Genomic DNA, 54,102 nt, shown 5'->3' on the forward strand with positions numbered 1-54,102 from the left:
AAATCATATGGCTTCCAAGATTGTGGATGCTCATGGTTTTGATTTCGAGATTGGTCAAGATTTAGCTCGAGAAATATGTGATTATTTGAGAACTTTTTACCGTTATGATCAAGTTAATTCGACAAAAGAATGTTGTTTGGTACTTGTTGCGGATGTATGCGTGACTTCTGCTACTTTAACTCATTGCGAGGCCCAGAAAAGTCAGATGCTATTAACTGAACAAGAAGATGAACAAGAACAAGAAGAAGCTAGTTGTGATTCTATCAAGGTTGATAATGTCATGGAGGACGATGATAGTGTAGCGATACCAATGGATGATGTTAGGGTTTATTATGCTGATGATGGTGGTGATTTTGAGTTTGATGATGAATATTGTTTCGGTATGAATTGGGAACGGTTGGAGAGGTCTTGCTGATCGTGTAGTGCTGTTATCCTGATGATATCCTGCGCAGATAACAAAGATGAACTAGCCTCGAGGGTGATTCGAGGATCCCCTCCGATGCTAAAGTCAGGTATGGTAAGTAATAAGTATTTTAGGTTTGGTGAAAATGATTGTGATTACGTACCTTTTGTAATAAATGAAGCTCATATATATAGGCGCGGGTTGGGTGTACGGATAGTTGGGTCCTACCCGATTGATAGCGACCCATTGACTTCTTGATTGATCACGTGCCGCCTCCCTACCGCCTTTAGGAGATGCCGGTAAGGAATAATAGATGCCGTTTAAGGATTATTGGCTATTATCCTTAACTGGTTGGGGATGCTACCGGTCAGCTGGTAGCATACCCGTACAACTAGCATACCCGTACAACTAGCCCCCTCAGAGTTAGCATATCCGTCTTGACTGATGTGCTTGCTCTGAAAATAGTGCTCTCCCTACAAATATGATCCTGATTATGATCGTGATCCTGAATATGACGAGGACGAGGAACAACTGTCTAAAATTGAGGGATTAGTTGAAGTGAAACCTTTGTTCAAAATCGAAACTTGCTTACCGCAGAAGATCAAGGAAGGTGTTTATATACCTTATATTGAAGATACACCTATTGTAATACCCCGAATTTTTAAAACTGGTTAATTAGGCTTAATTATTTTTATTTAGCTTAAAATCGTTTTAAATCCTAATTTCGAACTTTATTTTAATTAACGAAGTTTTATTTCGCTTGAATTTTTAATATTGCTACACGATTTATTTATTTTCAATTTATAATTTAACTTTCATATTTACGAGCTTAACGAACCTTTTTTTTTTTTTTTAAATTTTAATTATTTTCGGATTTCTAAATTTATTTTATTCAGAAACTAAATTAATTATTTAACGTTCTTATTTTTATTCGGAAACTAAATTTATTTTTCGTTAACGATATTTTATAAAGAATTATTTTAGCTAAACATTTCTATTTTTAGTAGTTTCCTAAATAGCAATTATAATTCAGAAATTTGCCTAACTAGTGAAAATTACGAAAATGCCCTTTTAAAGCCAAAATGCCATTTTTCTTCTTCTCTCTTTGCTCTCCACGTAGAAAGCAAGAATGAAGAGGTTTCTTCATTCCTCTCCTTCCCTCAATTCAGTCTTGATTCATGCCTTGATCTCCAAGCCATTTTCCTTCTCATTCACTCTACTTGACTCTACAAATCAGACACAATTTCAACTAAATTCCAACCAAAAAAAAACAAAAATCAAATTTCAATTTCATTTTCTCAGTTTCTCTGATTCGAACCATCTCCCACCACCATTAGTCACCACCAACAACCACTGCCACCATTAACCGCCCCACCTCCCGGCTTCGTTAGCCGACCACCACCGCCCTACCACCATTACTCATCCCACCTACCTTCATCGCCGGCAAGAACCCGACCCAAATCCCCCACTCAACCTCCCCTGCTTCCCAGTTTTCGCACCCCACCCCTGCCTTGCTCTCCTCTGCACTCATCCTCCGGCACCGCCGTGCCACCACACTCCACATCCCCTCTTGTTTGCGCAGCCACCGCATCCCATGAACCACCCAGCCCACAAATCCCCTGTCTCCCCTCTTCTTTACGCACAACCTCCCTCTCTCCCGTCATCCTGCCGCCGCGAAATAACCACCACCACCGTCGCCTTAGACGGCGCAATCCGGCAGCACCAAACCGCCCAATCGCCTTCTTCCTTCCTCTCCTCCTCCCTTTCGTGTTCTCCTTTCTCGGCCCCCTCCCCTGTTTTCTCCCCTGTTCGTGTCTTCCCTCCTCCCCTCGTGCTCTTCCGCCGCAAATCACCTTCCACCGTCGCCTCTGGCGCGGGTTGGCGTGGCTGCGCCGCCCAGCTCAGCCGCCCTCCCTCCTCTCCTCTCTTTCGTGCTTCTCTGCTTGCATCCCCTTTGCTCGTGCTTTCCTTTCCAGAAAACCAAAACCAATATTTGGTCCTTGGTTTTTATTCTCCTTAAAACCCACAAGTTAATTGGGCCACTCTAGTGTGGGCTTTTGGTAAGGAACTAGTTTGCTATTTCAGATCTTGTAACTTATTTTAATAAAAAATTTATGATATAATTATTATTCATTTACTAATAAATTGTTCACTATTTCCAGGTTTAATTATCGACTTTCCTAAAATAAGTTACTAGTTTTAATTATCAAAAATGGAATTTAAATAATTCTCATGTGAATTGATTTATGAATTATAAATTTAAATTTTTTTGAAATTTCGATCAAAAACAATATTTTCTTTAAGTTTATGAAATTATATTTTTATCGAAATTCGTTATTTATAACATCACTACTTAAAATTTATTATTTATAAAATGTTGATTTTAAATTATTTATCGTCTTAGTTACTAATTTAATAATTCGATATTTTGAAAGAAATTGGACTCGGGGCTCAGGAAGGACGATCCATCAGACAAGAAGTATAAAAACTACGGTTGAGGTAACGGCTATTGCTAGTACCCGCAATCCCCTTATAAATATGATTTATGAAATTATGACGTTATGATTGAATTTATGAATTAAATGTTTTGATGTGTTTTATGGATTGTGGGATGAAATATGATTTGTTTGAATTGTTTATTATAATATGATTTGATTGAGTTTTCTCATAAAATTATGTTTATGCAATGCTTTGAAAGAAATAATATGTTTATTGATCCCAGGATCAAAATGATGTTTTATGAGCTAAATAAGTTATGTTATTTCGAACTGAAATACAAGCCAAGGCTTGGTAAAATTATACAAAACATGATAAATGAAAGTGAAAGACCTGGTTTGTCTGGCGGTATATAAACTACCATCTTCCTATCTACCGGTCATGCATGCACCACGGACACCTGTCCACCCATGGATTACGAGCCCAGGCTCCCATGGTTTATGAGCCCAGGCTCAGGGCCCAGGCCCATGTTACGATGATGAGCCTAGGCTCAGGGCCCAGGCCCAGTGGAGAATTCCTTCACGGTTCGTACTTGCCGACAACTAGTATGTTAAATTGCAAAGTTTATGAATGAATTAAATATGATATTTTATTAAATATTTTACCTATTCTATTCTCCCTGTGTTATTAAATAAAATGAATTGAAATGAATTTACGTTGCTAGGGTAGTCGTTACTGAGTCTTCGGCTCACCGTTTTGTTTTTCCGTTTTAGGTACTGCGGGAATCGATGGAAACGCGTAGAGGCGAGGAATTTCACTTTTATATTTTTTTCACCTAGTTTATGCTTGATGTTTATAATAGTTTAATTTAAAGACTTTTAGTAATTTATGTACTTGTATTTTGGGAATATAAATGATTATTATATTAATTTGGAGGTTTTTATGGCTTATGTATGATGTTGCCTTGTAATTTCCAAGAGGGAATTACGGCAGGTAATGTCCCGACCAAATTAGGTTAATTCCGCTGCTAATTATGCTTTAATAAGTGATTTAGAGGTCGGGGAGTTACACCTATAGTAAAAGATAAAGAGTGTGCTATTTGTTTATCAGATTTCTGTCAACAGCTACCCAACAAAAAGTTACTCCCTTGGCTTCCGGAGGTTAATTCTTGGTGTATTGTTCACTTGTGTTGCGGCCATATTTTTCATTAGAGGTCGCAAGTTGCGACAACATTTAGTTGTCGCAATTTTACGTGTCGCAGTTTAATTGGTACATATAGGCGACACGTAGGCTATGAGTCATAATAATATTTTTACTATCAATGCAATATTTTTACTTTGAAAATATGTAAATAAGGTAGTCGATATAAATAAGGAAATAAATTAGAATATTAAGATTTTCCTAGTTTTTTTTAAAACATTTAAAGTAGGATATATAAATTAAATATTTTATTTTTCAATTAAAATAATGACACATAAGCATACCATGTCATCATTGTGACACGGCTTAAAGGTCGCATATTGCGACCTTTATCATTTTCGTTTTCATTATGGGTGTATTTTCAAGTGGTTTCCCAAGATGACTTCTTGCCCTTTATGCCGCTCAAGTTGTGTAGTTGATGTCGACAAAGTATAGCACCGACTCAAGATCATCAATTCATTTTTAAGAATTCTTATATTAATTAATATCAGTGTAATTTGATTCGGACTGGATAGTATTATGCAATAAGATGCATGTTTGATTTACAAAATTAAAGTTTGATTACTTATGACAATTAACTAGCTTTTGAGCCCGTTCAAAGAACGGGCAATTATATTAGTGGTTTGTGATCTTGATTAATGAGAATATATGATTTATATATGAGTTAAATTTAAATTAAAAAACACATAGATTAGATGGTGAATTAATATTGAGTGTTAAAGATGGAGATGAAGTGGAAGAGGTTGTATGAATATATGAACTAAATGGTGAATTGATGTTGAATGGGGAAGATGAAGGGGATGAGGTATTGAAGCTGTAAATTATTTCGTATAACAAAATGAAAAATTGAAAAAAGAAAATTATGGAGGAAAGATGGGGTGACACGTGTTATCTAATGATTTTTGAAATATGGGTGACACGTGTCATCTAATGGTATATGATTTTCTTTTTTAAATACTAGGTATAGATTAAGAAGATTTAAATAAATTGCATGTTCAATGTGATATATGCACAATTGCAATTAACGCACTCATATTAAATATTAAATATTAAATATTAATTAGAAGAAGCAACATAATATCATTAATCATCCGAACCTGCAGTCCTGCAAATACAGCAGTTAATGATGTGTACATTTTTTGTGCCAGAAGTTACTTTGTGACAGGAATAGGATGCCGAAATTATAAGCTGACAAATTAAAACTAGAATAAACAAAATACTGGCTCTAACATTTGTCTAGATTACTTGATAGAACCAAACATGTTAAAAGGTTCCTCATTTAGTTTATCAATAAAAATTCCAACTCTGTTGCTTGTTTTCAGCTCATAACTACAAAATCATAAGATAGCGCTGTAAGCGATCAAGAGTTCAAGACCTACAAAGTCGAAACAGAATGAACAAATCCATAGCTAAAGCAGCATCCACGCTACTGAGAAACAATTATCAATTACAGGCACAGCTACTATGGGTCAATGGTAGTATTAGACCTGATCAAGGCGAGTCCGGCCCGTCGGCCCGGCCCGGACCGCCCGAATTTTTTGCGGGTTTGGGCAGAATTTTCTGGCCCGGTTTCCGGGACCGGCCCAAAAAATTTATTTTCCTGGGCGGGTTTGGGAAACACAAAAATACACTTTTTAGTTATAAATTTGGCCCGGCCCGAAAATCCCGGTAATTTAGGCCCGAAAATAGCAGGTTTGGGCAAAAAAATTGGTCAGAATCTTGGCCCGGATAGCGGGCTGATTTTTTATTCCCAAGCCCAGCCCGAACCCGGCCCGGCCCGCTGTTTGATCAGGTCTAAGTAGTATGATACTAGTATCTAAAGGCCAAAGAAAACTTAATTGACTCTGCTACAACAAACACCAGAGAAAACACATACTATGTCACAAGTATGGGTTCGGTTTTAAGGCTTGTTCATGTCACAATTTTGTCACTGTCGTCAATTCTATTCTTTTTATTTTGTTGGGTTCAAGTAGACAAAAGGACGGAGAATACAGCAACAAGTATAATACTACAAGAAACCAGATAAGTTCAGCATAATCAGCTACCCAAAATGTTGTTCAAAGTCAGGAATCAGTAGCTTGTTCAAGAGAAGGGAGTCTATACAACAACAAAAAAAGCATCACTGCATCAGTATGCTCATTGAAACTTTGTACATAGTCCACAACAAACAGCTGAAAGCCTGAAAGTTCTTATCGGATTATCATGCACCCAGCAAACATACGACAAGTAGATAACACGTCTATGTAGGCAAGAATGTCTGTTTCATATTATGCAGGACGTATATTTCACATGATGTGGAAGATCCTAAGGAAGTAATGAAGAGTAAGTAAACAGGAATTATGAAAGCACGAAAATAACCAATCGAACTTCAAGAAAATAACCCAATTTTCAAAGGAAATTCGTTCTACTCATCTGTGGTTAATAGGTTATGTACCTAAAACAGAGAGAAGTTTCTGCAGATACTTACAGCTACCTGTGAGGAGGGGTGAAAGAAACAATTAAGAGGCACATATACTAATATTGGCTCAAATAGGACTGCTATACTACTACAGAAAATTCAACTTGAGCAATTCTTCCAAATCATCCAGAAATCTTCCAAATCTTCTCAACCCTTCTTGAGCAATTCCCAAGGAACAACAGGTTGTCCAGGGCACCTGTTAAGCTTGAAGTCGAAAACGACATTCTTACTCGGCCCGGTCTTCTCCTCGTAGCTCACAACTTTGTACAACCCGTCATAGAAATAAGTAACCGGTTCACGCCTCCATTCCATAAGCTTAGCTTGAAGCTTAAGCTCTCTCACTACACGAACATCAGTCTTGAAAATCATACTGTTCGCAAGATTACCTCGATCTAGTAAGAGTTTGATCAGTAAAAAAACCTTTCTCTTTACCACCTTCCCCCGCATAGGTAATCAACTCACAATCAATGATTTGATCCTCATACCCTTCATTAGACACTACACAAGTAGCAACAGTCCAGCTATCAGTACCAGAAACGTGCTCCGTGTAATCAATCCCATGTTGAATTCGCCCATGAAGGCCAACAATATTAATATTGAGTTCGACGCGGTACTCGAACCGGTCTCCGACCTCAACACCAGGTATTCGACCAAGAACATTGCTAGGCCGAATGCGAAGTTTCCCTTAACTCATTCCTAGCTCTAAATGTTGAAATATTAATCTAGAATAATCTAGATAATACACTTGTAAAAATATAATAGTGAAATGTATTATGTAGAAAAATCTAGAAATATAATAATCTAGAATAATCTTAGGAAATATGTAGGAGCTAGACTAGAAAAATTTAGTAGCTAAAATGTCTGGAATTATCCTAAAAAAAATCTAGATAATGAGGGGAGTAGAAAAATCTAGAAACCATAACACAACAACTATAAATAGATTGTATGTGCATAAGTTTAGGATGAGTCAATCAAGAGAGAGCTCCACGCAAAATATGAGAGGTGAAAAGGTAGAACCAAGGATTCTACCAAAGAGACAAGTGAGAGACATGAGCTATCCCAAAGCAAATATTGTTGTAAAATTCTTATTAATGTAATCAATGAAGAAAATGTAATTTTGTTATATTATTCGGGTCTATCAAAACTTCCGCATGCGTCCTCAAATTTCTATCACTAAAATTAATCATATTTCTCTTACCAGAAATTGCAGCAAATGCATTCTATACATTTTCTTCTGAAGATATCAAGAGATTTTGAAACCCTACTTCTCTCTCCTCCGTCTTCCTTCCCTGAAATTTGGGGTTTCTTCGATGTCCCTTCAGAACCATGAGCACTACCCTTCATCTTCGAATTCCCATCTCTATTTTCCATTTTCGAAAAAATGGGTTCCTTCGATTTCTCATCAGAAGCAAAATTACGTCTGGGTTTAGAATGATCTGCATTTTCTTCTTTAATCTTCAGATTCTCACCTTTTTTTGTCCATTGTAGGAGATGGGGTTTTCTTGACTCTTTCAATAGAGCCGGGTTTGCTTCTGGTAGCAGAGACTTTACGCCGCCATTGGCGAGATTTTGGACCTTGAAACGCCGACTCTTCAACAAAGGGTCGCTCCACTGAGGTGGTTGGATGCATTGTTGATTAGACTGCATTGTTGCAAAAATCTCAGAAACAAACACAGATATGAAAACAGGAGAGAAGACCTAGAAATTTTTGAGATTGAAGGAAAATGCGTTGTATGAGTGGAGACTCTGGAGAGTGGTGAGATATAAAAAAAAATTAAAAAAAAAAAAAAAAAAGCTTAAAGGAGAGGAGAGAGAAAAATGAAGAATCAACTGAGTCACTGAGAAGAAAAGATTTGTGACAGTGTGAGAAGTTGAGTAGAGAGAAACAGAGGGTTAGATGAAAGCGGAAATTAACAGAAGTAGAAGGCGGTTTTTTGTTTGCCTTTTTGTATTCTCATCCATTTTTAGAAACTACTCGTTAAATTTGATTAACTTTCTTTTTTCATTACTCCATATTACTGGAGTATTACATTATTATCCATTGAAAACTTGAATTTTCTTTCAAAGGTATCCAAGGAACGGGTAACCTACTTTAGCCCAAGTAATTTTTTTTAAGGAGGTAATTTTTTTTGTTAAAGAAAATATAAGAGATCTCCAATGGTAATTTATTTTGACAATTAGTTTGTTATGTCACATAAGATTTTAAGGTATTTCATTGTCTGGCTAATTTGTGCTTCAATGGCTAGCAACTAGCTTGTTATTTAAATTGGTCTCATTTAGCCCACTTGTCAATTAATTAATTAACAATATTTGGAGCTAGTTGTCTGCTTAGCCTAGTTAATTTATTATTTTCACTTCAATGGTCTACCTATTAGCTTGAAACTTTTATAAATTTCAAGCTAGTCTCTAGCTACAACTATTAGAGATTCTTTAAGTACTCAAAAATAAATACATGTATTATTTAAATACCCGATTCAATAATTTTCAAGTTAAGTTTGGACAAAGTTGTTAAAAGGAAAGGGGCTTACTATTTACCGCCCCATTCATTTACCCATATACCCTTCTTTATTTACCCTCTCATTCAAAATTTACCCACATACCCGCCCCATATCTAACCACCACAACCGGCCACCATCGTCGGCCACTACCTCCGGGCTCCGGCCACCACCATCACGTCGTAGGCGACAAAATGGCCGAGTGTTCACAAGAGTTTTTTTTGTCCGATTTTTTTTTTTTTTTAGAAACTTATGCATTTTTAGCTTGTACCATGGTACATACTTATGAATTTTAAGCTTGTACCATGGTACAGACTTATGAGTTTTTTAGCTTCGACCATGGTATTGACTTATGCAGTTTAAGCTTGTACCATGGAAGGAGCTAAAAATTCATAAGCTTGTACCATGGTACAAGCTAAATATTCATAAGTCTATATTATTTAAGATTTTGAGTTGTTGTTGCATTTGATTTAATGTAATCGGGAAAAAAATATAGAGACTTATGAATTTTTAGCTCCTTCCATGGTACGAGCTTATGAATTTTAAGCTCCTTTCATGGTACAAGCTTAAATTGCATAAGTCAATATCATGGTCGAAGCTAAAAACTCATAAGTCTGTACCATGGTACAAGCTTAAAATTCATAAGCATGTACCATGGTACAAGCTAAAAATGCATAAGTTTTTAAAAAAAGTTTCGGAAAAAATAAAATAAAAAATCTTGTGAAGACTCTGTCATTTTGTTGCCTACGACGTGATGATGGTGGCCGGAGGTAGTGGCCGGCGGTGGTGGGAGAGAATTGGAAAGTAAGATTAAATAAGGGTACTAATGGAAAATAAGGGGAAATAGTGGGGCGATTTTGAGTAATATGGGGCGGCTTTTAGCGCTCTACAAAGGAAATCATAGGATTTATATATTTTGTGCATATAACGAGAAAATAAGAATAAAGAAATTGATTAAAATTAATTAGTAGATGAGAGAACTCACATCTATACTATTATTAAATCTCAATGGCATTTCATGTCATGTCGCCACCATTAGATGGCAAGTGACATGGCACTACCACATTGACATATAATATTTTCTTACAAAAAGATGAAGAAATGCAAACACCAATGCTTGAACTCATGACTTCATGTTCATAATTAGAACTTTAACCACTAATCCAATAATACAACTTATGATATTTAATTAATTCAAAACATACTCCGTATAAGTTATGTTTATTAATACTCTGTATTAAAACTTTAATGCCTACCATAATTATACATTTTAATAATTTTCTTATGAAACTAAACTATACTTATTTTTTTTCATTTACATTTTCATATAGGTTCATTTATTATTACGTGTTTTTAGCAAGCCAGTTCATATAAGTTTACCTAGAGCAATAAATAAAAAGAGTATTACACATAACAAAAGACTACTCCATTTTAAATTTAAATTTAGTTTACTAAGATGGTTAACCAAAATTTATATTGAATCACCCTTACATAAATAAAAAATAAAAATAAATGATGCACAAATATTTATCTCATATTATATGTAAGTATTTAATATCAAACTATTGTAATTATTTTTATTTAACTCAAAATTTATCAAGATTAGTTCTCAAATTACATATAGTCACCGGGGCATCGCCCGGGGCAATAACTAGTTAGATATGAAATGACATACATTGTGATATATGAAGTACAAAGTAGTTGAAAGAGAGTTAAATGATGCATTAAGAACATGTTTATCAAACACCAATTTTTGGTGTTCAAGAGAGAGAATTGAAAAAAAAAATAGGTAGAGAGATGAGAGAGAAAACGAAGAGTGTGAAACCATTACTCCCTCCATATTTTATTAAAAGTCACACTTACAATTTCCGGCCATATTTTATTAGGAGTCACGTCTCCATATTTAGTAACTTTTCTACCTCATCATTTGCTTTAAGGACCATCACTACAATAACCCCTTCTCTACTTTGATTAAAATACTTTTCTCATAATCTTTTCTTCTACTCCTTCCGTCACAAATTACTTGTTACATTTTCCTTTTTCGTTCATCACATATTACTTGTTACACTTTTAAATTATGGATGATCTCACATTATTGTATCATCTCTCTTCCTACTAAATTTTTTTTGTCTCCACATCTTTAGTGGGTAGCAATTTATTGTTGGGTTTATAAAATAGGGATAATTGTTAAGTTGAGCTTTTTTCCACCCACTACACGAGCTCCTTATAACCTCTTAGTTAACGTTGAATTGCATTTTGTTTCTTTAAAGTGACTGTTATATAATGATACTTCTAATATACTCGGTACAATGTAAATACTCTGTAACACAAGAACCAATGAATTGTTACCCTAATGGTTAAAACTTAAGACACGTGACCATCGACTTATGTACAATATCACACAAATTAAAAAGTACTCCCGTTTGTATGTAGAGTTACATGCAACCAGGTCGTTTTGTAATTTTTAACCCCTCTAAAAGCACAAACTTTAGTTTAAAAGCACATTTTTACAATTTTGACGCACGTATGTTTTTTCAAATACTATAATACGGAGTACCTTCTTCTAATTAAGAAAAAATCTAAACCTAAAAGGTGAGCAACCAAAATAATTTACATATCCTCTCAATTTGCACACAAATTTATTCAAGTGTAGATTTTAATTTCCTTAACGGTTATTTGCATACCTTTTAATAATATGTTCTATTATTAACAATATATTCTTTTAAAACGGTATGTACTTTTAACTATAAAATTGTGCTTTTAACTATAAAAATGTATTTTTCAAGGGTTAAAAATATAAAATGACCGATTGCACGTAGATCTACGTACAATCGAGACCTTCTAGACTTCTACTCCGTACTAATTAATGTCACAGTATGTCTCAGGTTATCCCGCGCAAACGACACTAGTTTTTTTATAAAAACATACTTCCTCCATTTTTTAATAATTGCACCATCTTGATTTTAGCACTATTCAGTATTCACATATTCTTATATAATTATTTTTTGTGAATTATATGTAAGGAAAATTATATTCATGTGGGATCTTGTTAGATTCGTCTCGAAATATACTTTCAAATTATCAAATTTTTATTACTTTTTAAAATGTAGAATGAGAGATATTAGTGATTAAAATAGTGTATTGGCAAGCGTGAAATTCTAGATGGTGCAATAAAAAAATAGAGGAAGTATTGGTCATTAGAATTAAATCGTACGAAAACCTTCCTCAAAAGGTGCAGAAAATTGACAACTAGTTACAGTACATCTATACATGTTCATATGATCAACTGCAACTAGAAAGTTTTAGGCCCGGACATTCATAATGATCATCAAGGTTTACGGCATGGAAGGTGATATTTTCCCTATCTTTATTATATCCCCCAAAGATAGAAATACAAAGGAATTAACTAAGATGGGTGTGGATCTGTCCAGCCCGACCCAATCCGATCGGACCCAGCACAAAAAAGTACGGACCGGCATAAAGTCGGAGGTCGTGAACGGGGCCTGGCTGTATTTTTGTGAAAAAACACGACAAGGCATGACACAATTTGACCAGACGCGGCAAACTCTAAATTTATTAAAGGCTTAGACATGGCGGCCCGACCCATACCGACACGAAGGCCCGTACCTGAGCCCTATTTTAAATTTTTCAGCCCATCTCAGCCTGCCATGATGTGGGGTGGGTTTGACGTGGGTCGGACCCGTTCGAGCCCACTGTCCATGGCTCGATCGAAAGCCCGACCTTGTCCGGCCCAAAGCCATCTTTGGGATTAATTGAGTAAAAGAGGGAGAGTTCAAATTTCAATACTCGTACTTGCTACTCCCTTAAAAAATTGTCTCGTATTCTTTTTTTGAATGTACCTTTAAGTTTGCCTCATATTTTATGATAAATTTTTACACTTGTTTTCTTTCTATCTCTATCTTCATGTCCCACTTACTACACCATGTACACATTTCGCAGTCGGTTCAATAAGATGAATTTTGTCCCAATTTTATTAGGGACAAAAGGAATGGTTAGGCATTATATTATTTCCTTGTGCATTTAATTTTCTCCGTGATGGATAACTTTTTCTTTAAAATTAGCACGGACGGTGTCTTCGTAGTGATCATAGTCCAATTTCGTCACTCAAACACACTCCGTAGAAAATATCCACATCTTAATTTTCACTACTTCTGTTTTATAAGTTCTTTACGCTTTAAAAAATATGTCCAACTATCAAAATTATGACTATAAATTCTCACTATTATATTTATCAAAAATTATCACGAGATATCTTGTTAGATTTTTCTCGAAATGTATTTTATAAATATCGATTTTTTATATTTTTTTACCTTACAAAATTGGATATATTAACGGTCAAATATTACTCCATATTGCACTGATCCGTGCAAATATATAGTAAATATAAAGAACTTTTTAAAACGAATGTAGTATACGATGTAAAATTTATTCTTGTACTCCCTCCATTCCTTTTTATGTTCCTGTTTCCATAAATAGCGTTCCTATTGATCTTCTTGCATGTTTCTATTTTTGACATGACTTTTTACCATAAATTTCTCCACCATCCCTCATTTAATTCATTTATATTTCACCATTCACCCACCCAACCCCACTTTTATGATTTTTTATTACTTTAATAAAAATATATTCTATTTCCTTCATTTCTTTATTACTTTTTCTTACACTCAAGCATTACTCTTACACACAATCATTACAAAATTTCATTTTTTTATTTTCCACCCCAAACTCCAAATAGGAACATCAGAAAAGAATGGAGGGAGTACTAGGTCGGAGTAAATATGAAGTTACTATAGATATCGTATAAAAGTTGATCGAGAAAAAAACAAAAATTGAGTGTGTGTTTATGTTAAAAGCCATATGAGTTGATCCATGAAAATAAAAAATCTTCACCGAGAAAGATCTACAGATTAGTACTACAAGGATCTTTTAAAACAAATTGTCCAAGACTCCAAGCCCGAGGAAATCTTTGTGCTTGTTAATGCATATCATAATAAAAGATAAAAGTAGGAAAAAAACAAAATAAAAAAAGTTAATTTTTTAAATAAAAATGATATTTTTTTTATAGAATGGTACTTTTTTTTACAGAATGATACTTTTAAAATATGAATGGTACTTCCTTTTTTGTCTTTTAGCTATTTGTCTTTTAGCTGATATTAGTGTTGACACACATATCTGATATCCGAAAAAACCACCCCCAAAGTCCGACAAAAATTACACAAATAGTACATACCGAGATTTATTTTTCAAAGAACGAATATGACATTACTTTAGTATGTCAAAAAAAAAAACACTTACTACTCCCTCCGTCTCTTTTTGTTCTTTATGTTTGGCTTTTTGCACGTATATTGACAAGCGTTTTTCGCGTCGTTATACGAAAACCACTCAATCAAACAAGATTTATAAGAACACCTAACTAACCAACTATATTGATTATAGTGGCAAGTTCGGGATCGTCCCAAGAGAACGATGAAAATGAGTCTAACAAAGTCAAGCTAGCTTAGAATAGGAGAGTGAAATGGATTATATGAACTAACAATTCTACGCTAATTAACAAGTTAAACAATAGGTAAAGAGCTAGGGGAATTGGGGTTCGACTTGGGTTTATTAGGGAAGGACGAAGATTCAAACACTAAGATGTTGCAAAGACATGATAATTAGGGGAGAAACCGAAAATGTTGCATTCACCACCTCTCGGATAGAATGCATTAAGTTGCCTAATCCGAGGGAGAGCTTTCGCATGACCCCTAGACTAAGTGACTAACAATTAGAACTAGTTCATCCACAAGCTCACACTAATTCACAATCTCTTGCCATACTAACATGAAGCATTCCAATCAACTAAATAGAGTTAGCATTTGCAACTACTAATCTAACTAGACATGGATATCCTTATCATCAAATCAAAGTTTAATCACAACATCAACATGAATTCCCCTCAAAAATCCCTAATTCATTCACCCCCTAACCCTAGCAAGTAACTACTCACAAGCCATGAAATGAAACAACAAACTAAGTTTGAAATTCAAACAAAGAACCATTATGATGAAGCAAAAGTCAAACAAATTACCAAAACCAAACAAGCACATTAATGGGGAATTATGGATATGAAGAAAACTAACAACAATAACAAAGAGAAACAAGTTGAAGAGAAAAATTCAAAGGCCAAGATGAAAAAGGAAAGAAATTACTTGAAGCTTCAAAGGATTCAACCAATTGAGGTTGAGTATCAAAGCAATAAGACTAGCTAAGTGTTTTCTCTCTCTAAAAACCCTAAAAACTGAAAACTAAGAGCAATAAATGATATCCCCTAAAAAGTGGAGAAGATGGAGTATTTATACCCTTTGCCGAAAAAGAACAAAAATTAATAAAATATCTGAATTCCGGACGTCTGTGCGGGCGCACCAAAGGGGTGCGCGCGCACAAATATGGGTCTTCGAGGGCGCACCCGGATTGGGTGTGGGCGCACCGATGAGTGAGAGAATAGGAGAAAAATCAAGACCTGTCTTCGGTGCGGGCGCACCACTCCTAGTGCGGGCGTGCGCCTCTGAGGCGTTGGAGGCGCAGAAAGGCTCAACATGAAGTTGGAAATGAACAATGAAGCATGGTGCGGGCGCGACATATCTGGTGCGGGCGCACCCTCACAGAAACGCCAATTCTGGCAATTCCAAAAGTTCATGTAAGTCTTGCCATTTTTGTGCAGGCGCAACAAAGGTGGGTGCGGGCGCACCGGCCTAGAAATGTCACTTTTGCAGATTTCAGAAGTTCCTGTAACTTTGCTCCAATTTATGCGCGCGCACCAGATAAGGGTGCGAGCGCACCGTTCTTCATTCTTGCTCAACTTGTTTTCCATTCTCAACTCCATCCAAGAATCCTAGAAAAATCAAACAAAAATGAAATAAAACCAAGGAAAAACGAACTAAACTAAGAGACACTACAAATTCAATTAAAACTAAAATGTAAGCAAAATCATAGAGCAAAAGGGAAAATAAGAATGAAAATAATATGAAAATAAAGGTTTAGAGCGACATAAATGTCGCTCATCATATATTAACGATTAATTAATGTGCATTGATGTTCCTCTATTTTTTTTATTTAAACAATGAAAATTATGTGTATTTATAATGTTTTCATGTTTATCAAAATTCTGATATTGGGAAAATGAGAAAATTTTAATGTCCTAATAGAAAAAGCGAGAGATTAATGACCAAATGAATTTAATCGGTTTAAATAATCATTGGACACAAATTTTAATAGAATAAGAAAACATGTATGTGATACTATAAAAAGAAATGTAAAGAACGTTTTGAAACACCAAAAAAGGAAAACGTAAAGAACAAAAAGAGACGGAGGCAATATTGTATTATTTCTCATACTTACCTACTAACCCACACCCCTACTCCCTACAAAAAAATCATTTAAAAATTTACATTCCCACTCCCCACCCCTTACACATTTCTCACTAACTATATTAAAAAAAAATACCACTATCAACTACAGAGTATCTTAATTGCATATAAGTAAAAATTATAAAACTTGATGTTTGGAATCATCGTATTAATGCGAATTTAACAAGATCTCACTTGGCTAAGTTTATTCTTACATAATATTGAAAGAATGACTGTCAAAATTGGTTGATGAGTCGTGCGCAAATGAGAACTGATGCATGTATTGTGGAACGGATGTAGTATGTACTTAACTCAGTAACTCCTAAAAAAGTACGAAAGGAGTAGTAATGTACTACTCCGTTTCTGACACGCTTTGAAAAATGTGTCCAAAGTATGAAAATTTTGACCGTAAATTCACACTATTATATACGGAGTACATCAAAACGTTACATGTAGGATCTTGTTAGATTGATCTCGGTATGCATTTTCAGAATATCAACTTTTTTTAATTTTTTCAATTACAAAATTAGATTAGTAGTTAAATATTGTACTTCCTCCGTTTCTTTTTGTTTGTTACGTTTGGGCTTTTACATGTTTATTAACGTATATAAAGATGCTTTCATTTGTAATTAAAAGAAATAAACCCAAGTAAAACTTCAATCCACTAATCATTACAACAACCAATAAGATTGTTTTATTTATCAAAATGAACCAATAATGGAAAAACACACAGATTGTTAACTTAATATACTTGGGAAATTGTAAAGAAATTTAATGAGTTGAAAAAATTGGACCAATTAAAATCAAAAGTTGGCACAAAAAATGACACTATAATAAGTTTATAAAAGTAAAGATTATTCCACGTAACAAACATTGTGAAACACCTTAAAAGTAATACGTAACAAACATAAAGAAACGGAGGGAGTATTGAAGTTTGTGTAAATAGTACTCCGTAATTGTAAAGAACTTTATGGAACAGAGGCAGTAGTACGTATATTGCGTTAATCGATTTAACCGGTTACCGGCCCAGTCGGCCAGTCCCCGCTCCATCATCTATTACATTATACTAAAACAGACACCAGGAATGACACGTGTCAATTCCTGGTGCAATTTTTTTCCACCTAAACTTTTTTCAACTTTTTTTAAAAAATACTAATTTTTAAGGAAACTAAGATAAAAAAGAAATAAAAATATTATTCAATTACCATAAATGTAACTACATAATATATTATTGGAGGAAAGATGAATCAACATTATTCTTTCCTTTACAATTTGATTGTATTTTTGTATTGTTCTATGTTTTTAATTTGATAGAAAATTTAAATAATATTGATGAATGGACTTTTAATATTAGTCTATTGTTTATAATAATACATGGTGAGTACGGATGTTAATCAAAATATGGTAAGTAAACTAACATTAGAAGTTCATTTACCAAAATTGTATTTAATTCAAACTATTTGACTAACTTATTTATGTTCGGTTCTTTTTCGGGTTATCTATTTTCGAAAATAGTTCTCAGGTCAGATAAAAAATAATTAACGAGTCATTCTTTTAATAGTAACCGTGCAGTGCACGGGGTCTAAGCTTTTAAATAAATAAAATCCACCCAAATTGCGGGGAAAGAGCAATACGGAGTAATTTTCTTTTAATTTTTTTGCCTGTAACTCAATGGAAAATACACCAACACAAAGCAACAGAGAAAAAGAGGAGAGAGAAAAAACACCACCTCCATTTTCAAATTCTTTGTCCCTTTGTTGTTTGTACGAACTCAACGATTAGATCTTCAAAACCCTAGATTTCGATCTTTCTAAATTCTAATCCTACATTGTTTAGATCTTACATTACTCCCAAAATTTTGGTCGAACAAAAACAAAATCCAAGTCTAGCCGGCTACCAGCACAACCTAATTCAATTAAGTTATTATTTACCGGGTTTCAAAATTTTGAAATCGCGAATTTCTTCGTTCTTCGATTTCTGTTTTGATCGTCAATGGTACGATAATTTCCGATTTGTTGAACATTTGTTCATCATTTGATTCGACAAATAACGGAGCAGGAGAGAGAAAGAGAAGGCGGGAGTTGACATTTTGAAGAATTCGACAATGTCGTCGTTATCGGCGATTAGCGAGGAGCTAGGAGAAATTGATGGACAAATCATCGATATATTTCGAGCATTATCGTAAGATTTATGCATTCATGTTGCAAAGCTTCATTCTTTATTTGTTCTGTATTAAGCTGGTAAAATGCTGCATTGTGAAATGTGAATTATCCATTGTTCTTAGTATTCTTTGATTTAGCTCAATTAAACATTGGGGATTTAATCAATGCTTTTTTTTTGAAGGTCTTTAATCAATGCTTTTAATGACGCTTACAAATTGCAATTGCCTATTTTCTGTTTAATATAGTAAGTTTAGGCAGATAATTTGATTGATGTTAGCTAGGTGATTGGATTCTCTAAGGTTTTTGAAGAGAATACAATTAGGGGCGGTGAAAATGGAGGTTTTCTTTGCCATTTTTCGCCTGGACTTATTCTGTTCACCTTCTTCTGTTTAAGTTTCATGGTGCATTTGGTTGTCAGTTAGATGGCGCATTTGGTTGTCAGTTTGATGGTGCATTTGGTTATTGAGGGAAAATTGCTGGACTTCTAAAAGTCCAAAGCTTTTCGATCTTAAACTGGCGAAGTCCCAAAAAACTTGAAAATGAACCTTGCTGAGGTTGCTTTCTATTTGTGAAGTGGGCTGGGAGGCGGGGGGGGAGGAGAAGGGAACCTTTAGTGATATTTCCTAGAATAGAGATTGCACATAAAGCGAACTTCTTTACCAAGTAAAAAATCTAGGTGTAGTGTGCTTAAATCACATATTCACCTCGTATATGGCAGCCTAGACTCAAGACATTAATTTTAGTTGTTGGCCTTGTCGGATTTAGTAATGCGGTTGGTGTAGCATGATTTTTTTATTGATCATATTGGCTCTATCGGCCTGCATATGTCTTTTTTCTGCCCATATTGGCCATATCAGCTGATATATTTTTCCTTAGCAATCTGGGGAGATTATTTGTTTTGCAAGATGAATACCAATATGTTTCTGCTGATATGCTGCATATGGACTAGTACACAAACCTGGGACTGATACATTTTCAGTTCTTCCTTTCTCATGGCCACCAACTTTCCAATTGCGTATATGGGCTTATTCTTGCATATATAATGCAGTGAGTGCACTTTATGAGGCTTTATTGAATTTTCTGTCGATATGCGTGCATTAAATAAATGCATTTGATTTGTAAGAAATTGGTTAACTTCTACGAACTGCTTTCTGATTGCATGTGTGCATGTGGTTGTCTCCTTCTGTTCATTTTTGTAATGGAATCATGTTGGTTATATTTGAGTTTTTGTAATGGAATCATGTTGGTTATATTTAAGTGCGTCATGGATTTTGTTTAATTTTATTTTTGAAACAGAAATGGGTTTCAGAAATTGGAGAAGATCAAGGATTCCAGTAGACAGAGCAGGCAACTGGAAGAGCTCACGGATAAGATGCGGGAGTGTAAGAGGTACTCATATAGTCATATGAACTTTTTTTTAGCCTTGGGGGTGACGTCTATGCATGTGTCATGTAGTAAGAATAGCATACATCTGGTATGAACTATTCTTATGATGCAACCTTCTCTTTGCTATAGATTTGATAAACCTCCTCAGCCCTTTCTCCTCAACTAGTAATGCTGATTTTCTATCATTGTTATTGTTTTCTCAGGCTTATTAAAGAGTTTGATCGAGAGGTGAAGGATTTGGAAAGCAGGAATGATCCAAACACAAGCAAGACAATGCATGAGAGAAAACAGTCTATGGTTTGACTTCTTTACTCTTGTTTCTTCGATGTTAAAGCTAAGGTGCTATTTGGCTCAGATATTCTGAAAACAAAGTAGTTCAAGCAATAATTTTTATCATTGTTAAGGTAACAGTTAAAGGTATAATTGGTTTGTGCCATGCTACTCTTGGGTCAGATTTCAGTGGTTAATAAATGAAATTCTTTTATTAAGTCTAGGAATAGGTAGGAGAATATAATGCTGTGATGAAATTATGACCCTAAACATAGTTTTCATGCATAAGATAGTGTCTTCACTATCTGATGAGGATCTAGATTATTCGGTTTTTCTAACGGGTGCCCGTTGACACCTGTTAAGCAATTGCAAATTTTTTCTGTGGCTTTACCCCAAAGTGAAATAAAAATATTATAGGAAAGAATGATATAGGGAATGATGTCGCCAAAGGGAATTCATTTAATTGCTTAATTTTTAGAATAGTTATGCATGGAACGATTCTTTTCTTATTTTTGCATTAATTCCTTCAATATACAATCTAACTCAGCTTAACTAGTACCCATTTAGGTGCGGATCTTCTTACGCTAAGCGCTGATTTTGTTTTGATGTTTCCTTGCAGATCAAAGAGCTGAATTCATATGTTGCATTGAAAAAACAGTAAGTTGGGTTATTCTACATTATCATGACCTTTCTTGACAAAAATATCTGAAACAACAATTTTCAAAGATAAGATACCTTTGTGTTTGTCCTTTGCCACAATTAGTTATTTGTAATGCTTGTTTTAGTTGACAGTAGGTAGCAACATTGAATTTACATGTAAAGTGAGAGAGGATAACACTAATAGTTGGATCATGGCTCATGGTCCTAGATAATCTTAAAAGTTATCGGGATTGTGCATCCGTCTTGAATTTGTGAACAAGTTCTTGTAACCTAATCTTGTATCTATTATGCCAACATATCTCGGGTTGTGTCAGCTGAGTTCTTTATCCTATTTAGATTCTTACTCAAAGAGGTGTAAATGTTGATTGTTTAGAATGATTGAACCTTTTTTTTTTTTTTTTTTATCTCAAAAGTGTCTTATAGAGTCATAGCATAATAGAAATGCATTGTACAATTTGGAAGTGAAAAATTGTTGTCACCATCTCATTTCCATTTTTCTGGTATTGTAAAACGCATGAGTGGAAACAATATTTATTGCATGTAGATTGTGCAGCAACAATCACCAATCAGGTAGTGACCAAAGAAGTGATCACATGGGTGTTTATCACAGAATCAGTAACATGCTCGGTTCTTCCCGTAATATTTGATTTGCATTTGTATCATTCCCACTTTTTTCTTTATTTCCTTTTTTGGAGTATTGAAATCCCATTTCCCAGTTCTTGGCAAACACCTGTATGAAAACTCTTATATCTTCCATTTAATTTATGTTCTTTCTTTTTATTCTTTTTAAGTTACTAATTTTGAGCTTTACAATTTCATGGTGTTTCCTGCACTTGTATACATTTGTAGATGATGTTCAATCTCTGTTAATACCTTGTGGCTTCTCAATAGCTAACTTGGATTTGCATTGACATGAATGGAACAGATATGCAACCAATCTTGAAAACAAACGAGTTGAATTATTTGACGGTCCTAGCGAAGGGGTAGGAGAAGAAAATGTTTTGTTAGCATCCGGTAAGCAAATTCTGTAATCTTTAACTACTGTTCTTTGCATGTGGCTTCTATGGGCTGTGGCTCTTTTAGTTGTTCTCATCTCTATTCTACTATCAAGATATACAAGTTAGAGCTATTAGCTATATGAATGCAGCAGACTTTGGACTGTGCTTTTCCTGGATCTCTTTTGCATATTTGTAACCTATCAACTTTTAGTTCAAGTGTGACAGTTACGAGTTTATAAGTGAACCTTATATGTTACTATTTTTAGTTTAGCATGTCAGAAAATATTTTTAAAATTGACATTCGTAGGAAACTTGTCAATCTTTTTGACCAAGAACATTCCACATGTGTATATTGTCGTAGATATTAACTGATCACGGACAAAGTTAATATATACAGTATATTGTATTTCCTCTTTTCTGAGGTGGTTTTTTCCTTTGTGTTTATGCATATCTTGTTTCTTCATTTGAAACCTGGCTTCTCTCTGCAGCTATGACGAATGAGCAACTGATGGACCGTGGAAACACGATGATGGATGAAACTGATCAAGCCATCGACAGAGGAAAAAAGGTTTGTTGATTAAATTTTTGTAGTTTCATCTCATATTTAGAACGAAGCTGTTTGTCTTGTGGTTAGTTATGTGATCACTTTCCATCCCCGAGGATTCAAAAAATTCTATCTGCTACAACTTCATCTGTGTTTGTAGCCTTGTAGGTTGCCACTCTGATCCCCTTTGTTCTGAATAATGATGCTGCTTAAAGTTTGGGCCGTTACACAGTTATCCTTTAAAAGAATCGTATGATTATTTTGTGTTCTGGAAATGATGCATCTGAAACTAAAACTTCCTGAAATTAACATGCATCTTAATCTGCTGCATATGCAGTTTATCCAGATGGTCCTTATTTTATAAATAACTGTAATGTAGTGGACTTAGTGCTTGTCTATCACCGCATCTTTAATCTGTCTACAGTGTCAATGCTATATACAAGTCATACATGGGATTCCACAATCTTCAACTTTGTCAACAATTTTGGCCAATTTTATGCAATCATTAACACTCTCATTTGCTTGAGGCAGATTGTTCACGAGACAATTAATGTTGGAGGAGAAACTGCAGCTGCTCTTAAAGCCCAGGTGAGTAGTGAGTAGTTCAGTTCAATTTTTTGTTGGGTTGAAATGGAGCTTTGATTTCTATCTGTTTCTTATTATGATAAATGTACTTGCATAAAATATAATTCTATAACCACTGGGAGTGTGCAGACTGAACAAATGAGTAGGATCGTTAATGAGTTGGACTCCATAAATTTCTCGATAAAAAAAGCTTCCAAGCTAGTCAAGGAAATCGGTCGACAGGTCTCTTCAACACTCATCTCTTTTCTTTGATTTAATACATACGTTGAGTGTCTTATTGGCGTTGTTGCTACTTACACACCCAATTTTCTACAGGTTGCTACTGATAAATGTATTATGGCCTTTCTTTTCCTTATAGTGCTTGGAGTCATAGCCATCATCATTGTCAAGGTTTGCCATTAATTTTCCGTATCTTTCGTTATTATTGTTAATTAATATATGCTGTTGATTCCCTTTTTTTTTCTATAAAATAAATGAATAGAGTACTAGACTCTAGGGGTTGTAATTAGGAAATTAAGTTATCAGGCAAGAATCTTAGTGATATACGATTTGCTCTTTAGGTCTGAAAATATAGGGTTTGAACTGATAATGTTTTTCCATGATGTCCTCATTTTTCAATGTGTGCAATTCTGGACCAAACAAGTTCCCCAATTAATTTATCTGTTTTTAATTTGTAATCATTCTACTGTGTATTGTTCTTGTGCAATTATAGCTCCTACATCGATTAGATTTTGAATAAATAAATGGAGTTACCGTTTTAAGAGTATTGAGGTTTTTGAAAGAAAGCATATATGGAGTAACAAATCATTAGTCTTCACAGTTCAAATTTAGAGGATGTGGGGGACCAAATAAGGGGTGTGATGGCCCAATTCTTGTCTATAACTGCATCACCACCCACTTTCAGATAGTTCTCAAAGGGGTTATAAAACTTAAAATGGTATAAGAAAATTTTAATTTATGTGCACACAAACCCTAGCTACATTGGTCATATTTGCCAAAAACGTTGGCCATATTATGGTCCCAAGTACTGATTAGCACAGCAATGTGGGTTTTCTTGGTCCTTTATCTCTTCCACAATACAAATCTTCACATTTTATAACTAGGCTCTTTATTAGCGTTTTACCAACTTTGTTGTTTGCTTTTTGTTTGTTTATAGTTTGCATTCCGCATTATCAATGTGACTGATCATTTTCATCTTGTGTAAATGTCCATTAGAATTGACTTCGTTGGGGACAAATGGACAATGACTTTGTTCTTACTCACCCAATGTCTATGTTGTGATTGTCGAGGGGTGATGATCCCTTCCCGAAGTGAATTAAGTGGTCCACTAGTATGTCATTCCATTCTCTTGTATTATGGAGTATGTATCAAAAATATTTGTGCCTGAGAATGCATTATTTTACGTAGGGGGGTTGTTATTTAGCGCACTAGTTTTACTTACACTACCAAACTACCCCTTACCTCTTTACTTTGGAGTGTGGAGTATCTTCCTTCTGGTTTTTGCTCTGCCTCCTCTGTTGCTTCCTCGCCTTCTGTTAAGGGGTTGAGGAAATGGGGTGTTGAATATATCTTTGTATCTTTGTTAGTTCTTTACTTGTAAGAGCAGAGTCTTTATCAACAATTAATAAAATACATCATGCTCGCCTATAACTCACGTCAATTAAGTCATTTTCTTACATATTTCAACTTAGGCTCTGTTCGGTAGGGTGTAAAACGTTTTCATGGAAAACGATTTTCTCATTTACGTTGTTTGGTTTGGCAAGGAATGGAAAACAATTTTCCATAAATCCCTCAAATGTGGTAAAACATTTTCCATTTGAAAGGGAGGGAAACCATTTTTCCAACTTTCCTCTCCTCTTTACCTCCCTCCTCCTCCTTCCCCTCGATCTTCACCATCTTCTCCCATTTTCTAAAAGAACCAAACAAAGGAAAGCTAGTTTGGAATTGTGTTTTCCCTTGGAAAATGTTTTCCATCGAAGATCATTTTACACTGTTTTAAACCAAACCAAACGGAGCTTAAAGCATGCAAACTTACATACTTCCTTTATTGCTTCCTCGCCTTCTGTTTAGGGGTTGAGAAAATTGGGGATTGAATACATCTTTGTATCTTTATTAGTGTTTTTACTTGCAAGAGCAAAGTCTTTTATCAACAATTCATGTAATACATCATCATGTTCTTACATATTTCAACTAAAAACATGCAAACTTACATATTTCAACTAAAAACATGCAAACTTAACTTTACACACATTGTTTTTTCAGATTGTAAACCCGAACAACAAAGACATCCGAGATATCCCCGGTTTAGCACCACCAGCACAATCACGGAGATTACTTTCATATCGGTACTAAACTTCCTTGCAATGAAGATTCTTCTTCCTTCGGATTCTTATTCTGGTTTTGCTATCCTGTGAGCCGTGTGAAAAGACTTTGACACCCCTCGAGACCCCGAGTCATTTAGCCAAGAATGTGTTCAAATTGGTGGCAAATCTGGCCTTGCTTTTGTAACATATATTTGATTTTGGGAGCCCTTTGTTTACAACTTGCAAAGAATATATTCCAGCATACATCAACAGCAAAAGCTCCCTTTGGTAGGGTTGTTCAAGAGAGATGATGTCGAAGTTGAATTTATTAATTGGTATAAATATTATGTTCCAGTAATTATGAACACAAATAGTGTCTATTTCAAGTGACAAAAAAGCCGGTATATTCACACATGACTTGCAAGTCGCAACCTTTGTATAATTATCATATTCATACATGACTGAGACTCAATTCTTTCTTTCTCACAACTTTTTTGATATTCTTTTTATCAGTAATGTTGTACTTTTGACGGATCTTATGTAAGTACCTATGAGAGACTGCAACTAATTTCTTTTGCTACATTCTGTTTCTACACTATTTGTCCAGTTTCTTTTTAATAATGAATTTATACCATGTAAGAAAATATACGGTCGTGTGAAATTTTGTTAAAAATTAGAAATTCGAGATTTTTGTAACTTTATACAACTCATAGACAAATGCTTAAATTATGTGAATTATGTACCCCCTTTGCTTTAAAAGGTTAGCCCATTTTACTTTATACGGTCTTCAAGACACGATTTAAAACGTTAATATCTCTAATTCTATACGCGTGAAAATTAAAAAATGTTAATATTTCGAAAATGTATATTGAAAAAGATCTAATAAGATATTCAGATAAGTTCAGAAAAAATAAGGGTTGACCAAATACAACTTATAACTAAAATAAGTTTTGATAAGTTTTAATAAGTTCAGATAAATTCAGATAAGATAAGTTCAGAAAAAATGAGTGAAAATTAGGTGAATAGAACGCACCCTTAACATTACAATAAGACAATCTTTTAAGGACGAAAACTACATAGTCTTTGTATTGGATCGTTGGTTCCCCACATGGTCTGTGACTGTCGTGGCCCAAGTTTATGTTCCTCTTAATCTTAACTTGTTGAATTATTAGTTTGATGAATGGTGGACCTGATGTTGATGTCATAATGCATCGCGTGATTCGGTCACGCTGATGTGGGAAAAGAAGAACCTTGCTTGGATCATTGAGTAATTATTCTTCTAGTCTTCTAGATATAGCTATGTTCAAATTAATTGTACATTAGTCAAATTAATTTGAAATTATTAAGTTATCTCGATCAAAACTTATCATGTAAATTTATGTTAGTTTGAATTTGCAGTATGTTATTTGAAACAAAATAAACTGACTAGAATACACCGTAGAGATTAAAAAAGTGAGAATTTATAAACTCCTTAATTTCAGACTAACTTTTTATTTAGAGATGACAATAAGACCATTTGGTATTGATACTTTTAGTTTGCGTACGAGTTCGGTCGTGTCTATTTGGTTACGGGTCTATTTTGGGTTAGGAGAGTTTTGATTTGGGTCAGGTCCATTTGAATATTTTGAAAATTATTTTGTGGAGTATTAAATTTCAACTATATATATGATGTTAGTCAAGTCTATTCACGTCCTACAAAATTTTGGTTCCGTTCAACTAGTAGATGTACAGAGTAAGAACTATAAACCAATGATGTCTTGGCCTAGTGGTTAAGACTGAGGGCCTGTGTACAATAGGTCTCAGGTTCGAATCCCCCGCCCCCATTTGTAATTTATATTGCCCTTGTGGCTCATTCACACCAAAAAAACAGAGTAAGAACTATAATATAGTTCCTCCAATGCCACAAAGTTTCCTTTTTCAATCGGACTAATCATACTTCGTATTAATTAATGTATCGTTTCAACATGTACGTAGAATAAGATAAGACCTATTTATTGCGAGATATTTAAAAATCATACTTTGTTTATAAGGTAATAGTATAAGATCCATTTATTGGGAGACATTTTAAAAAAAAACAAAAATAATTCTTTGAATTCACAATAACTCACGTCGTTTTGTTTATTAAGAATTTTCCATGTTTATTTTACCTTTTAAAATGTTGAAAAACTATTTTGTGCTCATGTGCAATCTATACTAATATATTAAAAGGTTATGGGATATTGTTGACAATTAAAAATCAATACAATAAGGTTCGAACACAAGACCTCAAAAATTTGTAGAATAACTCTCATTACCATCTTAACCAACCTCTAATTATTGTTTATCAATGCACGTTAATTTATAAATACATGTTAACATGAAGTCTAAAACAACTAAATTTCTATGTTACCTCTTATTTCTTATGGACTATATTGTAATAAAAATAATAATTAAAATATTAGAAAAACCATGAATTAAACGATTAAAACATTAAGAAAATTACTTGGCATTATAAAGGTAATGTACATGTGTAATTGATGAACTTAATGAATCTTTTCACTTTTATGGTCTACATGTATTTTAGTCAAATATTGAGTTGAAAAAGAATTTCGAATTTTAATTATTCAAAGTAGCAACCGGGGCATCGCCCGGGCTACACACTAGTTTATATTCAAATCATGAGTAACACAATTAAACATTGTGTATTAATGTTTAAGTAAAACCAACAAATTGATGGGAGAATAAGAAAAACATATACTGTGACTTTGTCACTTTGTCAATTGACAGATATTATCACGGATTTTTTTTGGATTAATCCAAACATCACCTTATTATTATATTAATCATGATTAAAATATTAAATGAATGATCAATTGCGCTGGCATTACCTTTCCGAAACTCCAACAGTACTATGTTTCTATAGCCTACACTCACTTGCTTTTCACCTCACCCATGTTCCATAAATAATAAATCATTTTTGGGCGTTGATGCAAAATTACATACTGCAAGTAAATGGCAACCTAATCTTTATTATGTAAAGGAACGCCCGATGCAGCATCAAAAAAGCAGAATGTTTAAAATATAGATCAGTTTTCTTAGTTGACATCGACAATAGATTGAAAATTTATTGAAACATTGACGTATTTTAACATTTTTGACATCTGTACATTTAAGCCAGAAATCACTCAACATGATGCCATGATGGTCATATAACCATTTAATTACTATTACTGTAGTACTAGTACCGTAACGTATTGGCCAGGCGTCTAGACAATATAGTTGTTGTACGGGGTGTCCTACCGGCACCACTTGGTACCGGCATAATTCCCCGTAGGTAAACTCAACCTGCAGGTAATCTGGTCATCTTAGGTAAATATCACCTACCGGCAATATTCCACACCCGGAACAATAGAATGGAATGAGAACAGCTGACTGTGGGATACTTGATTCCTGTTGAGAGTGCCGGTTGATATCTGCACAACAGAATGGATTAACTAGCCTCGGGGGTGGTTCGAGGATCCCCCCCTCCGATGCTTAAGTAAGATTACTGAGGGATTAAGAGGTGATTAAGAGATAATCATAGAGTAAGAAAGAAGTGTGTTTAAGTGTTTGTGTACCTCATAGCAATAAATGAGGTGCTCTTTATATAGACCAATCCAAAGGTATGATCAGGTGGGTCCCTTGTGGTTAGATAGCGACCTGTTGATAGTGATCCTTGGTCGGTTGTCTTCATGATAACGCCGGTAGGGGTCTTGCAAATATTGCCGGTAGGTGATGTTTACCTAAGATGACCAGATTACCTGCAGGTTGAGTTTACCCACTATAGGAGAGTATAGCATAATATTTATTTTTCCTTTATTCTAAAACAGAAGTTAGTTATTCATTCTGTTAGTTTGTTAGAGTAGTTGCTGATGTGGCATTATTGTTGCTTGTTATTTAAGCCAAGTGTGGCATACAGTTTGCGGTTGTGTGAGAATAATACCAATTAAACACAATTCTCTCCCAATTCTCTCTGCAATCTGCTTGAGTTTCTATATGGTATCAGAGCCATCAATCTCGAATCTGAGATTTAGGTTTGCTCATTTTGAGTTCTTCTGATCAGCTCTTAGATTAAAGCTAAGAGTGATTGATTTTCAGAAATTCTGGTGCGAAATTTCTTGCGATTTGTGTGTGCGATTGCGAAATTTCTTGCGCTGTTCGAAGCAATTTGATCTTCTATAATGGCGATTCCTGACTCTGAAAGTAACAATTCGCACAACAACACCAACAATGGAGGTAATGCTGATAATTCTGATCCTTATTTCATTGCCAATTTGATCATCCTACTTCTTCATTGGTTGCTGTGTTGTTTACTGGTGTGAATTTTGTTAGATGGAGTAGAAATGTTAAACGTGCCTTAGTAGCTAAAAATAAAGAAGGATTCATAAATGGTGACATAACAAAACCAGCTGTAAATCACAAAGATTATATGAAATGAAAACGAACTGATTTCATGGTGGTTAGCTGGATATTGAGTTCAATGAATCATGATCTGGCTGATGATTTTGGTTACATTGATAATGATGCTGATCTGTGGTGTGAATTGAATGAGATATTTGGACAATCAAATGGTCCATTGGTTTATCAACTGAAGAAAGAAATTGAGAATCTGACACAGCAGAATATGACTATTGTGGCTTATTATGGTAAGCTCAAGAAACTATGGGATGAAATGCAAAATTTAAGAGCATTTCCTAGCTGTACTTGTGGAGCAATGCTACAATGTAGCTGTCAGTTTATGAAAAAGGTTGCTGAGTTTGAGGAAGAGGACAAGATGATGAAGTTCCTGCTTGGCCTAAATGGAGGATTTGATAACACTGTGACAAATGTTCTGTCAATGGATCCCTTGCCTAGCATTAACAAGGTTTTCTCAATAACACAACAAATTGAGAAACAGAAGGAATTGAGTGGTGCTACTGCAGATTGCAATGCTATGACAAGCAGTGCTATGGCTGCTCAAGCTTACAGAGGAAATCAATCTCAGTTACAGAAGAATAGTACTGGATCAGGCAAGAAAGATTGGAAAGAAATCAAGAGGGAGAAGATGAATCGAGTTTGTACTCACTGCAAAGGGAAAGGTCACACTGCTGATCAGTGTTTCAAACTCATAGGGTATCCTGATTGGTACAATTCCATAAAAGCTTCTAAGGGTCAAAATTCCACTGGAAACAGACTTGCAGCACATGTCAATTACAATGCTGAGATTGGAGATGAACCACTAGGTAATGCAGACAATGAGAATGGAATGGTTAACAATGAGATGCTGAATGCTATTTGTCAGGAAGTGATGAAAGTGATGAAGGGAAAACAGAATTAGGGTACTGAAACAAGTGGAGCTCATTGTTCTTATGCCAATTATGCAGGTATAATTTCTCATTCTTTCAATTGCACTGTGGATAAATTACATGATGCAAGTGTGTGGATAGTTGACTCTGGTGCATGTGATCATATGACTTATGATAAAACCATATTAACCAACATCAGAACACTAACTAAGCCTATCAAAGTTGGTCTACCTGATGGTTCTCAATTGATTGTAGACACCATAGGAGACACTGCTTTGAGTACCAAGCTGGTTCTACATAATGTTCTGTTGGTTCAGGGTTTCAAACATAACCTTTTGTCAGTTGGAAGGTTGATTGAACATACTAATCTGCATGTCTTATTCACTGGTGCTGGATACACTTTCCAGGACCCTGCTAATTCTGAGTTGCTTGGTGCTGGCAAAAGAACAAATGGTCTATACTACTTTGTACTACCTTCTCATGCTGGTTTCTCTAAAGGTACTGTCTCCAAACAATCAAATTGTAATAATGTAGAGAACATGACTGATTCTAGTGATATGGTTCTTCCAAATAAGACTGCTACTAGTGCTTCACAGGCAAAAATGTCAACAGAAAATAAGATTCACATGTTTCATGCAAGACTAGGCCATCCATCTTTGTCTAAAATGAGATACATTGATGCTGATTGTTGTAAAGGTCTATCTGAATACAACTGTGTTGTGTGTTTTCAAGCAAAACATCATAAATTGCCTTTTGCTGTTAGTACAAATAGAGCTGATGCATGCTTTGATTTGATTCACTTGGATATGTGGGGTCCTTACAAGATAAGAAGTATTGATGGTGCTTCTTATTTTCTGACTATTCTGGATGATCATAGTAGAACCACTTGGACTTATCTCCTTCATAATAAGGTTCAAGTATACAAGGTTCTTACTGGTTTCTTGTCTATGGTTGAAAATCAATTTCATACCAAAGTCAAGAGAGTCAGATCAGACAATGGTACTGAAATTGTGAAAGACTCTTGTTTAAATCTGTTTGCTGATAAGGGAATCATTCATGAAAGAAGTGTTCCTTATACTCCACAGCAAAATGGTAGAGTGAAAAGAAAGCACAGAAGCCTACTTGAAATTGCAAGATATCTGAGATTTCATGCAAATCTTCCCAAGAAATTTTGGGGAGAATGCATATTGACTGCAACACATTTGATTAATAAAATTCCTGTTAAAATCCTGAGCTGGAAATCTCCCTTTGAAGTTTTGTTTAAACTTCCACCTGAATATAACCAGTTGAGGGTGTTTGGTTCTTTGTGTTTTGCTCACAATAACAAGATTCAAAGGGACAAGTTTGATTCTAGAACCAGAAGATGTGTGTTTATAGGATATCCAGCAGGCTACAAAGCTTTCAAGTTGTATGATCTTGATTCTCATTCTGTATTTGTTTCTAGAGATGTCACTTTCTTTGAGAACATCTTTCCTTACAAACTTAATCCTAAACACATTCCAACTCCTGTTTCTTCTCCTTCTCTTGTTCAATTTGGTACTCCCTCTGGTATTGATCTAAATATATCACCTGAACCTGAACAAGATGTTTCTTCTTCTCCAATTATTACCCCTCAATCTTCTCCTTACACTCTTCCATTGTCACCTTCCAACCATTCACAGTCACCTATTTCTCACAATATTATGCCTCTTTCACCCATGTCTCACATTTCCACTCCTCATTCTGCTAATGATTTACACACACTTGATCTTGAACCTCCTACCAATACTAATGTTGGTGCTATGCCTCCTGTTAGGCATTCAACTAGAACAATAAAACCTTCTTCTACTCTCAAGGATTTTGTGGGCACTTATATTCCTCACAGGGAAATTGTGCAGAATTCTTCTGATAGTGAGTCTCTATCTTTCTCCATTGAATCAATTTTGGATGATCATACTGATATGGTTACACATGATTAAAACTGGCTACTTGACTTAGCTTTACATGACTATGACACTTGGGAATCTCTTGCATTCTCTGTGAGTGCATCTTCTTCTGATCCTAAACATTACAACCAAGCCAAAACTAGTGAAAACTGGTTGAATGCTATGGAAAAGGAGATTCAGGCTCTTGAAAACAATGACACTTGGGATCTCATACCTTTACCCAAAGACAAAAAGGCAATTGGTTCAAAATGGATTTACAGGACAAAACTGAACCTAGATTATACAATTGACAAATACAAGGCTAGACTAGTTGCTATTGGTTATCAACAGGTTGAAGGACAGGATTTCACTCAAACTTTCTCTCCTGTTGCCAAACTAGCCACTGTGAGGATTGTAATAGCTTTGGCTGCTATGAAAGGTTGGATTTTGTGTCAATTGGATGTTAATAATGCTTTTCTACATGGATTTATTGATGAGGAAGTGTATATGAAGCCCCCTGCAGGTTACACTAAGGCTCAACCTGGTGAACTATGTAGGCTTAAAAGGTCCATTTATGGACTAAAACAGGCTTCCAGACAATGGAATAAAGAATTGAGCAAATTCCTCAAAACTTTACAGTTCAGACAATCTACTCAGGACTATTCTCTTTTCACCAGAACTCTTGATGGTGAATTTCTAGTGTTGCTTGTGTATGTTGATGATATTTTGCTCACAGAAACTTCATCATCTCAAATTGAAAGTGTCAAATTGGCTCTTGATCAGGCATTCACTATTAAGGACCTTGGTCAGTTGGCTTACTTTCTTGGTATTGAGATTCTCAGAAGTTCTGCTGGTATATTTCTTTCTCAAAAGAAATACATTCAAGATATTTTAGTGGATGCAGGGATGGAAAATTGTGACTCTGTATCAGCACCATTGTCATGTGGCCTAAAGCTCTCTACAGATGTTGGAGACCTACTTACTGAACCTGACATTTACAGAAGATTGGTTGGTAAACTTCTTTACTTGGGTATTACCAGACCTGATCTTTCTTACAGTGTGCAACACCTGAGTCAATTTGTTCACTCTCCTAGAATACCTCATTTGCGTGCTGCTTTGCATGTTCTTAAATACCTTAAGGGAACTTTGGACAAGGGTATTTGGTATTCAGCAAGCAATGATTTCAACCTTTCTGCATACAGTGATGCTGACTGGAGCTCTTCCCAGTTCAACAGTAGATCTCTTAGTGCTTATGCTGTGTTTTTAGGTCCTAATCTGATCTCTTGGAAGACCAAGAAACAAAGGAGTGTCAGTAAATCTTCAGCTGAGGCTGAGTACAGAAGCATGTCTGCTGCTACAAGTGAACTTGTTTGGATTCAGGGTTTGCTTGAAGATCTTCAAGTGAACATTCCTTTACCAGTTAATTTATATTGTGACAACATGTCTGCTGAGCATTTAGCCAAGAATCCTGTTTTCCATGACAAAACCAAGCATCTTAAAAGGGATATGCACTATTTAAGGGAGCAGGTGGATTCTGGTTTCATCAACACTGTCCATGTTTCAAGTTCAGATCAGCTGGCTGATGTTCTTACAAAGCCATTATCTTCATCTCAACATCAGCTTCTTTCTGCCAAGCTTGGACTTATTTCAAAGGTCCAGCTTGAAGGGGGAGTATAGGAGAGTATAGCATAATATTTATTTTTCCTTTATTCTAAAACAGAAGTTAGTTATTCATTCTGTTAGTTTGTTAGAGTAGTTGCTGATGTGGCATTATTGTTGCTTGTTATTTAAGCCAAGTGTGGCATACAGTTTGCGGTTGTGTGAGAATAATACCAATTAAACACAATTCTCTCCCAATTCTCTCTGCAATCTGCTTGAGTTTCTATAGGGAGTTCTGTCGGTACCAAGTGGTGCCGGTAGGACACCCCGTACAGTTGTATATCGAAATAAATTATAGTACAGTATATCTCATTATTACGTTGGATCATAACCTACTAAAACATTCATCATTTTTCCCCTACACTTTAAATTTGATATGCACAAACCATATATTGTTACTCATTTAAGGCAATTTCTAGAGGAATAAGAAAATAAGGTCGAATGCCCCTAATTTCAAAACACCTACCAACTTATTATACTTTAATAAATTACTTACAAGCAACCCCAAAAACAATTCACCATCATTCTTTTGAGTTTTGACAAAGACCCGTTTATTGAGTTTTGGCTAGATATACAATCAATACATTGGGTCCACACGTGAAGTGTAGCCGTGTAGGTGTGGGAGATCCCAAATAGAGTGTGTTCTTTTCAAAACCTACTTACACTACTAACTAATTAGCCTAATTAGAATAATAATTACTCATTTACTTGTTCTTTTTTGTTTTAATGAGCCGCTAGACTATTACTCCCTCCGTAATGGATACATTTGGTCGGGCACGTGTATTAAGAAGAAGAATTGAATGAAATAAAGTACTCCGTAATAAAATACTCCGTAATAAAATAAATGGGGTTGTGTAGATATTTTAATAAGTAAAACAAGTGGGGATCATGTTATTTTAAGGGGTGAGGGGGGTGGGGGTGGGGTGTAGAACTGTAGATAGATTATTTAATTAGATAGTTGTTGATAAATTACTAAAAATGGTAAATGTATCTCTTAAATAAATACGGCCGGAAAAGTCAAGTGTATCCCTTAAATAAATACAGAGGGAATGCAAATTATAAGATAGGTAGGGCTGCAAACGAGCCGAGCTGAGCCGAGTTTTACCTTGTTCGAGCTAAGCTTGATAAGGATTCTCACTGTTCGAGCTTGTCTCGAGCTTAACCGAGCTTTGCAATTTGTTGTTCGAGCTTTGTTCGCTAAGAATCATGAAGTCTCTAGCTCGGCTCGAGCTCGCTCGTTAAGCTCGAGCTTCAACCCGAGTTCGAGCTCGAGCTAAACGAGCTTTATTCGAGCTTAATAAACAAGCTTTGAGAAATTGTCAAATTGATTTATATCATATAATCAAGGAGAAATTTCACAAAACATATGCATGACTGAAATAATCTATGCACACTATACTACGTGATGGATCCGCTTTCGTTTTATACTCCGTACATTTCTTGACATTTAAGGGTCATATTTTTTTTTTAAAACTTATATTGTATTCCATTAAATGTTTTACGAGCTTGAGCGAGTTATAAAGTGAGCATATAAACGAGCTTGTAAGCGAGTAACTAATGGGCTATAAACGAGTGCTCGTGAACATTAACGAGTCGAACGTGATGTTGTTCGAGCTTGGCTCGTTTACTTATCGAGCCTAGAATTTTTGTTCAAACTCGTTCATTAATTAATAAACGAGTTTTGACCGAGCTTTGACCGAGCTTATTCGCGAGTTGTTAGCGAACGTATCGGCTCATTTGCATCCCTAAAGATAGGGGAGGGAGGATTCAATTTTTTGACCTATTAATCTTTGTTACTACTCAATAGGCTAATATTTTATTGGTAATTACTCATTTCCTTGTCTTGGAGATAGTAATTATACGGTTAAAAGTTTGCACTTAGTTCTTTTTCATAGGTAGATAAACCATTAGACATATACATCACGCATGACGTAGTCGAGATCATTATTTTGTACATGTTCATCTCTAACTAAAATAGTAAGGTACCACCTACCTACCAGTCCACCAGGGTTATGTAACATTTTCGAGTCAGTTATTTTTATTCTAAATCTAAATGAGCAATAAAACATTACAAACTACAAATGAGGGACATTACCTTACAAACCTAGTACTATTTGAAGTAGAATAAGTGTGGGAAAAATCTAATAATCACGAGATAGTTTTGTATATTTTGATGGACAAATTGACCCTACGTTTACCGAGAAGCTAACCGTACATCAAATTGGATAGGAAATGTTGGTCATCTAATTAGCAACACAATGTGTATTGACTCATGTAATAGTCCCCTGTTACTTTTCATTTTAGATAGTGATTACTTAGGAGTATCCCTCATGCGGAGGGGCTCCTAATGTACTATTTTCTTATCTTATCCCAAAAAAAAATGACCCTATTAATATACTTCCTCTGTTCTTTTTTAAATGACACAATTATTTAGGCACATTTTCCAATGTACAATTTCAAACATTAATATATTTTATTATGGATAAGTTTAAAAAGTTGATATTTAAAAAATATTTATTGAGACGAATCTAATAAGACCTCACACGACTATATTTTTTCTTATGTATAAATCACAAAATGAAGTCAAAATAGGTTGTGTAAATAGTGTCAAAAACACAATTGTGTCACGTAATTAAGAACGGAGGAAGTATTTAGCTTGCATTTACCCTAATTTTTTTTGCCAATGTAGGATTAAAAATCCGAACTTTCAGACCTATTGCACATAAACCGTTTGGTCCACAAGCAATATGGATTCCGTACAAGTACTAGATAAAGAAGAAAGGTCGTCTAGGACTGAATGAAGGTACCTTAAATGCTGAATTGCATTGAATTCCATAAAATGGTGTTGATCTCAAACCGTTTTGAAGGAGGAAGACCTCAAAAAAAAGTTGTTAAAAAGTTTTGGTCTCTTCTTCCTCTTTATTCAACACACCCATCAAAACATCGTCATCAAAGGTCAATTATTATTATTATTTATTATTATTATTATTATTATTATTATTATTATTATAAGAAAACACCAAAACGTTACATGCTTAACAAGCTACAAAGATCAAGTGGACTACAAGAAGTTGGAGGGGAGCCGAGATACAATCTGGGCCCCCACTCCTCTAGCTATGGCGAACCCGATCCTGCTGAAAATGTGGGCAGCAGCCCGCGCCCCAATGTCTTGAGCCCTGGAGTACGCCTGGACCCGCTTCAGCAAAGAAACTGCCCCTTTCTCTAATTCCCCAAAAGAAGAGAAGGAAAAAGGAAAGAAACCGTAACCCAAAGCCCTACAACGTGCCGCATACTTATCCAGCTTCCGCTGCGCTGCAACCGCCACAACCCGACCCGGAACGAAGCCTGACAACCCAGATTGCGTCATAGGAGAAGACCCAGTCAAGTCAACACACACATCTAGACCGCCATCCCATGAATAAAGCAATATATCTGCAGGACGAAGAGCTCCATCACCCTCACTAGTCAGCCCAACATCAACCTCCTTGCGAGCAGAAATCCCCGACCGATAGCAAATATCCAAAAGGGCACTCCTCGATCGACACCTATTATTATTTTATTTTCTTTCGCTGTATTTTTGTTTATTTTCATACACGCCTCTTTTTTCAGTTTCCTTTCTGTTTCTTTGTGGAATTCTCAGCTGCTTTCACATTTTGTAATCCTGTTAAGTAGCGTACTATTTATTTATTGTTCTTAATTGGATTGTATTTTTTTATTACTTCATGATTAATTAGGACCAACATCACTACAATAAAAATAGCACAAGAAAATTCTCTAATTTCATTTCTTTATTTTGAGAGGGTTCCACCTTGTTTTCTTTAAAATTCCCAGAAATTTCTTCTGTTTAGAACTATAATAGTTTATTCACCTATTTCGAAACCTTTTTACTTGTTTGTTTATCTCACAGTTTTTTTGACCAAATTCTTGTTTGGGGTTTCTACAATCTCCTCAAAGTTTTGTAATTTGGTTGTGTCATACTGAAAATTAAGCTTAATTTGTTGATTTTTTCATTTTTTGGCTTCCAATTTGTCTTTTATAAGTGTCCAGAAATTGCTTCTGTTCATTTTGATCTGGGTTTTTGCTAATTTTTTTTCCTCTTTGCTCACAATTTTTGTTTCCATCAAATTCTCAACTGGGTTATCTCAAGTTTCAAATTTTCTCAACTGGGATTTGTATGTGTGTATTTTTTCTCAAAAGTTTGTCATTTGTGTCATGGGTGTGATATAAATTAGCTGAAATCAACACTCATATGAAAGTTGTGTTCATTGAGAAGCTAATTCAAAAAATTTCAAAGATGAATTGTTTCTCTTCATTAAAGAAGAAGAGTAAAGAAAAGAAGCAATCAAATTCAGCTCCTGAATTGAGGAAGCAAACAACTTCAGATGTTTCAAATAATCGGGTGTCAAAATCGGCAAATTCAACCTCATCATCAAGAACTATACCAGAATTGTACAGGGAGAGGCAACACAATTTGAGGGTGTTTACATATGACGAACTTAGTGAAGCTACAAATGGGTTCAACAGATTGTTGAAGGTTGGAGAGGGTGGATTTGGGAGTGTTTATAAGGGTACAGTTAAACCTGTAAATGGGAAGGGTACCCCTATTGTGGTTGCTATTAAGAAGCTTAACAGATATGGCATGCAGGTATATATTGATTTTAACTAACCTTGGCCTTTTTTCACAATTATGTTAGGGTTTTGATTATGATTTGTGTCTGAAAAATGATGAGATTTCTTTGTTATAAGCAATCATGTAGATGTTGAAATGCTATGAATCTTGTACTATGAAGTATGGATTACTACTATTATTACATGTCTCATTCGAATTGTATTCTCACACACATTGTTAGTGAACCACGTTTAATCTGTTTCCAGTGACCTATATGACCTTGTTGTTTTGTTCTGTTTTCCAGTGACCTATATGACCTTGTATGATTTGTGTCTGAAATGATGAGATTTCTTTGATATAATCAAGCATGTAGATGTTAAAATGCCTTGAATCTTGTCCTATGAATTACTACTATTACATGTCTCATTCGAATTGTATTCTGACGCATTGTTAGTGAACCACGTTAATCTGTGTGTTGATTTCTTTGTTGTTTTGTTCTGTTTTCTAGTGACCTATATGACCTTGTAGATTTTTGCATTTTCCTAGGATCATCTTTGTTAGCCAAGCTTATCTCATTCGAATTGTATTCTAACACATTGTTAGTGAACCACGTTAATCTGTGTGTTGATTTCTTTGTTGTTTTGTTCTGTTTTCCAGTGACCTATATATATGAACTTGTAGATTTTTGCATTTGCCTAGGATCATCTTTGTTAGCCAGACTTATCTCAAAATTTATGGAATATATTGTGATGATCATGTGATTGGATTCTGTCTATATTGAATTTTGATCTCAAATCGTTTGACAATGCTCCATTTCTGGTATTGATATTTGTTGGTGAGGATATATAGCATGGCTTCTAATTTAGTCTTTGGCCATTTTAGGGACACAAAGAATTTCTTGCAGAAGTTCAGTTCCTCGGCGTAGTTGATCATCCTAAGCTGGTAAAGCTTCTGGGATACTGTGCTGTTGATGGAGAAAGAGGAATACAGAGGCTTTTGGTGTACGAATACATGCAGAATAAGAGTCTCGAACATCATCTGTTCGGGAAAAATATGCCTCCTCTTTCGTGGACAAGAAGATTAAAGGTAATGTTGGATGCAGCCGAAGGATTGGAATATCTGCATGAAGGAATTGAAGTTCAGGTGAGATTGATATTGAGATTTTCTTCAATTGGTGCAATGTTGTTGTGTGTTTTGTAATATCAACATTCAACTCATTGTGTGACCCGAGTCTAATCAATAGATTTGATCGATCAGTGCTTGTGTCTGAATCACTATATTAGTGTACAACATTGAGAAAAAACTTTGTGAAACACTTGTGCTAGAATTTTTAAGATTATAACCAGTGAATTACTATGGTATAAGCTTAAATTGAAGCATGGTCTTACATTTCAACACTTGACCAAAAATCACTGTTGAAAATCATATAACGCGTGTGGCCGTCCTCTGTCTGTAACTGCAATATGCACAAACGCAACTGATAGAGACAGGCATTACCAGTTAATTAATATTGAACTATTGTTTGTGTTTTTGGTTAGGTTATATTCAGAGACTTTAAGTCCTCGAACGTACTTTTGGACGCTCACATGAATGCAAAATTATCTGACTTCGGGATGGCTAGAGAAGGGCCAACTGGGGATGATACTCATGTGTCAACAGCGGTAAGTTCTGCAATTGATATGCCTAAACAACATTTTGTTGTTCTTTTATTCTTTTTGAGTTTTTGTCATTCAGCAAACAGCATTGTAATATTGTCTGGATTTCTTGATGCCAAACAGAAATTAGCTTTGATTTATCTGCAGAATTGTAGTAATTGTTGTTTAATTTGGGAGTGTTTACTTAAAGACATTATGATGAATACTTTTTCATTTTCTAGTTAGGCTCCGTTCTATTCGACTTATTTTGTTTGAACTTAACTGAACTTATCTGAACTTAATAGAACTTATCTGAACTTAATAGAACTTATCTGAACTTATCTTATTTTGTTTGAAATAAACTTATTTGTGTGTGAAAATGTCTGATTTTTTTTTTTTAATTTTTTAACTGAGCTTAACTGAACTTGAACTTATCTTAACTTAACTTTAACTTATTTCTCTGAAATAAGTCAAAATAAGTCGAACAAATAAATGAACTGAAATGTCTTGCTTCTTTAATTTTCAGCCAGTGGGAACGTATGGATACGCAGCCCCGGAATACGTAGACACGGGCCATCTCAAGCAAAAGAGTGACATTTACAGCTTCGGGGTTGTGCTATACGAGATCTTAACGGGCCGACGGGCCATTGAGAGAACCCGCCCAGCTGCAGAGCAAAAACTGTTAAGTTGGGTGAAACAATTTCCTGCTGACAGTAAGAATTTTTACATGATAATGGACTTCCGCCTTCGAAATCAGTACCCAATAAGCACGGCCCGGAAAATAGCCAATTTAGCAGATAGATGTCTGTCTAAGGAAGCGGAAGACCGGCCCGATATGAGCGAGATTACAGCGGTGTTAAAAGGGGCAATACTAGAATCAGAGGAAAACTCTTCTAAAGTAAAGATCCCACAATCAAGGGGAGGTAAATAGAGGTTAAAGATTATCTATCAGTTAAGATTTACTGTTAGTAGAGAAGAAGAGCATTATCATGCTGTCAGATGCAGAAAAAAAATAAAAAAAATCATGTATTTATTAGTCATATTTTCTTGTAGAAAATAAAATCTAGGGTTGAATGATTAAGCAGGTTTATTTGATTTTGATTCATTTAAGCTTATTTTGAGGAGAGTTTGTAGTGTGTTCGGATCAATGACCGTGATTTTCTGCTTCATTGCAGCATTGTGTCTGTATATAATCAAATATATTATGTTGGGAGCACCTGTTTGTCTTCCATTGAGATATTGCTACTTGCCATGAGAAAAACTCGGAATATTTAACTGTTAGTTATCTGATAGTTAGTTAAATGTCAATTTTATCCTTATTGACGACCCAGGTGGGTCAAACTGGTTGCTTTGTTATAAAGAAAGACATCTCAAAGATATTTAGGTGGAGTATAATAATAGGTTTTGATTCCATTTATGAAGCATATCGTAATTGCACCACTCTGTTTGGAACTTGGAAGACCATCTAATTTTGTCAAAAGATGAAATCCCATTATCCAGAATGTGTTGATGAAGATACTTACAATTAAAAGATTTCACCCAAATAAAGCTAATAGATAGGACACTTTCAAAAGGTTCCCACTACAAGAGAAAGACACAAAGTCATGATATCCCTTTTCTTTCTTTATTTTTTTCTTCAAAATTCAATGTAAAGAGTGACAGATAGTCGGATATACTACTACTCCGTATCATTTTACTTGAATTTTATTTGATATATAATATAGTATGTTGTTTCACAATATCAATGAACGATATATGCCATTAGACAATACAAATATTACAGAGTTCTTCGTATTTCAGACAGAGTCAGTGTTAAATCGATAATGGTCGAGTTTATTATTGTCATCAAATTGTAAGAGGATGCAAAGAGCACAATCCTCGAGTTTCCTCATAACAAATTCAAAGGTGAATTATGTTGGTAGTCATTGAGTCAATAGACAGGAATGTTTACCAAGTAATAGTAGAGAGAGTTGTTCATATCTACAAGGAAAAATTGATATTGACAGTTCCAACTATGGCCGTTTAACTTTTAAAGGTCCCAACTTTTGATTATTCTAGAGTGGTCTCAACTTTAAGGTGTGTTTTCCAAGAATGGTCCTTTGGTTTATTAAACTATTAATTAAGTTGATTTAAGCATATCATACTGTTCCATTTACTTCATTTAATTAAAAAATATGATTATTGCACGAGAGATATGAGTGTTAATTAAGTTATTTAGCACTTAATTTTAACTAAGGGACCATTTTTGGAAAACACTCTCTATAGTTGGGACCACCCTGACATAATCAAAAGTTGGGACCTTTTAAAGTAAATCGGCCATAGTTGGGACCGATAATATCAATTTTTCCTATCTACAATACTAACTTCTTCGTTCAAACATCAAAGTCAATATGAATGTGTTGTTGTATTTTGACCAAAGTCGGCAACAGTGATCATCTCATCAATTGTTTTGTATTTTGCCTTTTGTGTTGAGTCCTTCCTTTTTTTTTTGCTAACATCACGGTAGCACATCATCACTTACGTCATCTCGATTTTTTTATGATGACCTTTTTATAAGCCAATAAAAGCAGAAAACAACACCCACGATCAACTTTCATGTAGTGGCAAATCTAGAATTTATAAATTATGTATAGTGAATTTTTTTTTTTTAAAAAAGAAAGTGTTTGAAATTCCTCTATTTTATTTATTATAACAAAAAATTTTACATTTATTTATAACAAGTCAAAGTTATCAATGTCGCCTATAATTTGTTTGAAATTCGTAGTGAAGGGACACAACTAGCATCAATAAAGGTGTGATAAGTGACACACGTCATTGCAAACAAATGTAGGAAGGAAGGTTCTATGTTTAGTAATAAGATTTAATTCTCTTTTACCAGTGTCAAAAAAAATAAAAAAAATAAAAGGTGTGGTAATTGAATTCAAGTCTATTAGTTGTTTTTGTAGTTTTTGCATATGCATATGGAAACCGCTAACATCATTGTCGGTTTACATTTTTACCTTAAACCCGTAAAACTATCAACGGATAAATACGTATTAATCAAACTTTTAAAAAAAAATCCTACCTACTCCGTACACAATAATTTGGAAGTAGTTTTAAATGGATAGAAATGAAAAATTTGTCGTAAAACAAAGAGAAGAAAGGAAAAATTGAGATAAGGTATGTATACGTAAAATATAATATGATTTGCTTGAAAACAATATACCCAATAGAACATTCCAAAAAGATATTAAAGGTATAATGAACATTTTAGGGGTGTGCACGGTCCGATCTGGACCGAAAATTGAACCGAAATCGGACCAGAATTAGTTCAGACCGGATCAGACCAGACCAGATCAGATCAGATCAGATCAGATCAGATCGGGTACCCGGTCCTTGAAAATATGTAATTTGGGGTTTCCACTCCGGTCCGGTCAAAACCTGAAAATTTCCAGTCCGCCCCGGTGACCCGGAATATAATTTTAAATTTATACGGAAATGGGAAAATGTGACAATTTATCTCCCTGATAAACATAAACCCTCAAAACCCCCCAAACCTTGTGATCTTCAGTAAAAATGAAGAAGGTGTTGACGGAGAAGAAATTCACGCTCGTCCACACCGTCGCAACCGCCGGCATCTTCTCCGCCGTATCCTTCTGGTATTTTCTCCCTCTTTCTCTCTCCTGTTCTTCGCATGATAATTCATCCATGGCTGCCGGTTAATTTTTCAATCAATTTTTGATAGAAATAGAAAAATTGAATTAATTTGATATTTTATTTTTATTTTTATTTTTAACGAGGTATGGGTTCATGTTTGGAAGAGAATCATCTCGCAAGGAGCTTGGTGATCTCATCGACGACCTTCGCCGCTCCAATTCCGATTCCAATCCTACTCCTCCTCCTCACACTTGATTTTGTACTTTCTCTCTTCTCTTCCTAGTTCTTTTTTCTGTAAAACTGAATTGATTTCAGCTTTTCAGCTTCTAATTAATTGAGAAATTGCTACTGATTTTCAATCCAAGCGCTGAATTTAATTTGTGGTTGTTGCTTCCGGTTATCGCAATTTCAATTACACTTGTTCACTCATTGTATTTGATTGTGTATGTTTATTTCTAGATTTTTTAATATTGAATTGCATTGTATTGGTTTTGATATTTAACGGGGTTTTAATTTAATGATGCAACACTTGTTGACTTCACATACTTGAATGATGAAAAATTTATGGGTATTGGTTATATATCGAAGTTGAAATATTGCCAATGTATTTACCATTGGGAACTCGTTGTGATGGCGTACATTTTGCGTGATGGGTCAGTGCCTCAGCGGGTGAATGGGATGAGCTATATATGTCATTAGGTTTGTTGGCTTCAGAGAGGTGGAATTGTTTAGTTAGTCCTATTTGTCACGAAATGCTTGATTTAACCATAATTAGGTTGGAGGACCTCTTTGTTGGATAATGATGTCCTTTTATCTCGAATATTTTTGGTTGGCTTTTACGATTCTGCTTCATGTTATGATGATCGGGTCAGCTTTTGAGTCATAATGATATAGATCTTTAGAATTGTTCACGTAGTTAGTTGGGGGCTAATCAGATATGGTAGTTGATGCACAACTTTGCAGATGGATCTTTATTGAGGACTGCAGATTGGTTCTTCTGCGACCCTGTAGCTGTTTTATGTCTAGAAAGTAGAATTTATCAAAGGAGAAAACATATCACGCTTTCTCTTCGTGTTAATGTTGGCTTAGTTGTCATTTTTGTTTAGGGTACTTCATGAATTGGTGAAAGTAGACCTTTTTCTGTTTGTGGACAAGCTTGTCTGCTTTGATTTAGATGAAATGCTTTAAAACATGCTATTGAGCTTGCATGTCATGTGAAGTTAATACTTTTACATTGTTCGTATACTGCAAAAGGTTGAATCTGGACTTGTATTGTGGACCTTATGGTGATGGTGCTATGTGGAAAATCAAGGATGATTGCCTTTTAGCCTAATTGGCCGAGGAATAGGATAATGGCTTTATTGAAATTCCATTCGCATATGTTTGTAGTTGCCTAAGCCGCTTGAAATCACTTTACCTTCCTTCTTAATCGCGGCTGTAGATCATGTCTTGACATTATAATTTCCTTCGTCCCTGTGCTTCTGGTACTTGAACCACTTCTTTCTTGAGTGCTGTTACTACTGTACATCTCCAAGCTAAGAAACTCCAGTTAGCATTGCATGTACCCGTCTCCCTAGAAATTAGGCCCTTCACTTGAAGAGGAATTTACTGTACATCACTTTATTGGGAGGTAGTGGTGGTAGATGCATTTCAGAACCTTGCCTGTGAGCTTGATTGCAGTCGCAGAAAGAAATAAACATTTGTAAAGGAAATTATACTGTTGGGGTAAAGCATAGTATTAGATATTCATATGGTGGTCAATGTTTGACAAATTCAGTTGCTTGGCTTGTGAGGTGCTTTTTGTTGGGACAAATTTTTTTATGTTATATGGAGATTCTGGGAGGGGACTTCGTCCTGATGGATCAATATAGTAAAGATCTGGACTATTAGTTTTTAAAAAATTAGGTAACAGGGGAGCTCCATAAGCTCAATTTTCCAGTGTAGAGGGCCAAGTGCTCTTTTATTATCCATCATTCCAGCTGCCTGCTTATACTCAGGGTATAAATTATGTGGAGTAAAGGTCCTATATGAATATATGCTTTTCCAGTATCTCCTTATCAAGCATCATTGAAATAATTTGTTACAAAATAATTGACCTTGGAGTCTTCCTTTTCATTTTATTTGAGAGTACATTGTAGCTTGTCGGTTGAGTTGTGAACTTGTGATGCTATGAATAGTTGCTTACAGGTTTGGGGGCTGTTACTCCTGTTTTCAATTCCAGCTGTTCTTGATTACCAATTCCGGGGGTTGTCTAAACGCGTTTCACTGGGAAGGCGATTGCACTCTAGTAAGCAATCAGGTTCCTTCGTTTAAAATGACTATGAGCCTGAAACCAAGGTCGTTAATCCCATACTCCACTGGGTTGACATATTTCAATCAATTGCTAATACAAGAAGCGATTGCAATTTATTCTTGTGATTGGTGTTTAAGAGGGTATAGAAAATAAGGAAGGCATACCCGATTATAAGATCTAGCTTTCTTTTCGCGGAATAATGTCCTAGTATAAATGGATATTGGTCTGTTGGAAGTCTTGGAAGTTAGAACATTGTAAATTTGCAAGGCTGCTGCCTTTGGCAGGCAGTGGTTCACATTGAAGAACAGGACCCTCCATGGTCTTCTTAGATTTTATATAGTTGGATAAGTTTTGAAGTGATGAGTTTTTCTCTTTTCTTGATTTTGTCAATTATGGAATTGTCCTGACTAAGGGTTGAGCATAGTATTTTTTTTTTTTGGTGAAAAATGGTTGAAAATAGTTTGACATTTCCTTGGTGGTTATCATTAATAATTTCAGGCTTCCAATTTTGTTGGCTAGCTTGAACCATGGGGGAATTAAAAGTGCTGTATGGAAGCCTGATCTTAGGAGCAACCCCTTAAATGTTTAAGCAGTTTGATAAACATAAAAGCAATTACATTTTGCTGGTTGTAAATTGGCTCGAGTAGGGAGATTAGTGATGAGGTTTTCCTCCTACCACAACCTATTCAGGAGGACCTTCTAGGTACTTTAGGTTACAAGCCATGATTGGGGTTAAGGCTGTGTTCTATTCACCTGATTTTCACTTATTTTTTCTGAACTTATCTTATCTGAACTTATCTGAACTTATCTGAACTTAAGTGAACTTATCTGAACTTATCTGAACTTATTAGAACTTATCAAAACTTATTTTAGTTATAAATTGTACTTGGTCAACCCTTATTTTTCCTGAACTTATCTTATCTGAACTTATCTGAACTTAACTGAACTTATCTGAACTTATTTTCCTGAAATAAGTGGAAATAAGGTGAACAAAACAGGGCCTAAGTCTCTCAAAAAAGATGGGTTTTTGTTAGTCTATTCTGATATATGAGTGCATAGTTTAACAATGGTATTTTTGATAGCCATGATATGCAATGAAGGCTCTAGGTCATTGTTTATATTTTAAGGACATCTTAGCTTAGTCTTGTTTTTTCGTTGTTGAATAAAAACTTCTTTTGTTAACTAAGAAAGCTAGAATTGATTAAGGAATGTGTCTTAACACTTATTTATCTCGAGGCTGCCTTAAAATAGGCATGTATACATTGTTAACTCATGCTCTATACTATTTGATTTTGTATTTACCCTTTCATAGTATAAGAGTGTGCTAGTTTGTACCAAATACACAGCAGTGCTTACATTTTATACAAGAACGTGCTCATTCTTCTGAATGCTCTTCTCTTTTAAGAATCCTACATATAGGTCCGTCCTGCTTGAGTCACTCGATGAGAGTCTTTGGTTTTGACCATCTTCAGACATGCTCTTTACAAACTCTACCAAATGCCTCCAATTATCTTCTTCAAACAACCTTTTATTCATCCTTAAATATGTAAAAGCACTCAATTCACTTCCTGAGTGTGACTTGCTGGTTGCTAAAACCTGTCCAAACGCACTTGCATCATATCTCTCCAAAGCGTTTTCTCCAGCAAGTTCTATTCCAGCTTTTTGGGTTGCAGATTTTACTTGCTTCACTAGACCTTCAGGAGAGCAGTTTGCATGATCTGGTTGCTCCCCATCCTTCATTTCCATGCATGTAAAGTTTAGAACGACGTCATGTTTAGCGAACATTCTAGCTATTGGTAGGTAGCCGTTTCGATCTCTTGTATTGTAATATCCTGCTGTTAATTCAGCTGCATGAGATCTGGTTTTGTAATGCCAATGAATTCCTGCTACTTTCCCGGACAGTTTGACCCCAGTATCCTTGAACACTCCATGAGCAGCTGCAAGAATGTTCTCGCCATGCTCAATTAGTTTAGCGCTGTACCACTCTAGGAAGAACTGTCCATATGCTGTACTCCATGTTCCGTCTCTGCGGAAGAATCCCGTGTCTTCTGGATACTGTTGGTAATGGCCTGAATCATGTGGGCCACTTTTTCCCCATTCTTGCTCTCCAAATGCCTCAGCTGCTGCTTGTAATGATGCTTTCATATACTGTTTTCAATGGAAGAAAAAGGAAGATGAGTCCATGTCTGATGATTTCAATTGGCTAGTTAATTGTGTTTGTATAATATCCTTTACTATCTCTTAAGTATGAGAGGCTCATGGACAAACACAATTACACAAATCTAACATATTACAATAGGTCTAGCAGTCTAGGGCTTGGTCTAAGCTTTTACCTTGTCATAGCACTGAAATTCTCCAATCCCTGGAAATCTCCAGGTGCCATTGCTTTCTGGGTAAGATGGATATCTTAGCTCCCCACATGGTCCCATTCCTACTTGAATTTCCTGCAATAGGAATTAGAAATTGAATAAGTAATAGTTAGCAGAAGATATTTCCTAATTATTAGCAAGATGTATTGTTTTCACATTGTAATATGTGACATTCAATTATTTTTGGGCTTAGGACGCATCTTGCAGCCCAGCCCTCCTTCTCTCCTCGTAACTATATCTATTGTCACATATTTTCTGACAAGAGATACATCGTCATATTTGGCATTTATATCATTGTTTATTGTTATTATTTAAAATAATGATTTGATCTTTTACCCCGTGTTTTGTTGATCAATTGCTTCTTATTCTGTTCATGTCACTCCCTGATAAATCATTACTTTATCTGAACATAGTTTGTGTTTCTTTAACTAATTGGTAGGAATCTGTTATTCATTTCGTTTCCAGAACATGTATTTTGGGTCATTGGTGCTTTTAGGTCATGTAAGGCCATTAGTGAGTTAGGATTTGGTGGAAATACTTAATAGCTTTGAGTCTTACCACAATATCTTTGCCCAAATAATCTTTGAATTTCTCGCGGAAGCTCCTCATGTAATCAGAGTAGACCTGAATGGGTGTTCTTCCCTTGAGCACTGGCAGCGAATCACAGCCTAAGGAAATATACTCTGGATTTCTCCTGCCCGATCTGTCTGTGTAGACAAGATCAGGGTTGTTGCTGATTTCTTCTAATACCCATTGTGGTAAAGGAATACTGCAAATGAAAATTTGCTAAATTTTAGTCTTAAGATTATTCAGCTTTATACATAACTTACTAGAAGACCTAAATGAACATGTAACAAAAACACTAATAGAAGATTAGAAGCATAATTTGTTTCCTGTACCTGCACGAGTCTCCCACATTTCCTCCACATTGGTGGAAAGACATAACTACTTGAAGCTTTAAACCATGCTTTTGTACCATCTTCACTAGCTCAATATAGCCATCCCAGTTATACTTTTGAGGCCCGTCTTTCTCGACTAAACCCCACCATGCATCCACCATTACTCCTTCAACACCTGCAGTTTTTAGTGCCATTAGACTGGCATTCATTGCCCGTGCCTTGTTTAAGCTTCCATTAACAGATACCGTGTCTAAAGGAAGCATCACGAACACCGGCACCTTCCTATTATTCGATTGAGGATGACCTGTCAATTCATGGAGTTTCTCCCATTTCTCATTGCTTTTTTCTAACCCTAAGCTTGACATCTTCTCAGGTGCGTAGTGTTCTGCCTGTAAGGAACTGATTGCACGAACACGATATGACGGGTTGATTCGTGTAATACATATTACATTTGTGAAATCTTCAGAAGTTTTTAGGCTTTTAAGACCTGTGAGGAAACAATTTGCAGAACGTAAGGTTAAAGCCATTTTTTGTTGGTGATGAATATGAGTAAAGAAGATGAAGAAAGATGAGGGAAAATGATGATTGGTGTGCAGTATTTATAAGGTGAAGCCTCCCTCCCTTCTTTTATTTTTTATATTTTTTTATATTTTTTTGAGGGAAGGTGAAGCCTACCTTAATGGCCAAGATGTGGGCCCTTATTTATACTACTATAAGTTAGGAAAAAGCGTAAAGGATCAAGATTAGTCAGCTAAACATTTCCAAGTCATCTCTACGCGGATCTACTTTTCAGCCTTATCAGAATTTATGGGAATCCGTAATTATGCAGGTTTAATCAGTTTTTTCAAATAATTTTAGTGGCCATCATTTCTTTGTGGATCTTAACCACAAATTTTTATCTAAGGAGCTAACTGTTTTGGAGATTTTAGTATACGAATGTACTTTATTTCTATTTTTAGATTACCTTGATATAAATACCAAGTGTAATTATTAGAAGCCAGGCTGGAAAAGAATTGCCTAATTATCTACTTGTATTTGGTAATTTAGGGGAAAATTTAACTGTTGCTTAGAAAACGCATAAAAGTTGCTCCTTGCTTGAATCTCATTTTGGATTAATTGCATGTCAAAGAGACTTTTAGTCTTTTGTTAACATGTTAGGCACCTAACAGGTACATAGTCAAACATATAGTCGAAGTGAGGTAACAAAACGAGAGAAAATTGACTGTCATCTTTTTAACTATTGTACTGAGTTCGAGTGTTAGGTGATTCGTGGCTTACCATTTAGCCCGACTCTTATTGAAGCGAGGAAAATTGTTACTGCATTTTGTTTACTGTTACTACTCTATAATTTTTGGATAGAACTACTATTATTATGAAGTGTTTTTATTACTGCTAGATATGCATATATGTTCCCTTGAAAAAAACTGCAGTTAAACTTATGCTACTAAATGGATACTGGATTTGTCAAGTGGCATGTGCAGTTGTGAATTGCTCATTTACACGTATGTTCGACGTGTATCGGTGTATGCTTCCATCAATTGTGGATCATGTGAATTCATTTTTGTTTGGCAACATGTGAATTTATCTTATTGTATTATGAATTTATGATATGGATTAGTAATTGTTTGGGGGAAGTGGAAGGTAGTGTGAAGATTCTGTATCATATTTCCCTTTTTATTTTTTTCCCTTTAGAAGTGGCTCTCCTTTATTCTCAAGATTTGAAATTCGCTTTCTGGTACTTTTTCTAACCTCTTTTTCTTTTGGATGTGAAGCACTTTCTTTGACAAATTATGACTGGTTATATTTAAGCTTTAAGATTTTGAACTTTTTCCCCTCAACAGTCATACCGACGAAGTATTATAATTATAAACCCTAATAAAATAAGATTATTCTATCCTTTTAGCCATTTATACTGGTTACCCTGTAAATACTTTTAGTACATTCGTGTTCGAAGTTAAAAAGTTTTGACCAGCAAAGACAAGGCTTATCATTTTGAAATGGAGAATGCATTTTTTTTATTTTGGAAAATTTCCCCTTTTTGGTTGAAAACATTTTTTTATGTAACTTTTCTATTTCCCTTTTCATCCTGAATATCCAATTTAATGTGATAATAATTGGGTGGTTTAGTTTTGCTGCAAACTATACTTCTAAGTTCTAACCCCACAAAAAATGGTCACTTTTTCTTATGATGTGTTTGCGTCTTTCTTCACATATATGTATGTGGAAGCTAATTTTCTTACAAAATGTTTACAAAATGTCTATTTTCTTTGGTCATTGTTAACTTTGGATAAGGACTAAGTAGGGAGGTATTGAGGGTTTCAAAAATGGTAATAGGCATGTGGTTTGTAACAAAAGACATCTGGTTTTGTGTTTAAGGCATTTTTGTATGGCCTTCATTAGATGCTAAATTGATTGGTGTTGTGGATTATTCGCTGCGCGACTTGCGTTGGTACAAAATCTTTCCTGTTCACATGGTGCTGAAAGGCACAATAGAGGAGGGATACTTTGAACTGTTCTTGTTAGAAAAAGACATCAAATTTATTTACCCAGTTTAAACTTCTAAATATCAAGGTTGTGCCTCTTTAACTCATTTATAAGGAGTATCAGATATTCATGTAGTTTATACTGCTAATAATTTTGTCATTATTGTTATGGTAGTTGCTAGCCTGCTGTACATTTCCCCCTTCGGCTTAGGGCGTTATGGCGCAGGCGTAGGATAGTTCAGCTGGTAAGTTATCTCCCCTATCCAAGTCATGGGATCGAGTCTCGCTGCATATAATTGAAATAGTCGGGGCCCAAAGTCCACTCTGCATGTGTCGGGCCGGGCTGAGCCAATGTATAAAAAGGCTCAAGGCGCACCAAGGCGATTTGGAGTTCCCAGCGCGCCTCGGTGCGCTCATTGAAGTGAGGCGTCCTAATAAAAAAGTAAAAAAAAAAAGTGAAAAAATGGTGTGTGCCTCATGAGGTGCGCCTTATTGCGTCTCATCACGCCTTGCGCCTTAGAGCCTAGGCGCGCCTTTTCCGCGCCTTTTTATACACTTGGTTGAGCCAGGCCCACGGGCCGTCGTGTCAGGCCTAAGCCCTATTTTACCAAATTTAACGTGCTTCGTTGTGCCGTGACGTGCCTTGTCATGCTTTTTCCCAAAAAAAATTGTGGCCTTGCCCGGCCCATGACCTCGTGTTTGTGCTGGGCCGTGCTTTTTTTGGGTTGGGCCTCGGGCGGGCTCATCCCACAGCAATCTGATAGTTGGCTAGTCGCCCAGTCCCGTCAAATGTTATTGTTCTAGATTTTTTTTCAAAGAACTTGCTGCTATATGTTAAATTTTGATGTGTAAACTTTATTTATGCGAAGTCGATTGAAGAAAATGCAGTATAAAACTGTAAATGAACTCAAGACTTGTTAACCTTCTTGAATATCTGAAATGTAATTTTATGCTTCTAATTTGCACCCTATTCAACGGTTAGGTTAACATGCTTTGTAATGTAGTGACTTAGACTAGTTCCAAACTTCTCAAACGATTAGATTAAGGTCGGTAAGCAGGAAATTAAGAGCAAATCAGCTATGTTTTGGGTTCTATTATTAGTATTAGTTTGAAGTTGAATAAGGTATTATTTGGCATTTAGTCCCAGCAAATGTATGATTCTCATGGTTGTTGATGCAGATATAAGTGGAGGATAATGAACCTTATCTGTGTCGATGACTCAGCTCCTTCATTTGGGTCGCCCCACCCTTAAGCCTTAAGGAAAGGAAATTAAGGTCGTTTTTGTTTTTAGTATGCATCAATTTAATTCTGCCAAATTAATATAGTCGACATAATAAACAAGCTGTCATCTTGGACCCTTTATTTTTGTTGTTGTTTGGTTTACACTTTACAATACTTGGCTTGCCTGTTCTAGTTTTCTTTTTTCAAAGAAAATATAACACATGGTTCTGAAAATAAAGAGCATAACTCATGTTCATCCATGAAATACATATACGGAGTTGCTGTCAAAAAAAAAAAAAAAAAAACATATACGGAGTGGTACGTTGTTTAATAATGCGCATGCTGCTCAATTAAATTACATGAAAGTGTTAAAAGTAATAATTAACGAAAAATAACATTAACTGGGAGTGTAATGCACATCATGTTCCCATTATACCCCCAAGAGCACAATATAATACTCCCTCCGTCCCTTAATACTCGCACCGTTTCGACTGGACACGCTTGCCAATGCACATCTTTGACCACCAATATCTTTAACTACATATCATAAAAACTTATAAAAATATTAATATTTTGAAAATATACATTAAGATGAAACCAACAATATATTATATACTAACATTTGTTTTTATATACTAGAAATAAAATAGGGTCAAAATGAATTATGTGAATAGTGCAAAAAGTCAAAACGGTGCGAGTATTAAGGGACAGAGGGAGTAAGAGTTGTTAAGTACGTACGGAGTAGTAGATATCAGGGCATAGTAGTGGTATTCCTTCCCCCGACAC

The 54,102-nt window shown here is 35.3% G+C and overlaps 4 protein-coding genes and 1 long non-coding RNA gene across 5 annotated transcripts; 3 read left to right on the forward strand and 2 right to left on the reverse strand.

Moving 5' to 3' along the window:
• Window positions 1-6,644: 6,644 nt before the first annotated feature.
• On the reverse strand, window positions 6,645-8,144 carry LOC110781204 (histone-lysine N-methyltransferase, H3 lysine-9 specific SUVH5-like). The gene is made up of 3 exons (XM_021985431.2): window positions 7,696-8,144; window positions 6,918-7,159; window positions 6,645-6,838 (listed from the first exon to the last, which is right to left on the reverse strand). Exons 1-3 carry the CDS (start codon window positions 8,142-8,144, stop codon window positions 6,645-6,647), a joined length of 885 nt encoding a protein of 294 aa, XP_021841123.2.
• A 9,887-nt stretch (window positions 8,145-18,031) lies between these two features.
• LOC110781750 (novel plant SNARE 11) lies at window positions 18,032-25,886 on the forward strand. The gene is made up of 10 exons (XM_021985800.2): window positions 18,032-18,579; window positions 19,857-19,949; window positions 20,150-20,243; window positions 20,836-20,873; window positions 21,802-21,890; window positions 22,363-22,442; window positions 22,950-23,006; window positions 23,133-23,225; window positions 23,319-23,393; window positions 25,266-25,886. Exons 1-10 carry the CDS (start codon window positions 18,503-18,505, stop codon window positions 25,353-25,355), a joined length of 786 nt encoding a protein of 261 aa, XP_021841492.1. The 5' UTR covers window positions 18,032-18,502; the 3' UTR covers window positions 25,356-25,886.
• Window positions 25,887-37,751: 11,865 nt separating this feature from the next.
• LOC110781749 (probable serine/threonine-protein kinase PBL19) lies at window positions 37,752-41,652 on the forward strand. Its single transcript, XM_021985799.2, has 4 exons — window positions 37,752-38,817; window positions 39,664-39,924; window positions 40,320-40,442; window positions 40,942-41,652. The coding sequence occupies exons 1-4, from the start codon at window positions 38,422-38,424 to the stop codon at window positions 41,344-41,346; spliced, it is 1,185 nt and encodes a 394-aa protein (XP_021841491.1). The 5' UTR covers window positions 37,752-38,421; the 3' UTR covers window positions 41,347-41,652.
• A 2,184-nt stretch (window positions 41,653-43,836) lies between these two features.
• Window positions 43,837-44,410, forward strand: LOC110781748 (uncharacterized). Its single transcript, XR_002531828.2, has 2 exons — window positions 43,837-44,053; window positions 44,195-44,410. It is a non-coding gene; the product is annotated as an uncharacterized lncRNA (long non-coding RNA).
• Window positions 44,411-47,541: 3,131 nt separating this feature from the next.
• On the reverse strand, window positions 47,542-50,280 carry LOC110781747 (beta-amylase 3, chloroplastic). Its single transcript, XM_021985797.2, has 4 exons — window positions 49,613-50,280; window positions 49,272-49,482; window positions 48,678-48,788; window positions 47,542-48,492 (listed from the first exon to the last, which is right to left on the reverse strand). Exons 1-4 carry the CDS (start codon window positions 50,137-50,139, stop codon window positions 47,704-47,706), a joined length of 1,638 nt encoding a protein of 545 aa, XP_021841489.1. The 5' UTR covers window positions 50,140-50,280; the 3' UTR covers window positions 47,542-47,703.
• Between the last annotated feature and the right edge of the window lie 3,822 nt (window positions 50,281-54,102).

The sequence above is a fragment of the Spinacia oleracea genome, chromosome 6, assembly GCF_020520425.1.
Source record: "Spinacia oleracea cultivar Varoflay chromosome 6, BTI_SOV_V1, whole genome shotgun sequence".
NCBI lineage: Eukaryota > Viridiplantae > Streptophyta > Magnoliopsida > Caryophyllales > Amaranthaceae > Spinacia > Spinacia oleracea.

Bases quoted from the DNA above. Each gene is read 5' to 3' on its own strand.
- LOC110781749 (XM_021985799.2), top strand. From the start codon at position 38,422: ATGAAAGTTGTGTTCATTGAGAAGCTAATTCAAAAAATTTCAAAGATG. The intron at 38,818-39,663 runs GTATATATTGAT...TGGCCATTTTAG, and splicing joins TTAACAGATATGGCATGCAG to GGACACAAAGAATTTCTTGC. The intron at 39,925-40,319 runs GTGAGATTGATA...GTTTTTGGTTAG, and splicing joins ATGAAGGAATTGAAGTTCAG to GTTATATTCAGAGACTTTAA.
- LOC110781750 (XM_021985800.2), top strand. From the start codon at position 18,503: ATGTCGTCGTTATCGGCGATTAGCGAGGAGCTAGGAGAAATTGATGGA. The intron at 20,874-21,801 runs GTAAGTTGGGTT...TGAATGGAACAG, and splicing joins TATGTTGCATTGAAAAAACA to ATATGCAACCAATCTTGAAA. The intron at 23,007-23,132 runs GTGAGTAGTGAG...GGGAGTGTGCAG, and splicing joins CAGCTGCTCTTAAAGCCCAG to ACTGAACAAATGAGTAGGAT.
- LOC110781747 (XM_021985797.2), bottom strand. From the start codon at position 50,139: ATGGCTTTAACCTTACGTTCTGCAAATTGTTTCCTCACAGGTCTTAAA. The intron at 49,483-49,612 runs GTACAGGAAACA...TTTCATTTGCAG, and splicing joins AATGTGGGAGACTCGTGCAG to TATTCCTTTACCACAATGGG. The intron at 48,493-48,677 runs GTAAAAGCTTAG...CATTGAAAACAG, and splicing joins AATTTCAGTGCTATGACAAG to TATATGAAAGCATCATTACA.
- LOC110781204 (XM_021985431.2), bottom strand. From the start codon at position 8,144: ATGCAGTCTAATCAACAATGCATCCAACCACCTCAGTGGAGCGACCCT. The intron at 7,160-7,695 runs GTAAGAGAAATA...CATTCGGCCTAG, and splicing joins TGCATTTGCTGCAATTTCTG to CAATGTTCTTGGTCGAATAC. The intron at 6,839-6,917 runs GTTTTTTTACTG...ATGTTCGTGTAG, and splicing joins GGAAGGTGGTAAAGAGAAAG to TGAGAGAGCTTAAGCTTCAA.